Source organism: Saccopteryx bilineata, chromosome 8 (genome assembly GCF_036850765.1).
Source record: "Saccopteryx bilineata isolate mSacBil1 chromosome 8, mSacBil1_pri_phased_curated, whole genome shotgun sequence".
Lineage (NCBI taxonomy): Eukaryota > Metazoa > Chordata > Mammalia > Chiroptera > Emballonuridae > Saccopteryx > Saccopteryx bilineata.
In genome coordinates, this window is record NC_089497.1 from 59386661 (window position 1) to 59458025 (window position 71365).

General features: G+C 46.2%; 1 protein-coding gene and 1 long non-coding RNA gene across 3 annotated transcripts; one reads left to right on the forward strand and one right to left on the reverse strand.

Moving 5' to 3' along the window:
* Positions 1–32195: 32195 nt before the first annotated feature.
* On the reverse strand, positions 32196–34687 carry HES1 (hes family bHLH transcription factor 1). Its single transcript, XM_066241416.1, has 4 exons — positions 34333–34687; positions 34099–34194; positions 33763–33850; positions 32196–33111 (listed from the first exon to the last, which is right to left on the reverse strand). Exons 1-4 carry the CDS (start codon positions 34438–34440, stop codon positions 32561–32563), a joined length of 843 nt encoding a protein of 280 aa, XP_066097513.1. The 5' UTR covers positions 34441–34687; the 3' UTR covers positions 32196–32560.
* A 1103-nt stretch (positions 34688–35790) lies between these two features.
* Positions 35791–50671, forward strand: LOC136312024 (uncharacterized). Of its 2 annotated transcripts, XR_010726874.1 has the most exons (5): positions 35791–35865; positions 39363–39460; positions 42364–42424; positions 43554–43720; positions 49847–50671. It is a non-coding gene; the product is annotated as an uncharacterized lncRNA (long non-coding RNA). The 2 variants fall into 2 exon arrangements; XR_010726873.1 differs by lacking the exon at positions 42364–42424.
* The last annotated feature ends 20694 nt before the right edge of the window (positions 50672–71365 follow it).

The following is a 71365-nucleotide window of genomic DNA, read 5'->3' on the forward strand; positions in this document are numbered from 1 at the left end:
AGGACTACCTCGTGCAAACCAGAAAGAAGCTCTGCTGTGCTCAGTAGAATAGTGATACACTACCTGGGCTTTGACAGCAGATCTGGGGTTAGCCTGAGCGTGTCCACTTCCTAACCCAATGACGTTTATGGAGCTACGTGATCTCTCTGAACCTCAGTGTCCTCGTCTGTAAAATAAGGACAAGAATAACATCCATCTCACAACATGGTTGGGGCTGGTCTATAGCAAGTCCTCGATTAAAGGGAGCTGTTACTATTAGTATCTGTGATGAATGAAAAACGAGAAATTAAATTCTTATTTAATAAAAGTGGCACATTAGTAGGCAAAAAACTTTTCAGAACTTGTAGCCTGGAGGGGCTCTAGCAGATAAAAGGTTGAGACCCTTTATACCAGGCAACTGTAAGGTTTTTTATTTTCATTCAGGCAGTGGAGTGGACACGTGCATAATTAAAATTTAATTGAAAGACTTTAATTTCTTTCCCTTGGGCTGACTATGCATGTCTTCTGGTGTCATAAAACAAGCCGAGGACCATAATGCAGGCCACATGCCCCGTGGTGACCTCTTTCTAAGCCACCTCTGTGTCCTTGAGATGGAAAACTGTTGATTGAAAAGGACAGAACAATACCCTCTGTCATGACGGCCACAGATCACATTCAATCAGGACAGCATTCTATTGATTCAAAAGACACACACACTCACACACTCACACACACACACTTCCCAGATGGTGACATCAGTGACCTGGGTTGAATGGGGGCTATTTGAGGGCAGTTTACCTGGGAATGAAGGTTTCAATCATACTACCACCCAGTGGTGGGTGGAAGTAACTTGGATAAACAATCCCTGTTCTAGAATTTTGATTAATTCTCAATGATCTTACGGTTACTCTTTGTTCTTGGAAGTCATTCTTGGCAATATGTTGAGACTCATGGTTTTCTTCTTTAAAAAAAATACTGTGAACCTAAAACTGTTCTAAAAAACAAAGACCATGTTTTAAGAAAGCATGTGTGTGTTGTGCTGAAAACAGCCATGAAACATAAAATCTGGGTCCCAACTTTTCTTCACGTAAATGTGTTACAAGATTTGAAGACTAGAGCTTTATATCTAATATTATGATTTCCCTATTTATTGAGCCACTGTGGAAATCTGCTAAATGCCAATTTTCTTCGCCTCCCTCCCAACACACAGCCCTCCAACCCACTCACTTTGTAGTAGATGCTCTTTAGAAGGTCTTTTTAAGCTCTTTTTCACCACACATGGAGGTTGTCATGAATAAAAAATTCTTTCTACTACTGAAGACTTTAGCTTATGACAAATGGGATAACTTCATGTTCTTCTCTATAAGACACTTGAAATGAAATAGTTCATTGAAAGGGTAGGGGGAAACTCATGTTTGAAATCCATCTAGTTCTAATCTTGACTAAAATGAAAGGAATGGAGATTAACAATTCAAAAATGGAGCTTGTTAATCAAAATGAACTACAATTATACAACTTGTCAGGCAGCTCACTGGGAATTATTTCTCTCCCACTTGATTATGTGATGAAAATTTACCTTTTACTAGGATAAAATGAAGTCATCCTTATCAGAGAGAAAAACTGTTTAATACTGGTTGCAGAAGTGTTTGCTTTATTAGATTTTTTAATGCCCCTAAAGTGATATGTTAAATGAAGTTGTTCCCCTGACCTCACTGTGTATTAGTGTATTTTGAATATGGGGGAGCGCATTTCTCACATAATGAACCCAAACTTAATAAACCAAACATATTAACATATTTAGATTTCTGCAGGTGGGGAGTTTCAAAATTGTAAGTACCTCAACAGGTACACCATTTCAAACTAATTCGGAGATTACTGAAGGCATACTTAAAATGCTCTGTGCCTATATCACATGCTGTATTAGATATAAATGACCATATTCTAGAATTCCCTTCTCTCTAAAGAAGATTAATGTATCTCTACGTGGTTACTGCTATGCATCATGTAAATATGATATGTTACCAAGCATGACATCATCCTTTAAGAAGACTTCCCCCACACCTGCCCCAAAAATAAAGTGATTCTATAGGAAGCAGAGGAGTGAAGGGAAATAGAACTCCAGGCTTTAATCCCTGCAATAATTTCAACTCTGTAACAAGAGAAACAAGATGATCCTAAGCAGCAAACTCCACTGGCTCATGTGATTATGAGGGACCCTCTCCAGCAGGAAAGCCATTCAACCCTTGCAAACCATTTTGCCTACCACTGGCCTTTGGACAGCCTGTTCGTAAGAGAAAGAAAGGTCTCCTTATATTTAAATCTCACTGCCTCTGAAACTGCCTTTCAGAAACCCTATCATTCCCCTTCTCTCTTTTCTTGGCAACACTCAAAGTCCTTTGTAAACATCCTCCCGGAAAAGTCTCTGAAGATCTGTCTGATAAACTTTGAACAGGGGAGTTTAAACTCCTGTCTGAGAGCAGATTGGATGGCGAGCTCAAAAGCTTATTCCCTTCAGAGAAGTAGCTGAAGTCACCAAGCTTGAAAAGGTGTCAGAGAGAAATGGAAATGACATAGTACTGGTCTTTCTGTACAGAGCCTTTTCTTTCCTCAGAACAAGCTCTTAGGAGCCTCGTTGCTGATCAGAAGGAAGGGAGGCCCATGCTCTCTGTTCTAAATGCACAAAGTAAGGGCCCTATCCAGTTGGCTCAGTGATAGAGTGTTGGCCGGATATGTGGAAGTCCCAGATTCAATTCCTGGTCAGGACACACAGGAGAAGCAACCATCTGCTTCTCTACCTCTCCCCCTTCTCACTTCTCTCTCTTTCTCTCCCACAGCCATGGCTCAAAAGGTTCAAGCAAGTTAGCCTCAGGTGCTGAAGAAGGCTCCATGGCCTTGCCTCATGCTAAAAATAGCTCGGTTACCGAGCAAGGGAGCAGTGGCCCAGATGGACAGAGCATCACCTTATAGGGATTTGCTGGGTGTATCCTGGTCAGGGTGCATGCAGGAGTCTGTCTGTCTGCCTCCCTGTCTCTCACTTAATTTAAATAAATAAATGCACAAAGTTGGGGAAGTCAGTGAGTGTTAAGAGATGTGCTCAAAGTCACCAGAGCTAACTAGAGTAGAAGCCATTCAAGAATGACCACTGGATCAGAAATGCAATTTAAAGAAAAAGAATTTATTGACAACTTAAGTCTCATTTTCCACATCCATCCATTTCTTCTTCCCCTACCTCCTCCATTGAAAAACAATTGATTTCCTCCTAAACTTAAGATTCCCAAGGAGCCACACTGAAAGAAAGGTTAGAGATTCTGATGGGTTTTAGGGACAGCTCTCTCATTTCCCCTTGCCTTCGTCTGACTTATTCCCATTGGGATGTAGCTAGTTGCTTTATATTCCATGAACAGTGGGCGTTTCCATCCCAAACACATGGCAGAGAGTAGATGATGCTTACTCCGAAGTAGAGGGGATTTTTGTATTGGATGGAGGTGGGAACTGAAGATCCCAAGTTCTTCAATCCTACCTCAGAGGGCCATTTGTGGTTCAAAAGCAGTTGGTGCAAATCTCAAGAATTCAGACTTAGATATCTGCCCCTCCTCCTACCAGATGCTCTAACAGCAGGTGTGGACGCTTACGGGGACAGCAGTACATTGTAAGTTTATTAGGCCAGGTGTTGAGTGATTGAGGAGAATGCTGGACTAGATGATGTTAAAACAAAACAGACAAACAAACAAAAACCCTTCCCTCCTTTGAATGGTGTCTCTTCCATGAGACCATGATTCTGAGCTCCTAGATGACAGACTATGTCTATTTTTTAAAATTAAGCTTTATTGAGATATACTTGACGTAAAATAAACTACAAATAGTAAAAGTGAACAATTTGATAAGTTTTGACATATATGTGCACCCGTGAAACCAACACAACAATCAAGATAGTGAATATATTCATCACTCTTAATAGTTATTTCATCTCTCTTTGTGACCCTTCTCAGCCCTTGCCAGCACCCTGTCTGCTGCCTTCCTCCAGTCCTAAGGCAACTGGTTTGTTTGCCTTTTGTCATTATAGATTAGTTTTCATTTTGTAGGATTTTATATAAATAAAATGTAGAGGATATATGCTTTTTTTTTCTGGCTTCTTTCACTCAACATAATTATTTTGAGATTCATCCATATTGTTGTATATATTAATAATTTATTCTATTTTATTGTTAAGTAATAACTTATTGTATAGATATGCTACAAGTTGTTTATTATGTGTTTCCCTTATTGATAAATATTTGTGTTGTTTCCAGTTTTTGGCTGTTACAAATAAAGCTGCCTTGAAAATTCATGTATAAATTTTTGTATGAATATTTGCTTTTATCCCTTGGGTACCAAGAAGTGTTATCGCTGGAACATATGTTAGGCATATGGTTAGCTTCTTAAGAAATTGTTTTCCAAACTGACTAGACTATTTTATATTCCCAACAGTAGGGTATGAGAGCTCTAGTTACTCCACATCTTTCCCAACACTTGATACAGTCAGTCTCTTTAGTCTCAGACTAGTTCTAGTGGGTGTTTTACGGGTGCTATCTCATTATGATTTTAAAAAATATTTTGTTTTTATTGATTGGTTTTAGAAAAAGGAAAGAGAGAAAAAGGATGGGAGGGAGGCCCTGGCCGGTTGGCTCAGCGGTAGAGCGTCGGCCTAGCGTGCGGAGGACCCGGGTTCGATTCCCGGCCAGGGCACACAGGAGAAGCGTCCATTTGCTTCTCCACCCCTCCGCAGCGCCTTCCGCTCTGTCTCTCTCTTCCCCTCCCGCAGCCAAGGCTCCATTGGAGCAAAGATGGCCCGGGCGCTGGGGATGGCTCCTTGGCCTCTGCCCCAGGCGCTAGAGTGGCCCTGGTTGCAACATGGTGACGCCCAGGATGGGCAGAGCATCGCCCCCTGGTGGGCAGAGCGTCACCCCTGGTGGGCGTGCAGGGTGGATCCCGGTCGGGCGCATGCGGGAGTCTGTCTCTCCTTGTTTCCAGCTTCAGAAAAATGCAAAAAAAGAATAATAATAATAAATTTTAAAAAATAAAATAAAATGTTAAAAAAAAGAAAGAAAGAAAGAAAAAGGATGGGAGGGAGTGGCAAGCATCAACTCATAGTAGTTGCTTCTCTTATGAGCTTTGACCTGGCAAGCCTAGGGTTTCAAACTGGTGACTTCAGCATTCCATGTCAACGCTTTATCCACTACACCACCACAGGTCAGGCTCATTGTGACTTTTAATTTGCATTTTTGTAATGCTAATAACATATATCTTTTCATGTGCTTGTTTGCCATACATATTCTTCTTGGGTGAAATATTTGTTTAACTACTTTGCCCATTTTGTAACTGGTTTGTATTCTTATTATTGTGTTTTGAAATTTCTTTATCTAACCTGGATACAGTTCTCTTATCAGACCTGTGATTTGCAAATATTTTATCTAAATTCTTTTTTTAATTTTTTAAAAGTTCTTAATTTTGGTAAAATCTAATTTATTAATTTTTTATAATAGACTATATTTTGGTGCTGTATCTAAGAAATCTTTGCCTAACCCTAGGTCACAGGGATTTTCTCCCATATTTCTTGTAGAAGTTTATTAGTTTAAGGTTTTATATTTAGGTCTAAGACTTATTTTGGATTATTTTTTAAATATGATATAAGGTATAGATCTTTCTTATTTTTATTTTTTATTTTTTGCAATGTTTACCTAATTGTTCCAGTACAATTTGTTGAATAGATCATCCTTTTTCTGAAAACACTGAAAATTATAATACTTTGTATCTTTGTCAAAAATGAACTGAGTAAATATTAGGTCTATTTCTGAACTCTCTATACTATTCCATTAATCTGTTTGCCCATTGTTACACCGATATCTTACTATCTTGATTACCGTTGAATAAATCTTGGAATCAGATAGTATATGTCCTCTAATTTTGCTCTTTTTCAAAAGTATTTTGGCTCTTCTAGTTCATTAGAATTTCCAAATGGATAGAACTAGGCTAGTGTGGCACATACAGAAGAGAATATAAACGTCTTTAAACCATACTGGTTACCAATTCCTTGAGAAAGAGAATTCAGAGGTAGATTCCAACACTCATTGATTATGTACAGCATACACATATCTTTAAAGATAAGTGTTTTAGTAACTAGAAAGCAAAGAAGGAAGAGAAAAGACAAGCTTCATGAAAGATGAAATGCATTGGTAGGATTCTGATAAGTAAGGGGAATATAAAACATAAGTTTGCACCTAGAGAGGATGGTACAAAGTATGTTCAGCAAAAATTCTAATTAAATTGTAAGAAAGGGTGCATGAACAAAGTAGGCTGTCATCATATTGTAGAGGGTTTTGAAACGGAGTTGAAGCATTTGTCCTTAATTCTCTAAGTAATGAGTAGCACTTAATTTTTTTTTTTTTGAAAGTGGTTTTTGTTTTTTTGAGGAGGGGGTGTTAAGAAGGAGAGGATTGTTATAGTAGTTGAATCAACAACTCTAACTTAACCTCTTCCTGCTCATGTCCTCTTACAGACCCAATCACCCCTCGCTTGTGCTGCTGGAGTCAAGAGGAGGAGGAAGGGGGGAGGGCTGGGTCTTGTGGGAGAGGTGGGTTGGCACAAGGCTTTAATTTCAATGGAATGTTTTCATGGGCATCGCTTTTCTCTTCTTGGATGGGTGGATGAGTGGAGTTTCCTTGGGAGTGTTTTTCTTGGGCACTTTTATTGGGTTTCAACTGAAAACACAGGATATTGGTATGGATCTTCAAGGTTTAGGTTGAATTGCAGTCCACCCCCGAAACTTCCTTGAGGTATATTTTATCTAAGCTTTCAAATACCTACTGAACATAGATTTATAGAATGCCCAAGCTGGAAAGGGCCTCCATCCTCATCCTCTTATTCCTTCTGTTTTGTGAAGAAATGAGGGAGAGAGAAAGAGAGTAACTCAATTTCACTAACATGAATTGAATCACACTGGTTGCCTCTATAAAACCCTCCACTGACAGATCTTTAGCTAGAGTGACCATACATCTTGGTTAGCCCAAAATGTTGCTAGTTCTTACTTGTTTTCCTGGTGCAGTTACTCATAATGACCCCTTTAGTGCTTCAAGTGAACCAGTTTGGGTGATAGATCACTGTATTTGACCTCCTTAAATAATGCTTTCCAACATATGGAATCCTGTATGGAAACAGACATGAGGGTGGGGGAGAGTCTCAGAGTTACTGTGGGAAGTTTGTAAGCCCATATCCTTTATAGTTTCCAAATTAGCATAGAGAAAGTAAAACCACTACACTGTAAGGGTCTGATAAGGGTGTTGAAGTTAAGTATAGGAACAACTTGAAAATACTGGGACAAGACCCAGCCTTCCTTATCCACTCTCCCTCCTCCCTCCTCATCCTAATGCTTGGCTTCCTTGCTGCTGTCCAGCCTTGAGGGAGGGACAATTTGTGCTGCCCTGGATTCTGCCATGTTGTTTTAAGGCGTAGTGCTTTCTTTGTGTGACAGAGACAGAGAGAGAGACAGATAGAGGGACAGATAGTGACAGATAGACAAGAAAGGAGAGAGATGAGAAGCATCAAGTCTTCATTGCATCACCTTAGTTTTTTATTGATTGTGTTCTTATATGTGCCTTGACCAGGGGGCTACAGCAGAGTGAGTGACCCCTTGCTCAAGCCAGCGACCTTGGGCTCAAGCCAGCAACCATGGGGTCATGTCTTTGTTCCCACGCTCAAGCCGGCAACCTTGGGGTTTTGAACCTGGGTCCTCTGCATCCCAGTCCGATGCTCTATCCACTGTGCCACTGCCTGTTCAGCAAGGCTCAATGCTTTTGAAAATTTTTTTTCTTTGCTGGAAGATACCTGCCCTCCCCTCACCACCACCTCCCCTCTTATCCAACTGATGAACTCCCACCTTTTCCTCAATGCTCAGAGCTGCCACTGCCCTTCTGTCCTGCCACCCCCCACAGAGCAGAGCTGAATTCCCCTCTTCTCAGCCTCCCTGTCTGTACCCTGTTTTCTCTTCTGTCCCCACTATCACCCTGTATGGCCAGTAGCCACGGCCACCATCAACAGCCGCTTGGCCCGTGCAGGTTCGCATTTGATTCGGACAGACGGTAATGAAACAACGGAGCCAAAAACTGGTGGGCCATTAGCTTTAATCCTACTTTGCACCTGGCGGGCAAGAAATACACACAGTGGGAAAACACTTCCCTTTCGTAAAGCTGGTAGCCGCGGCCACCATCACAGCCACCTGGCCCATGCAGGCTCGCATTTGATTCAGACAGATGGTCAAGAAACAATGGAGCCAAGAACTGGTGGGCCATCTTTAATCCTAGCTTGTACCCAGCGGGCAAGTAAAAACACACACTGGGCTCCAAAACCCACTCATTCAGCACTCACAAAACTACTGACTTATCCGAGTTTCTTAGAATCAAAGGTTCCTAGCTCACCAGATTTTTTCACCTCTGTTCCCTATCTCCTTCTCTCTGCACAAACTGGTTTCTCCTTCAGCACTCTGCCATCTTGGCTGCTTCTTCTCTCCTCACGTGGCCTTAATCTGGTCTCTCCTCTAATGCTAATCTCAGGAACCGAGAGAGAGCAAGCTCCTGGTCTGCCCCATTTTATAGTGTAGAAATCAAAACCTTTAATCCAATATACAAACAAGGAAGTCTCTGATATAAAGTCACTTATCTGAGGCATAATAGGATTCCTCATGAGAGTGCACCACCCCCTATCATGCAACGGTCAAGGGTGTAGAAAAAAGTCTAGTCCTAAAACTAAGCCTTAGGCTAGAAGGACCCTGCCTGCTTATAGCCTGTCCCCCACACCCAATGCAAACTATAAGCGAGCAAACATATATATCATATTTGCAAACTTATTTGACACACACACCTTATGTCAGCTGTATTGTTTTTTATGTGTCTGTCTTGTCTCCCTCTTGGATTGTGAGCAACCTGAGGGTCAGGGCTGACCTTCAGCTCTGAGCACAATGGCTGGCACAAGAAAGGGACACAGGAAATACTTGTTAAGTGTATTCATTCAATAAATATTCATTGAGCATTAACCTTATTCCAAGCACTACACTGCAGGAGACCCAGCAGAGCACAAGATAATATACCTGTCCCCAGGTGTTGCAGCCCAGTGTGAGTAGATGCGGCGTGAGCTTGCGGGTGCATCTGTGCGTGCATCACGCATGCGTGGACACCTGTGCTGTGCCGGCTCAAGGAGGCTTCAGGAACCTTGGGTTCCTCTCAGGAAGCCAAAACACTTCAGAACAAATCAGTCATTTTCCAGGCAGCTTTTTTGTGAATTGAGCAGCATAAATTTCTGATCTATTTAAAAACAGGGGAAGGGAAGTCTGCAGAGGCTAAAATAAGTTTCTCAAGGTCGCTGAATTGTGTGCTTGGTCCCCTGGGAGAGAAGTTTGTGCCTGGGACCCAGCTTAGCCCAGGGTGAGGGGTGGCTGTGGGCAGTACAGCCTGGCCTTGCCAGTTCCCCCGGAGCCTGTTAGGTCAGCTGGGAGGTAGGGCCCTGTGCTGAGTGCTTGTGAGAGGCAGGGCCCCTTTCCAGGAGCTGGTCCAAGGCCACAGGGGCTGAGCAGAAGCCCACATGCTGTTTGTGGTGAGGAGAGCTCTGTTCTCAGTGATTTATTTGTGAAATTCCTGGAGTGGGGAGGAAGACTCACAGCTGAGGCTGAAGTAGACACAGGTCCTGAGGGTCATGGAGCTTGGCAGTGATAACGGAAAGCCCTGAATCAAAAGGAAAGGGAGGGGCCTGGGAGGAGGGGTGGGGTGGGGTGGTGGAGGGATAGAAGAAAGATTGAAACACTGAGATGCTCGTGCTGAGCTCTGAGATCCTGCTGTGGAGAGGAAGGATTCCAACTTTTTGCTCTCAGAATACTGTAAATCAGCCTCGTTCTCTCTCTCCACACATACCCACCTTCCCACTCTCTCACCTCAATTCATTCCTGTCTTTAAACAACCCTCCCCACTCCAATTCAGGCATTTTTTTTTCTTATTTTACTTAAAGGTTGCAACTACGTTGGGCTGCTCTGTGTCCCCAGTTCAACATTCCTTTTTCCTGCCTTCACCACTTCCTTAATTACACCTATGTAGAGCCAGGAGCCACAGCCAGCATCAGAGCAGCCCGGCCCATGCAGGTTCGCATTGGATTCGGACAGTCGGCAAAGAAACAGCGGAGCCAAAAACTGGTGGGCCATAGCCTTTAATTCTAGCTTTGCACCTGGCGGGCAAGTAAAAATACACACTGGGCTCCAAAACCCAGTCACATTCAGTGCTCACAAAGCTACTGACTTATCCGAGTTTCCTAGAATCAAAGGTGTCTAGCTCACCAGACTTATTCACCTCTGTTCCCCATCTCCTTTCCTTATCCCAGATACAAACTCTACACAAACTGGCATCTCACTCAGCACTCCGCCATCTTGGCTGCTTCTCCTGGCCTCCTCCACGTGGCCTTTCTCTGCTCTCCTCTGCTCTCTCTTCTAATCTCAGGAACCAAGAGCAAGTTCCCATTCTACCCCCATTTTATAGTGTAGAAATCCAAGCCCTTAATCCAATATACATACTAGGGAAGTCTCTTAATACAAAGTCTCTTCTCTGAGGCATGATAGGATTGTACCACCTCACACCAAAAAGGGTGGGACAGGCTTAATCCCAAAACCAAGCCTCAGGCTACAACAATTCTCAACTCACATTAATATCACCTGGGCAATAGCCTCTTTAACAAAGTGAGCATAATACATTTTATCTGCCCAACAACCTACGAACGCTCTTTAAACAAAGAAGGTTAGGGGTAAGATGTGGCCTCCCAAAGGACAGAAGGAAAGGCTATGGCTCCTGCTCTCTCAGGGAGGCATTGATAGCCAGGTCAGGCTGGGGGGTGGGGGGGACTCAACCCCAGCAGAAGCCCAGGCCTGCCGCTCCGTCTATGGCTGGGGGATCTTGCCCCGTCTCCTTTGAGGTAGGTAACCTCAAGTTCTGAGCATCAGTTAGAAGCCTCAGAGAGAGGAAAAAAGGTGACTTGGAGGTAGGGATAAATGCCAGCTGTTATTGGGTACCTTGAATCTTGAAACCCAGATTACTCAGCTACTGGCCGGCTTCGCCAGGGGCCCTGTAAAGCTAGTAGCCATGGCCACCATCATTGCCGCCTGGCCTGTGCAGGTTCACATTTGATTTGGACAGACGGTAATGAAACAGCGGAGCCAAGAACTGGTGGGCCATTACCTTTAATCCTAGTTCGCACCTGGCAGGCGAGAAATAGACACAGTGGGAAAACATTTCAATTTCTATTCAGGGCTCCCAAAGCCACGGACTTATCCAAGTTTCCTAGAATCAAAGGTTTGTACCTCACCAGCCTTATTCACCTCTGTTCCCCAACTCCTTCTCTCTGCACCAGCTCTGCACAAACTGGCTTCTCCTTCAGCACTCCACCATCTTGGCTGCTTCTCCTCTCCTCCACGTGGCTTTTCTCTACTCTCCTCTAGCGTGGGCTCCTCTGCCCCATTTTATAATGTAGAAATCAAAACCTTTAATCCAATATACAAATAAGGAAGTCTCTGATACAAAGTCACTTATCTGGGGCATGATGGGATTCCTCATGAGAGTGTACCACCCCCTATCATGCAACAGTCAAGGGTGTGGGGAAAAACTTAGTCTTAAAACTAAGCCTTAGGCTATAAGGACCCTGCCTGCTTACAGCCTGTCCCCGACACCCAATGCAAACTATAAGCGAGCAAACATATATAACATATTTACAAACTCATTTGACCAACAGGCCTTTCTCCAACAGGCCAGGGCCTAATCCCTGTTCTAGCACAACTTTCTTCTGTTGCTTCAGTCCTCTGCTGGTGGGCCAGTACCCTTTCCTCGCTTGCTTGTCAGGACCACACTCGCCCTAAGGAATATAAGAAGGCCAAAGGTACTAAAATGACTTGAACTGGAGGGGAAAGAAAGAGTACTCCTACTAACTAAGCAGAGAGGAGTAATGTGAGGAGGAGGGAATCTCCAGCTTCATTTCGAAGTGCTGAGTCTCAAGTGTGGTAGGACATCATGCACCGTAACTCCCTCGCCCTCCATTCCAGGAAATCTGCTGAAAATCCAAAAATTGAACAAGATCTTCCCTAGAGCTGAGAACAGATCCCTGGGACCAGCCTTCAAGCACTTTGCACTTAGAGGGTTCCTCCCAGAGTGGGGTTGCGATAGCTAGTGGTGCCTCATCTAGTGCCCGGTACTCAGCAGGTGTTAAACGTTTTTGTTGAATGAATGAATGAATGAATGAGCAAAACCTAAACCAAATAGAGAAGAGGAGAGGAAGACAAAGGAAGTAGAAATCAGGAGTGGGCAGAGATTGGGGAAAAGGGTGGATAAATGAGAGATTTCTGTGTCCTTGGGCAAATAATGTGTACTTACAACTCATGAATCATAACCATCAGCTTCTAAATGCAACATTGGGCATACACAGTTTCATAGTTCACATTGTCTGCACACATTGAACCCCATTCCGGGGACAGGTCTATTGGGAAGGCAATTCAGGGGCTTGTGTCTCAAGCTGGAGGATCTCTGGGACCAAATGACCCAATGCTTCCATTTAATAGTAAAGAAACTAGAGTTAAATGAGAGCAAGTGACATCGCCAAGGTCTTGGTGCATTGGGGCAGGGCCTGTCTCCAGGTCAGATTCTTCTGGCTTTACCTGGCCCCCTCAAGGGGATTTAAAGAGGCAGCTTTTCCTGGACAACATTGATTGATGACTCATTAGCACAGAAAAAACCAGTCAAACTTGACCTTTCTCTGCCCTCCCTCTTTAAGTCACACCCATCCCTGAAGCGTATTCTAACCTTTTCTCCATCTGCTTCTCCAACCTTCTCACCTACCAAGCTGCCTAGAGTACAGCCTCAAAAGAAGCACTCATTTTTTTTTTAATCACCTTAAGGGACCTCTTTTTAAAATTCTTCATTTACACCTAAATTCCCCAGAGATTGAAAGGCAGGTGTCTCATTCATCCATCTCTCCACAGGACAGTACACAGTAGATGTTCAGTAAGAGTTTAGTGTTAGGAAGAGGTTGAAAAAGACAGATGACCAAAACTCAAAGCAGCCTGAAGAGCCATGAGTAGTAAGTGCTTTATGAACTCTGAAAAGGAATTTATCTGTCAAAACTCCTTATGGTTAAATGGACCTAAAATTTAAATCTCACAAATCTTGCACCCCAGGAAAAATTACAAACTGAACTTCTAACCTCCTGCACCGTCCTGCCTGTTTACGCTGCTGTCTGAGTCCATCACTGTAGGGAAGTTCCTTCTTCCGTCACCATGCTACCATCGAGCCAGTAGACTATGACCTACCCTAGCCAATCAGAGCTACAAAATTTGGAAGCTTCATTTGCATGAAATGAGCCAAAATGAGAAGTATGAGAGGGAAGTTTCTCTATAAAAGGCGGCTTCTCCTTTGTCTTGGGGCATCATTTATGTTGCTACCTGAGTCTGTGTCTCTCAGGCGGCAGCTTTTTTTGCTCAGATAGATGCTTTGATTCTTTATCACAGTCTAAACTTAACTTTGGTTGGCAGCTTTGTTTGTAAGTTTTCTCAGGAGAGCCCTGGACACCTGGTCTGACAAGGAGAAGGGCCTTTATGTGCCTGTTAGACAAACAGAAAGCGTTTGCTATTAGACTTTCATTTATACTGAAATATATGCAAAGGACTGAAGTAGACTCCCAAACCAAATTAAAATCAAGCCAAATCAAGTTGGAAGACAAGATCTAGGGAATGGGGCCTCCCGCTGGAATAAACTCGTGAGCCCCTTGCCTTTCAATATTAATTTTCAGAGATGCAAGCACAAGCTTCCTTCAATAACAAGTTATGACTCGATTGACTTCCAGTCTAACTCTGGAGTTAATATCTCACATCCATAAATAGTCAAGAGCAGCTGTGTGACATGTACCGGCATGTGGCCATCATGTGAATTTTGTTTTGATGGCTCTTTTGGAATGGGGTCTGCAAAAATTACATATTCAGTTACTTAAATGTTTCAACCAAGGGGAAAAAGAAAAACATGAGGAATGGCCTTCAACCACACTTCAAAGAGGGTGGTTAAGATGCCCTTACAAGGTCATAACCAAAGTCAAGGAGGATTTTAGAGATTTCCAGCCTGGACTTGTTATATCCCATAGTGTTTCTTATAATTTCAAGTGATGTCATAGGGGTTTTTTTTATTTTTTATTTTTTTGTTTTTTTTTTACAGAGACAGAGAGAGTCAGAGAGAAGGACAGACAGGGACAGACAGACAGGAATGGAGAGATGAGAAGCATCAATCATTAGGTTTTCGTTGCGCATTGCTACACCTTAGATGTTCATTGATTGCTTTCTCACACATGCCTTGACCGCGGGCCTCCAGCGGACGGAATAACCCCTTGCTGGAGCCAGCGACCTTGGATCCAAGCTGGTGAGCTTTTGCTCAAACCAGATGAGCCTGCGCTCAAGCTGGCGACCTCGGGGTCTCGAACCTGGGTCCTTCCACATCCCAGTCCGACGCTCCATCCACTGCGCCACCACCTCGTCAGGCATGATGTCATAGGGTTTTAAAATAGTTAAGTATACTTTAACTTAAAATCTGACATACACATATGCAACAGGTATGATGTCTGATTATTTATAGCTGCCATGCATCACTTTTGCTAAGAGTTGGTGATGGAACAAAACAAATCAAACAACAAGCAGGCAACACATATCCAAACATTGCAGGTCACTGGAATGGCAGTTAAAAGAAAAAAAGTACTTTATAAAATAAAAACTATCAAATAATATATAAGAAACACTTTTATACAGAGAGGAAAATTACTATTGAAGAAAAATGATAAACAGAAACAAATCCTGACAGCTTCCAATGTCTGACTATAATTAATCCACAGTGTTTAAGGATATTTTGGGAAATAAAATAAGTCACTGGAGCAAGTGTGATGAAGTGGACCATGCTGGGACCTGGGTTTTAACTGTGTTGTATAAAGAGAGCCATGGGAAAGAAGGCTAAAGGAAGAGGTGAGGTATTTTAGGAGGGATCTTATAGGCCTTCCAAAGGAGTTAGAACTTCAGGGGTCAGGGGAGCTAAGGAAGATTTTGCAGGGGAGAGGGGTGAAGATAGAAGCTATGCTTTAGCAGGACACATCAGTAGCCTGATAGAGAGAGAGATTGGTGGAGTTAGAGCAAAGGCAGAAAGTCCAATTCAGAGAATGAAGCAATAACTGATGTGCAAAGTATTGAAGACACTTGAGCTGGAGTAGAGATGATGGGATACACATGGTGGTTTTTAGATGGAATTGTGGAAGTTCGTGGTGGATAATGATAATAGATGAGTGTGAAAGGAAGAGAGAAACGAAAGCTCTAAAGATGATTATTAGACCTTCCAGTGTTGCTCTGGCCAATATGGTAGCACTTGTGGCTAGTCTGAATTAAAGTGTGCTGTAAATATAATAGATATTTTAAAGACTGAACACTATGCTTGCTTTGGCAGCATATATACTGAAGACTTAGCACTGAAAAAAGAATGTAAATTATCCCGTAACTAATTTTACATATGGATTACGTGTTGAAATAATATTTTGGGATATATTGGGTTAAATAAAATATCAAAATTAATTCTGGTTAATACCTCTTTCAATTTACTTTTTAAAAATGTGACTACTGCAAAATTAAAAGTTGCTTATGTTGCTTGCATTTGATTTCTAGTGGGCAGTGCTGATAAGGTGGCTTCCTGTTGCCCTGAGATTGAGATCTAAGTTCCTCACCATGGCCATCAAAACCCTATGTGATCTGACCTCAGCTAGCCTTCCTGGCCTCATTGTGGGCCATACCCCATTTGGTCAGCATGTTTCAGGCACGCTGGCTTTTCTGCCCCCCCCCCCCAGCATGCCAATGCACTTCCTGCCTCGTGGACTTTGCCCAGGCTGTGCCCCTGCCTATAATGTTCTCTACTGAGAGCTTAACTTGTCAGATGCTTCCACCATTCACAGGTCATCTGGTTGCAGATGTCATCTTCTCAAAAAGACTCCTATTGCCTGGTATTATTTTCCTCAGAACACTCCATTAGTGTAGAATTACTTTAATTTTTTGTTTAATGTTTTATTGTCTATCTCTCCCTGACTACAGTTTAAGCTCTGATAAATCAGGGGCCTGTCTTATTCTCTGTATCTCCAGTGCTTAGCCTTGTGCTCGGCACATATGGGTGTATAATATTTGATGAATGAATGAAATACAGAAACACCGAGAAGTGGAAGTTTTGGGGAGTGTCTCAGTTGTTAACTGCTGCATAACAAACCGTCACCAAACTTAGTGGCTTGAGAACCAAAGTCAACCAGCCCACACTCTGCCTGGACAGGAGAACATAAACCACATCTTATTGTTTATATTAACATGACTTTGTGCTATTTCTTTCTCTTTATTAGCAGAACTTTAATATTCCCCTGTCTTCACTGGTATGACTTTAATTCTTCAGGAGTATCCTGCCCAGGGAAATGGTTTAATTGTTCATTATAGGAACTTCTGTCAACTCTTCAATGAGACACATCAACAGTGTACGCTCTATGATATTTTTTACTTCTTCGGCTAGAAATCCCTAGTCTTGCTATTTCCACCAATCTTGGATTGCTATATGGTGATTCTCGCCCAATTCTAATCACATCTCTCTAATGAAACACTGCCTTAAACCAAGCTTCTAGTCATCAGTAAAATCTGACTGTATCTTCCCCTCTTGGAGACACTGACAAAGCTTTGTCACGCGGCGTTCTCCCTTACAGCAGTAAGCAATAAACTCAGCTTTGTTTTATCAACAGGTTGCATTGGTTATATTTGGGAGCCAGCTTGATACACCTAAAAGAATAACCATTCTATTATCTCTCATCCTTCTGCAGGTTGACTGGGCTCAGCTGGGCAATCTTCTGCTCCCTATGCCACCGTCTGCCGTGCAGTCATCTTGGGACTCTACCAGCTTCAACCCCAAGGTGCTCCCCTCATGGCTGGTGCTTTGGCAGTGATGGCAGGAGGGCTGGGCTCGTCTGGGATGCTGTGATGGCAGGAGGGCTGGGCTCGTCTGGGATGCTGTGATGGCAGGAGGGCTGGGCTCGGCTGGGATGCTGGGATGGCAGGAAGGCTGGGCTCGGCTGGGATGCTGTGATGGCAGGAGAACTGGGCTTGGCTGGGATGCTGTGATGGCAGGAGGGCTGGGCTTGGCTGGGATGCTGTGATGGCAGGAGGGCTGGGCTCGGCTGGGATGCTGTGATGGCAGGAGGGCTGGGCTTGGCTGGGATGCTGTGATGGCAGGAGGGCTGGGCTCGGCTGGGATGCTGTGATGGCAGGAGGGCTGGGCTTGGCTGGGATGCTGGGATGGCAGGAGCGCTGGGCTCGGCTGGGATGCTGTGATGGCAGGAGGGCTGGGCTCGGCTGGGATGCTGTGATGGCAGGAGGGCTGGGCTTGGCTGGGATGCTGGGATGGCAGGAGCGCTGGGCTCGGCTGGGATGCTGGGATGGCAGGGCCTCTCTCTCCATGTGGTCTTGAGGCCTCTCCCTCTTGATGTGGCTGCTCCCCGTCACCACCACCGCTCCCCCTTCATCAGTGCAGCTGACTTCTTACCTGGCAGTTCAGGGCTTCTTGATGTGCAAAAGCAGAGGCTAAGCTAGGAACTGGCACAGGGAAAATTCTGCTGCTCTCAATTCATTAAAACGTAGCCACCGGGCCATACCAGAATCAAAGAGGGGGGGGATCTCTACTTCCTCACTGGGGAAATGACAACACATTTGCCTCTACTTTAATCCACCAGAGAACTGAATTCAGAGACTTAGACATTCATTAACCATCCCGATTGGGGAAGAGAGTTGTGAGGCAGGGCCAAGAAGGAGGGGTGCCTTGTCTTCAGTCTGAGGCTAAAAAGCCCTGGTACTGAGCTCAATCCTGCTACATGAGCAAGGGAGCCCAGCAATGCTTTCTGAGCAGCCACACAACATGCCAGGCGGGCCCTGGGCTGGTCTTAGTGGAGAAAAGCAGCAGACTGTCCCTGTGTGCCAGTCCAGCTGTGAGACTCGACAGAGACACTCAGGAACATAATCATTAAATACTGAGCCAAACTGTACTGAGCATTGGCATAACTGGCACACAGAAAAGAGAAATAGTTTCTCTAAGCTGTTGTCAAAGACTCACTTTTTAAAAATATAAACATTTAGGCTAGACAAGTAGCATGACTACTCACAGAGTAGTTTGAAATGTTCTCCTTCAGCACAGCCACCCTGACAGTTCTGGGTGTTTCCTCCCAGTCTCGTTCTGGGAGTGGGTGCTGTGGGGTCTTTGGGAAACTGTGAGGGAATTCATGGCTTTGTGGGGCCGATCTGTGCTTATTCACATCACAGAGCTACAGAGAGGACTTCCTAGCCTTTTGCAAAGGGCTGCAGTTGGGAGAAACAGGCTCAGTGGGGCTTTTCCTGTCTTCTGACTGCCAGAATGCCCAGACGGGGTAAGTGCGGCAGGAGCAGTCTCCAGGCCTGTTATCGAAGGCAAGCCTCAGAGACGCCCTGGTGGGACGAGCAGGCACGCTGGGGTCTGGGACGCTGCTTAGAGGTGGGAAAGGGAGGAAAGCGGGGAGGTGAGGAAGAAAGGAGAACAAGCAAAGACAAAGGTTGCCTCGGGTTCAGGGTGAGGGCAACATGCTCAATAGCTTTGTCTACTTGTATACTTAGTCAACAGAACTTTATTGAGCCCCTACTGTGTGCTGGGCATTGTAAAGACCCGAGGATGCAGTCTACCCGGAAGGACAGCTCAGGATGTGATGAGCAAATTGATGAGGGAAATACCAATGGCAGCGCAGCACACAGTGAGAACGGGACAAAAAAAAATTAAGAGGGCCTGACCAGGTGGTGGCGCAGTGGATAGAGCATCGGACTGGGATGCAGAGGACCCAGGTTAGAGACCCAGAGGTCGCCAGCTTGAGTGCGGGCTCATCTGGTTTGAGCAAAAGCTCACCAACTTGAACCCAAGGTTGCTGGCTCCAGCAGGGGGTTACTCGGTCTGCCAAAGGCCCGCTGTCAAGGCACATATGAGAAAGCAATCAATGAACAACTAAGGTGTTGCAACGCGCAATGAAAAACTAATGATTGATGCTTCTCATCTCTCTCCATTCCTGTCTGTCTGTCCCTGTCTATCCTTCTCTCTGAAAAAAAAAATTAAGAGGAAAGAAACTGGGGAAGGCTTCTGAGGATGTAGAGCTGAGGTAGAGTCTGAGGTGACAGCTGACGGCTGTTAACCAAACAGACTGGTGAAGCTACTGGGGACAGGGAAGTTTTTCCAGGTGGAAGAAACAGGAAATACAAAGCTGAGAGATTTCGGCGGGTGAAGGGTGGAGAGAACAAGAACTGAAGCAGAAAAGCTCTAAACTGGACACCCGAAGCCCAGGGTTCTAGTCCTGGCCCCGGCCCTGCAGGCGTCAGGTGGGGTGGTGAGATGAGATGACCACTTTTAGCACCTTTCCTCCTCTGTGGTCTTCCCACTTGACTGTGAGCCCCAGAAAGCCTTTCACATCTTGCTGAGCAAATGGCCACAAAGCAAACCAGTGCCCCGGAAACAAAGAGGCTGATTTAGCCATCTCTGAATGAGCATCTACCTCAACTTTTTCAAGTGCTTTGCGAACTGTAGAGAAGTGTTTAGTAATTCTGTTTATCACAAAAACATCAGCAGATGACACTAACCTTATTTATTGTCATGGCACCATGGTCAGCCATTTATAAACCTGGCCTAGGCTGGCCAGAGGTCACAGTGACTGGGCCTATAAACTCAGGTGGGTGTTTTTATCTGTTTCCTAGTCTTTCTGGCTTCAGGAGCCTCCTCCTTAGTGAGGCTTTCTCTGACCAGCCATTGTAAATTAGACCCAGCCCCACTTCGGTCCCGTTCTATCACAGCGCCCTTTCCTCCTCTGTGGAGTTCACATTCTTTATCGTGTTTACTGTAGGTTGACATTCTGTTCTTTATTTATTTTCTTTTCTATCGTCTTCTCCATGGTGGAACATGTACTCCCTGAGAGCTGTGGTCTGGTCTGTTTTGTTCGGTACCTGGAACAGTGTCTGGCACAGAGTAGGTGCTACCTAAACCCCTGACAAGCGACTGACTAGCCAGCCTGTCCTGGCAGGTGTCTGTGGGCCAGTGACCCACACAGGTACAGAATGTCGCTTACTTCTGGCACTGCATCCTAAGGGCAGGTAACCTGAACAAACTGTGGTATTTTTTTTCTAAAGATACCCCTCAGGTTATAAATGCTCAATTTGATTTATCACAAAACTGGAATGCAAAACACCAGCAGTCATAGACAGGAAAGAAAAGCCCAAACAAATTATATCTGGAAATCCATAACTGCTTTGTGGCTAGGGGACATTTTGCTTACAGAGACCATATTGATTTAATTGCAAATCGCCACGCTGTATTGGTGGCTTTCCTGGTGTGGCCTTTCCCATAACTGGCACTTTGGAACCCCTGGTCACACCCTCCTGTGCTTCTCCTCACGTTTCTCTGGGTCATGGTGCGACTCACTCACCTATGAAAGGATCACTCTTTTTCGAATCAGCCACATAAATATGATCTTCAAAATCAAATACTTTTCTTACTTTTAAGATTTATTTTCCTATTTTCATTACACATTTGTGTTTCTGAAAACTTCTTGTGCTAATTCATTTGTGCTGAGCATCATTAATTTTTATGCTTTTTTTTTAAAGCCTGCCTTCAACTGCATTAATTCTTATGCCACTGGGAAACAGGAGAAAGGAAAGTCCCTGAAGTTCTCACGTCCTGGAAAATTTTATTTATGTGTGTTAAGGCCCCAAAGCAGGAGTGAGGAGAACAGATTTCAGCTGCTCCCAATTGGTTCTGGTTCTGTACGTAGCAAAAGCGCAAGGACCATGGAGACTGAACGTAGGTTTATTTGCCTTAGGCATTTGGCGGGGAAGGAGTTGTCATGCAACCACGGAGACAGACTTTAGAGAGCTGGGCTCACGGCTGTCCAGTTCTATAGAGAATGAGGGAAGCATGGCACGAGAGCCAGAGGATGCCAGTTGCAGTGAAGCCTCTGTTGCCTTCTACTGTCACCTGGGTCAAACCCCCTACATACTCTCTATGAATCTATTTTTTTTTTAGATTTTTTAATTTATTCATTATAGAGAGGGGAGAGAGAGAGATAGAGAAGGGGGGAGGAGCAGGAAGCATCAACTCCCATATGTGCCTTGACCAGGCAAGCCCAGGGTTTTGAACCGGCAACCTCAGCGTTTCCAGGTTGACGCTTTATCCACTGCGCCACCACAGGTCAGGCCACTATGAATCTAATTATCTGTGTTTGCTACGAGGATAACAGTTATTTTGGCAATCAAATGAAATGGTGTTTATGAAAGCATTTTGTGAACCTTAAAGTATTATTCAAATGTAAGTTGCTATTTTTGTTAATATCCTCCTTCTTACTATCCTAGTACTATATAGCTTCCTGAATGACTTCTGTATAGCAGGCACTGTGCCATGTGCTGGGAGAACAGAAAAAACACATCATTTTTGTTGCCCAAACTCGCACAGTCTGGGTTGGGGAGACAGATTAACAGTCACTATACCCCAGATCACCCATGCTGTGTTAGATGCCTCAGGAGGGGCCCAGAGTAGTGAAGAGAGCTCAGAGCAGGGAACTGAAGCCATCAGGATGGGCTTCTGGAAGCAGGTGAACTGATCAGCATCTTGGAGGACACACAATGTAGGAGGTCTCTGGACAAAGTGGAGGAGGGGCTCTTCCGGCACAAGGATGGGAGTGCAAGAAGGGATAAAAGCCAGGTAGAGCACGCGGGCCTCTGGCACTGGAGCGGTTGTACATGTGGATGGGTCACGGACGGGATTGGTTTCCTTATAGGGAATAAGGCGGGAGAGTAGGCCGGAAGCACACCGCACAGGTTTCTCCAGTCTCGGAGGTAATAGGAAGCCTTTGGAAGTTTTCTCACAGAGACATGATTGTTTAAATACATGACTGGAGTACAGCTGATGCATTGGAGAAAGGCAAGATTGAAGGTGAGGAGATCTGAATGTCTGGAGAGGGGAAAGCAAAAAATTGAAACTCCTGCACAGAGGCAATGACAATGGGGGTTAAGACGCAGAAGACAGGGCAGCCTGATGGTTCCTGGTGACCTGTGAGATGCATGGACGAGCTAGGTGGTGGGGTTCAAAAAGATACATTGAAGCCTGGGAAACAGGGGTGTGGTACCTTGTAAAGATGGGTACCAGGGTCATGAGTTGAGTTTGAAACATATTGATTTGCATGCAGAAATGTCCTGTGGGAAGCTGGGTCCATGGTTTGGAGCTCAGAAAAAAATTCTGGATTAACCCTTTGAGTAGCACAAATGTTCATGTACATCCTCGTGCCTCCTGACCATCCAGAGTACGATTGTACATGTACGTCTTTAAACTCTGAGCTGGAGAATATAAAAAAGGGTAGATGCATCTCAAGACATACTACAATCATGTTAGCTCAAAGATGGCGTGACAAAAGAGAGGTCAACATGCTAACTACAATTCATGAGAACTTGATGATTGAAACTGGCAAAAGTGATTACACTACTGGGCAAAGCATTACCAAGCCACTGAGTGTGGTTAGGTACAATGAGAATATGGGTTTGATTGACAAGGCTGATATGCAAATAAGTTTCATAGGAAATGTAAGAAAAACCATGAAAGGGTATATAAAACTATTTTTTCATGAAATTGACATTGCTGTTTTGAACTCATACAATTTGTATCAGATAAAGACTGGAGGAAGACCACGGTTATATGACTTCAGACTGAAGTTCATTGATCAGCTTTTGGAGGAGTTTGTGAAAGAGAGGAAATCACCCAGAGGAGGCCGACCGTCATCAGTAGGAGACAGCCTTCGTCTTTCAGGGCGTCACTTCCCAAAGCCAGTCCCTGAAACAGCCTCAAAGGATAAGCCACAACATAAATGCTTTGTCATATGTCAGCACACTACAAGAAGGGCCATAAACGGGGGGACACAAGAGTGATGTGCACAGAACGTAACAAACCACTTTGCCTGCATCTGGTTTTGAGGAATATCACAGTTTGAAAAAATTTTAAATGTAAGCAATAAATAAAAATACCTATAAATTGTCCTAAGAATATAATCATATGCAAGTACCTATTTGAGACACTACTAATAACAATACTTCTTTATTTACAGATGGGAGGTACACAAGAATTGCATGAGATAACAAAAATTTTTATTTTAAAAATGTGCAAGGCAACATTAAAAAAAGGTAAATGTACGTTCTTCTTGTTTCCATAAATTGGTTATCAAAGAAACATGATTTTAAGTTAATAAAACTGTAACTGGAACTGATTTCATTTTTTGAAAAATAAAAACACTCTCGGGGGGTCAGTGAGCATGAAAAAAACTCACTACTCAAAGGGTTAAAAATACCAGATTTGCTGGTCTTCTTCATGAATGCCAATCACTGCCATGGGCGGCTAAGTGACAAGAGAAAAAGGACATGAATAGGACCTCAGGGATGGAGACCTTGGTGAAGTGGGTAGAGGAAAAGAATCCATGATGGAAACTGAAGAGTTGTCAGAGAGGCTAGAAGAAGTCAGAAGGAGATGCCAGAGGAGCTAAGGAAGGAAGGAATCTTAAGGATGGAGTTTGCACATGGTCAAAACCTTGCAATGTTGACAGAGGAAAGGACAGGAAAATAATCGACTGGTTTGTTCACTGAGTTGCCATGGGCAGAGCGTGTCAGTCAAGAGGGGCTGCAGAGGCCTGGCCACAAGGGTGGCATGAGAGAGCGGTGAGGGAGGCTGGCTCTGAGCAAGATTTCAGGAGGCTTTGATGAGAAGAGGGCAGAGAAGTTGCAGGTGTAGAGAGAGGTACAGGGTTGGAGAAGTTGTCTCTTAAAGATTGTAGAGAAATAAATGTGTTTGTATGCTGGAAAGACAAGTTAAAAAAAAAAAAGAAAAAAAAAGTAAGTTAGGTTGAAAATCCAGGAATAAAAGCAGATATGTTGTGGGCCACCTCCCTGACAAAGGGGAAAGGGGTGGGATCCAGAGCACAGTTCCTGAGAAAGGAGGGAAGGGAGCCAGGTGAAGGTAGTAAGCTGAGGCGGAGACCTGAGGAGATGACAAGGACCAGAAGGCTAAGGAGTGGGAGGAGCTGGATAACACAGGAGACTTTTACTCGAGGAAGGAGGAGCCCTTCCAGCAAGGGTATGGAGGCAGAGATGTGTCCTCACTCTCCGGCCCAGTGCCACACTCCCTGGTCCATGGTACCCATGCTCCTGGGTCCAGGTACAAACAAACGCCAGCTCATAGTATCCCACTAACCAGCCCAGGCACCCCGACCCTCCCATCTCACTATAACTGCTCCCTACTTTACTCACACCTGGAGTGGGAAAAATGAACAGCCAGCCATCCAGCAAGTTTATAAAAAGGCAGACCAGCCTGACCAGGTGGTGGCGCAGTGGATAGAGCGTCAGACTGGGATGCGGAAGGACCCAGGTTCGAGACCCCGAGGTCGCCAGCTTGAGCGCGGGCTCATCTGGCTTGAACAAAGAGCTCACCAGCTTGGACCCAAGGTCGCTGGCTCCAGCAGGGGGTTACTCGGTCTGCTGAAGGCCCACGGTCAAGGCGCATGTGAGAAAGCAATCAATGAACAACTAAGAAGTCGCAACGCGCAACGAGAAACTGATGATTGATGCTTCTCATCTCTCTCCGTTCCTGTCTGTCTGTCCCTGTCTATCTCTGCCTCTGTTAAAAAAAAAAAAAAAAAAAAAAAGGCAGACCAGGAAATGAGGGGATTCTTACCGAGGTTGCAGGTAGAGGGACATTTATTTAAAACAGAACAAGTTATGAGAGAATCCAGTGCAAAGTCTGAGAAGGGACCCACCAGATTAGGGGAAGCACGGGGTGAGATCTGGACCTGTGGCTGGAGGTTGTATGTTAAACAGGAAAACTTGGCTTCTAAAAAATTAAGTTGAATTTAGGCCTAATATCAATTTAGCAACTGATTGCTATATCTCAACACAATCAATGACTGTTTGAAATTGAACTCCTATTTTTAAGCCAGTGTATATGTGTAAATATGATGCTAGCCTTAGGTCTTTGATATAGTTGTGCAAATATTTGAGGCAAGAACAACATTTTAAGTTACTCTTTTTGAACTGCTCCCAGCATTAAACTGTTTCAAACGGTCTCTTCTTTGGATGGATACTCTCTATTTTGAACTTGAAATCTCAGAGAACACACTTAAAGTAGTTTCAGAATTCTCTACATGATTATTATGTTCCCCCTGCAACCAGGGCTTCTCCATCTTGCCTCTCTCCCCAACTCCAAAACAAGAAGACAAAAAATAACACAGGTGAGTCTTTGGTCTCAGGGTTCCTTAGAGACTTGTTCTCCCCCGCCAGGCATTAATGGCCAACTCCGCAATTACTTTGTTTTGAAAGTTTTAAGGGAAGTATCTATGGATCCCATAAGATTCTATACTGCTCACAAAAATTAGGGGATATTTCATGGCTTCATATTCATTTTGAAATATCCCCTAATTTTTGTGAGCAGTATATTTGTTTGAAAATGATCATACAGGTCCTAATTATAGAACAGAAGACAGGAAAGAGTAACTTTGTGTGCAAAGAGTATTTGTTCTTTTTATAAATCTGGGCTGTGAGAAGCCTTCCCTATCCCTGACCCTAGATATCTACTGGGTATTCACTAAAATGAGGAAATGCCTTAAGCACTTTTACACGTACTTTTATTCCAAAATGTCACATATGGTAGTTGCTTCCGAAACTGATTTGACATGGCATTTGCCCTTTCCTGGCCCTGTTAAGGAATAATATTCCTGTTTTACATTTTGATGCCTTAGGGACAAATTTTATGGCTCAGGGAAAAAGCTGATAGAGGGGAACTATATAGCTGAAAACATGAAGTTATGGGGGGTGGTGTTTGTCAACATGGTAGTTTCTTTTCTCTAGCTGGAGTTTCTTATAGACTGTATTTCAGATCTCACATTGATGACTAAACCAGTAAAGTCAATCTGACACAAAAATGGATCACATTTGTGATTAACAAAATAGTAAGTTACAAATAGTGCTCTTTGACATTGCTATCATTAAGTGATCTTGCAATTCTAAGGGAAAAAGAAATATGTTTTGATCCTTGCTTGACTAAAGACAAATTACAACTGAAAATATATCTGGACATTAAAAGAATAGTGACAGTAAAGCCTTATTATTAATTTAGACTCAAGTTATTTTCTTGGATTGTAACCATGGCTCCTCTTATTCTTACTATAAAGATTTAGCCTGATCAGGCAATGGTACAATGGATAGAGTGTCAGCTTGGGATGCTGAGGGCCCAGGTTCAAAACCCTGAGGTCACCGTCTTTAACACAGGGTCTCCTGCTTGAGCACGGGATCATAGACATGACCCCATGGTTACTGGCTTAAGCCCAAAGGTCGCTAGCAAAGGGTCACTTACTTGGCTGGAGCCCCCAGGTCAAGGCACATGTGAGAAAGCAATCAATCAACAACTAAGGTGCCGCAACTATGAGTTGATGCTTCTCATCTCTCTCTCTCTTCCTGTCTGCCTGTACCCCCCCTCTCTGTCTCTCTCTCTCTCTCTCAAAAAAAGTAAAATAATATTGCAAGAGCCATATTTAACCTGCTTAAGAGAATACATTCTTAGTATTTAGAGACTTTAACACACTAGTTTTATGAGAGCAAGTGCTTTTGTAAGCTGTACATTCAGACCCACTACAAGTATTTGCAAAGTACACTGCTTTTCCTGTTGGATATTTAAAATACAGGAGTTTTCACTAATTCAGATTGGCATTCTTGTTTAACCAGACTAATTCAGCAAGTGTACCAGTGAAAAAACTCTAGCCATTTGGGGAAATAAGTTTCCTCGATGGAAAGAGTCCTGATCACCTACAGATCACATTCTCCTCAGAAAAGAGGTCAAGTGGACAAGGTGGCAAGGCATTTTTCAGGATGAAGAGGGAGAGTAGAGGTATTTTTAAACTCTTGTTATTGTTTTCCAAGTCAGATAACAAGATATTACAGCAAAGGAGAGGGTCTTAGTAGCTGATTTGTGAGCAAACCCTGTCCAACACAGCCTTCCTTGGTTGGATGTGCCACACAGTGGGCACAATTCTCACTAACATGGCAGGTTTCCAGGAATCTAACATGTGACCTCTTTTCTTAAAACAGTGGAACTACAATGCACATCCTTCAGGTTTGTTTTCATATCTTTAATTGCAAATGAGAATACTTGGTTGTAAAATCATCCCAGGATTTGGTTGCAAGTTTTGAAATATGCCCAATATGGGCTCTTATAGCCACAGAGCACATGTTAAACTGTAAGCGGCACCCAGCAGTATGCTGAGCAAAGCAGATCACTGACTGTGGAGTTGAAAGGACTTCCGCTTTAACCTTCTCACCATGTCAGCAAGGAAACTGAAGCCCAGAGACTTATGAGGACTTGCTCAGCATCTCACAGGTAGTAGCCAATTTGGAACCAGGGCTTCATGATCCTGGTCAAATTCCTTGACCACATTAAGATGACCATGTTGATTCAGAAAATATTAGCATTGTAAAATGATTAATCTTGAAATTAACCATTCGACAATAACTTCTATTAGGTAAAATTTGACTAGTTATTTGCTGTCCCAGAAATTTCTATGGTCACAAAAAATTCACAAAGATTCATCATTATTTGGAGGATGAAAAAGTTACCTGTAATGACATGTGACCTTTCTTTTGTATCACCATGCATACTACTCTTTTATGGCACTTAATATAGAATAATTTTTTTTTTTTTTTTTTTTTTTACTGGTCTGTCTTGCCTCCCAGAATGTGAACTTTACAGCTACAGAGATCCTGCCTTTTTTCTCTCTTATCTCCATAGTGTCCGATTCAATAATTGTTGAATGAATACATGAAATTCAGAAACGAAGGAAGAAGCAGTGATCCTTTCCCATGAAGTCTGGTGCAACTACAAGCAGATTCTGAAACCACTGGGCAAAGGCCAGGGCTCGCTTCTTGTTTGGTGAACAAACCTCATCGTAGTTGTTTAGAAATCTTAATAGTGGATGCGTATTGAGGGCTTATGGGCCAAGCACCATTCTTAATGCTTTATGAGTATTTTTACCCTTTTCATCCTCACAGCCTTATGTAATACCACCTGAAGAGCTGTAAGTTCCAAATGTGGCACAGAGTTACAAAACTAAGGTACAGAAAAGTGAAGTCATTTGCCTTGGTTTTACAACCTAAGAAACTGAAGCCAGATCATGTGCTTTTAACCCCGGGGCCTTGGCTGCACTAAACCAAGCACTTGCGCAGACAGCTTAACTTTCTCTTTTTTACCTTAAAACCAATTTATGTATTTGAAAACTGAAATATAACAACCGCCTAGCGAATTTCCTGAACTCTCCCCAATCTGGACCTATCTACAGTTTCCTTTACCTTCCTATTGCTATCTCTTCCTGTTGAACTCACCTTTTACCTCTCCACTTCAAGTGCCAACTCTCTGAAAAACTTACCTGGTTTCCTCTCAAATCAGAATTACTCTCAGTTCCGAGGTGCCCTTGGTTTAAACTTCATTTTTGGCACTTACCACATCATGCCTGTGATGAGTCACTTGCCCATCTCCCTAGACTGAGAGCTCTGTGAGGGCAGGGGCTGTGTGGGAATCACTGGTGTCTGCCTCTTCAGCGCTTACAGTGGGCTTGCTGGGCACTTAGTAGGTGCTCAGGTTTGGGGAAATGCGACTCATTTTTTAAGAACCCAGAGTTGCTGTCTGGTGACTCTGTCTTTTCCGGGACGACTGTGTGGGCTGAGATGCCCTTGTCCTGTCCCTCGCCCTCCCTGCCTACTCCTGCCCTGACTTGGCCTGACGTTGGCAGTGCTCTGGAGGCCGCGAGGGCCTCTGGTGCCCTGACACTGGCCTCAGCCCAGTTTCCCGGCTTCTAAATGCGGCTGGGAGCTACCGGGAGAACTGGAAAAACACTGGCAGGCGGCCCCACCCCCAGGCCCTGGCGGGGCCGGGCGGCCGCATTTCTGCGGCTAGGGCCTGCTGCTTGGGAGGCGCTGGGGCCCGGGGCGGGGGAAGCGGGGGCGGCGGCCGGGCGCGGGCGGCTGCCTGCCTGTCAGCGGGAGCGGGCGCGGGCTCGTGTGTCAGCGGCTCCCTCCTCCCCCCCCCCCCCTGCCGCCGCCCGCCCGCCCGCCGGGCCTCCCGGCCTCCCGCCGCCGCCGCCGCCCGCTCCCCCCGCGGCCTGGCAGGCTGCCGGCTGCACAGGCGGGGGTTCGCGCCGTTCTCACGACCTCTCAGGTTGCCTGAGCTCATCTGGGAGCTATTCATTTCCTGCCAGAAAGCAGCCGGGCCTGCTAAGCAAACCACCTTGGCCGCAGGGCCGCCGGGGCTGGCCCGGCGTGGCCGCCCTGGCCTGCTCCCGCCTGGGCCGCGGGGCCCCGCGGCCTCCCTGGAACCCCCGGGCCGCCCCGGCGGGCGCGCGGCGGGGGCAGCTCGGCCTCCCATCTGGTTGCACTTAGGAGCCAGGGAGGAAGCTAGCAGCGAGTCGTTACCGGCCAAGGGGTGTGGGAAAAGTTAATTGACTTTAATGACAGGTTTCCCGGGACGGTGGTGACGCTGAGGGGGTCCATTTTAACCCTTGGGTCCCCATTCCAGAAACACATGGGTAGAATGGGGAGCGCCGAGGGGGCGCACCGCCGAGTCACGCGCTTATTCACCATTTAGGGAAGGCTCCCTTCTTTAGGGAGGAGAGCCCCCCTTTTAGTTCAGCGTCTTTCCCGCTCCGGATCCCTGGGACAGAGAAGCCGGGGCCCTCGAGGGTCTTCATTGAGAGGCTAATGTGCGAAGGACCGAGGCCCGCGGCCCGCTTCCGGGCGTAGAGCTTGGAGTTGCGCCTTATCTCCTGGAGCCATCAGCTCTGCCCCCGGGCGAGGGAGAGGGGCTGCTGGGTGTGCCCTGAGGCCGTATAATTAGGCTGGGTCCCAGGGGTACGGGTGAGGGTGGGGCAAGATTGAATTCGTCTTTGAAACTTGCCTCTTCCCCAACTAAATTACTCCAGAAATAGCCTAGGTGCAAGAGGGCACGAAGTCTTAGAAATAAACCCACTCATTTTACGGATGTAGAATTGTCCCAGAGAAGGGAAATGACTCATTCAAAGTGACACTGAGTTTAGTGACATAGCTGGCACAAGAGCCTGAAAAATCCCCATTGGGGCTTAGGGTCTCCTCTTTTCCCCACATTGTACAGCAACAAATGCCTCATCTAGTCATCTAAACCCATATTTCAGGAAAAAAGACCACTTTAAACTACCAATTATTTTCAGATGAACACATGTTAACTGACTGATTTTCCTTAAATTTATTACTACTCCCCCCAAGATTTCTTAAGTACTGTTGATATTAATAAAAATTCACGTTTTTTTTCATTTGTTCCCCTTCAGCACAAGAAAAAACAAAGAGACTTAGTTTTAAGTTGGTGTAGAAATTGCACTGGAGTGCGTGAATTTTTAAGAACCTAAGTATACTTTTATAAAAATGAGACCTGATGTCCCCATTATTGCTGTCAGGACAGTTAAGGACTTCGAATGGGGCCAGAGGACAGGTTTACCAAATGAAATTGGGTTGGGTGTCTTAATAGAACAATTGTCACTATGTTTGTGTTTAAACAAGAAGGAAAGCATGGAAAAATATGATAAAGAAGGGTGTGTGTGTGTGTGTGTGTATTTCTTCGGGAGGAGGATATGTTGGACCCCTTTCACATACTCAAAATAAGGCATATAGGAGCCAAATTTTAAAGAGTATCTTTTAAACCTCTCTCTCTGCATGTAAAGCTGTGTGGAAGGTATATGAGTAAAAAACTGCTGTCTGCTAGATCATTCTTGTGATAGAGCTGCTCTCCACTGGCCTGTGGGAAAGGCCAGAGCAGGCAGGGGCGAGGTAAAGCTTTTGAAACAAGACAGAAAATCGTTGGCTTTATCTTTGTTAGGAAGGCTTCAAAGATTGATCTCTCCCGCCTCATCCTTCTCCCAGAAGCCGTTCTAAAGGAAGGAGGGTGAGAGGAGGCTGGCGGGAGGGGCTGGCAGGGAGGAGGACTGGCCGGCGTGCAGGAGGAGGGCGCGCCCGCCAGACCCACAGCGCGGCTGATGTGTCTGGTCTCGTAGGGCTCGTGGTTTTCATTTCCCCAACACCTGGATGCAGTCAAACACCTGGCCAAATCTGACAAAATCTGACAAGCCTTTGTGATGGGATTTGGAAGAAATTCCCTGCAGATCCTGGCACAGTTTAAAGCTGTCCGCTTTGAGTTAGGACTTGTTAAGGAGGGTTATGTGAGCTGAAACCCGAGACAAGCCTTTTGCTCCTATCTGGAGCCCACATCTTGCCTGGAAATGGGGCATGACCAAGCGAAGGGGTCGCTTGCTGTTTGTATTAAAAGGGGGAAGATGGCCTATGTGCCTGCCAGCTCGGCCCCACATGCTTTCTCTATTAAGAGCCAAGCACAGAAACTTATCAAAAACATATGTCTGGTGTTAATCATCTGGACTCCGGCTCCACATGGGAGTCTAACTAGCTGTCCCTTGGCAGAAGGAATCTGTTGACCTTCTCAGCTTGCCTGAAGAGGGTGTAGAGAGGCATTTCAAACTTTTGGATGATGGTACGAACATCTAGCTGAACCTAAGGACTGACTAATTAAAGGAAGACTCCAACACTTGAAGGTTGGAGGCTGCAGCCCTTAACTGTTTTTACTTTGGATGTTGGTGAGCTATATATACCCCAGGGGAGTAATGCTGCAGGATCCCCCCTTAACGTGACCTGGGCAATGCTACTACATCCATTAACTTCAAGAATTCAGCCCCATCAACCCTCTTCATGCATTAGTACACTGAATGACCTACCCAACTGAAAATGTTTGAAATCCTTTAAGAGATTTACCACAAATTGATCAGAGAAGCCACATCAGGTGTGTTTTTGCAAATTAAATGGAATGTAGTTTATGGTGAAAGGTTTGATAGGTTTTTTAAAATGTTCTTTGAATAACAAAAGAGCCAATTCCTGAATTCTCAGATTTCATGTAATTCAAATTATGCCAAAAGCCTTACTTTTACATATTTTGAAATAATCAGTTCTAAGACCTAAAAGCCTTCACTTTTTCTTTTATTATATTTTCTCAAATAAACTTCCCAAAAGGAAGATATTTTAAGAGCATTTTCAAACATCTTTGGCATCACATAAAAAAGAAATCTCGTGTAAAAAACGAAATGTCATCTGAACTTTTATAATACAAAGGCGCAATCCAATATGAACATATAAAATATATACAAATATAGTGCATGATCAGTCACTTAATACAACTCTCTACAAAAAAGTAACTTTTTAGAAATAAAAAAGAAGTAACCACTTAATCACAAAAATCCTCTTCTCTCCCAGCATCCAAGTTTCTGTTCAGTGTCCCGAGGGAAGAGATATGTTGGAGAGTTTAGGGGGAGGGTTGGCCTGAGCCCCTCAGTTCCGCCAGGGCCTCCACATGGAGTCTGCGGTGAGCGAGGGGCCGCTGGAAGGAGACACTGCATTGGGCCCCACGGTGGTCCCGCTGTTGCTGGTGTAGACTGGAATGACCGGGCCACTGTGAGCGAAGGCTCCGTTGGGGATGAGGAAGGCAAACTGGCCATCAGGAGCCGGCACCACCTGGAAGCCACCGAACACCTTAGCCGCCTCTCCAGCTGGGCTGCCCAGCTTGCAGGGCGCGCCGCCGGGAGGGGGCGCCGCGCCCCCGGGGATGGGCACGAGCGGCGGCGGCGGCGCGAACGGCGCGTGCTGCGGGCCGCCAGGTCCTGGCGGGGGCGGGGGCGGCGCCTGCAAGACTGGGTGCGGCTGCCCCGGGTAGGTCATGGCGTTGATCTGGGTCATGCAGTTGGCCAGGTGGCCGAGCAGCCGGGTGCGCACCTCGGTGTTAACGCCCTCGCACGTGGACAGGAAGCGGGTCACCTCGTTCATGCACTCGCTGAAACCCGCGCGGTACTTCCCCAACACGCTCGGGTCTGTGCTTAGCGCGGCTGCAGGCCAGAAGGAGACAGATGGGTCACTGAAAGGCCCTGGCCCCGAGGCCACCGCCTCCGCCCTGAGAAGTCCCCGCGGCGGGCCTCCCTAACCACTGGGCCCGCGGAACTGCCTCTGGCTAGGTGGGGTGGGTTTAGTAAAACCATCCACTTCCCCACACTAGCTCGGCGACTTAAGCCAAGACGCAGCAGCCTCTCTCCATTTCCAGTTGCTCGATTTAAACCCCTCTCAGCCTTATATCTACCCTACCCCCATCAGCGCGTGAGATGTGACCTTGGGTAATGCCCTTCCCCGTCATCCGAACCTCCTTTACCTTTCTGTAACCAGGGAGGAGGGAGTGCTAAACCAGAAGACCCCCACGCTCTACGCTCAAAACCGCAACAGTTCTAAATCCCTTCGCCCCCACCCGCTTTTCCCACTGCCAAGCCGCCCGCCGCCCTAGCCGCTGCAACCACCCTCCCCTTTCCGGAACAGCAACAACTTGGAGTTGTGGCTATAAATAAGCCCCAGACCGTGGGAACATAAGAGTCAGCCAAGGCAGTAAAATGTAGCTGAATGCCTCTCACAACCACGGACGGAAGTCTGGAAGAAATCACCGCCGGGCGAGAGGGACGCCCGCAGTGGGGGACGCGGCAAGCCGCCCTTACCGGTCATCTGTGCCCGCTGCAGATTCCGGAGGTGCTTCACTGTCATTTCCAGAATGTCTGCTTTCTCTAGTTTGGAATGCCGCGAGCTCTGCACAGAAGAGGAGGCAAGGAAGACTAGTGAGACCCCGCCAGCGGTCTCGGAGTGCTGGGGGTCCTTCCCACGGCACCGACCTCCCCAGACCCCGACTAAGGGAGGACCGGCCCTCCCACCTCAGAGAACACAGTTGCTGGCGGGGAAGATCCGCCGACCGGGGGATTTCATTCTTAGTACGTGAGATAATGTTTCATTTTTTGAATTAAAAAAAAATATATATATATATAGCATTATCCACTTACATCTTTCTTAAGAGCATCCAAAATCAGTGTTTTCAGCTGGCTCAGACTTTCATTTATTCTTGCTCTTCGTCTTTTCTCCATGATAGGTTTTGATGACTGTAAGGAGGAAAAAAAAAAGAGCTCTGAGTTCCCATGGGATCTGCCATTTCACCCGGGGTTTTACGCGATAAAAGACCCTCCAACCCCGGCTTAATTTCTTGGGGCTGCAGAGATGCAGGTACTTACTACCCTTACCTTTCTGTGCTCAGATGCTGTCTTTGGTTTATCCGGTGTCGTGTTGACACTGGCTGGTGTAGCAGCCACCGGGGACGAGGAATTTTTCTCCATTATATCAGCTGGCATTTTCTTTCTTTTTTTTTTTTTTTTTTAAGTCCCTAGAGAATTTATTTTTGGAGTCCTGCACACAAGAAAATGTTTATGTCCCTTTTACTCGAGACTTTCACAAAACTACTAAGCAAGTGCTGAGGGTTTATTACAATAGCTGGTGGCTACTTAGTGATCGGTAGCACTATTCCAGGACCAAGGAGAGAGGTAGATAGGGGATTCCGCTGTTATCAGCACAAGCTCCGGATCCTGTGTGATCCCCGGGCCCTGGCGGCCTCTATATATATCTGGGACTGCACGCGAACGGCTCGTGTGAAACTTCCCAAACTTTCTTTCCCACAGTAACTTTCAGCCAATGGGAGGAGGAGACACGCGGCACCGCTCGTGGACCGCGCCCCCCCATTGGCCGCCAGGCACAAGGCCTGGCGGCCAATGGCGCGCGCCTGAGCCCGGGGCACCGGAGGCTACAACGTCAATCAAAAGGATTTTAACCCTTTGGTACTATCTCTGCTGGGTTTTGCTTTAGGCAGGATTTATTCCGCATTGGTATTACTCAAGCCTAGTTTATTTCTTTGGAGGCTAGGGTCTTTGCTCTTTATTTCCTTTCAGATGTGTAGTAGAGCTGCTTTGACGCTAAGAAGTTCATTTGAAAAAATATCTTTAAAGGTTTAGAAAGACGGGTAAAAGATTATACCTATAGTGGTTAAAGAAAAGGGGGAACGTGTGCAAGGGTGTGAGTTACCGAAACATCTAAATGAATTCCTGTCAGACTATACATGGAGGGGGTGGGGTGAAAGTCAGTCATACAAAGGACAAAAAATTCTTTTTACACGCAAAAATGGGGGGGGAATGCCTTCCGCTTTACATTTGCAGGTAGTTCAGAGCAAAGTGTTTTTTTTTCTACCCCTGTACCTCATTTCTCTTCAGGAAATGGGGTTTGGACCCCGCGCTTCTCTAAGAAACCATCAGAATAATTTCCAGCGGGGCAGAAAGGAAATAAATTTTCAAATGAAAGATGTACAAGGGGGACTCTGATGGCAATGCCTCAGGGACGCGAGCGCGCCCTCGCCACCCCTTCCCTTTCCACCCGCAGGCTTTCGGTTCTGCGGCACACTGATGTGGCGGGCCGCGAGGCAGCCTCTCCCCAACTTTTCGTCCCTCAGGCAGCCGGCGCAGCCTCAGCACCCTGCGCGCACGGGCCCTTTAAGAGCTACACCAGCCGAGCTGCAGTTTGACATCAGCCGGCCGGCGAGGGCGCGCCTGGAGCCGGAGCACGTGCCAGGATGTTTTATTGCCGCCGCGGCTGCGGCCGGGCCGAGAGGATGTGTGTGTGCGTGCGTGTGTGAGTGTGTGTGCGCGCGCCCCGGGGGCAGGGAGGCGGGGGGCGGCGGCGGGCGGCGGAGCGCGGGGGCTGGTTCCTGGTCCCCGGGAGAAGCCAAGAAGGTAAATAGCAGCTGCTGTGCTCAAGCCTGGGAAAACCCCGCCCCCTGCGCCTGGCCGGGGCTCATTGGCGCGCGCTGCGTGTGGGGTGTGTGTGTGTCCGGGGCCCCCTCCTCCGGCCCCCGCCGGGCCAGGAATCCGAGGGGGCGGCGAGCTGGGAGCGGAGCCCCGGCGCTTACCTCCCCCTCCCACACCTCCCCCCGGCCAAGGTCAGCCCTTCCGGGCGGGGAGCGCACGCCCCAGGGTGGAGAGTGGAGAATAATTCCAACCCCCACTCCACCCCTGTTTTCAGGCTTGGAGTTTTAACTCGGCCGAAAGCTTCATCAGCAACAGCGCGGGGGAGGGGGAGGGCCCTTCTAGTTTGCTCTTTGCCCGGGCCAGCCCGCCTTCCCTACCCCCGCGGGGCCCCCGGCGCCCGCTGCGGTCACGAGATGCCTGACCGCACTTAGGAAGCGGCCGGGTCAGCCTCCTGCCTCCGCTCGGCGACTGCGGTTAAAGCGGCTTCGCGCCACCCGCCTCTTCCCGGGGTCCAGGGCAGCCGAGCTGCTCCCCCTTACTGCGTCCGGGAGGCCGCCGGCGGGCGGCCGGGAGGAGGCGGGCGGCGCGGGCGGCTGCGTGCTGCCGGCTGGCCGGGCCGCGCGCCGGGAGGATCCGCCGCCGCCGCCGCCGGGTGCCACGTGGCGGGCGCCAGGCCGAGAGCGCCAGGGCTCTGGCGGCGGCCTCCCTGGGGGATTTGCAGTGCAGGGCGGGCGACGCGCACTGCCCCGGCCGGCCAGCCGCCACTGCCGTCGCTCGCCCTCCCTGCGGCCCGCCTGCCGAGGTCGTCCGCCCCTGCGCCCCCACCCCCTCCATCCTTCCCGCCGCCCCGGAGCTCGGCGCGCTGCTCCGGCGGCTCAGGGCAGCCCAGGCGTCTTGTTTGATGTCGTCCCCCCGCCCTTCCCCAGCCTAGGCGGCGGCTGAAGGCCTGGCACACATTTCTCAGACACTTCATTCCTTCCTTCCTCCCAGTTCCCCACTGAGATAATGTTGTAAATGATTTCACCAGATCTCATCCCGGATGAGATTCAGCGGTTCCTGATTCTGGGTGACCTTGTGCAAGCCCCTCTTTTTCTTTCATATGGAACACGGCTCTATGCCAGACACTGTATTAAACCCTGGATTACCACGATGAGAGATACAGTGGCAGCCTACAAGGAGTTTCCAGTCAACTCGAGGCAGACAGACCCCGATTTTCTGATTGATGACCAGGCATTCCTGTTAGGGCTTAGATGATGGCGGAAAAGATGAAGAGAACATAAAAAGCACACCTGTATGGGCAACAGTATTGATCTACTTGGGGAAAACAGGGATGAGTAAAATAGTTACTGCCCTCAGGAAGCCCACAGACTATAGAGATACTAGTTAAGGGCAGCTAACCTCTCTTTCCCAGTATATTCCTCTATTATGTCCTAGGTTCACTAGAGACAGTTGTGTGTCTAGATAGAAGTACAATGCGGGGGCTTGACCCATAGAGGCAAAGTGGATAAAGAAAGCATCAACCTGGAATGCAGAAGTTGCCAGTTTGAAATTCTTGCGGGGTCAAGGCACATACAGGAAACAACTAAATTAATGCTTCCCACTTCTCCCCCCACTTTCTCTCTCCCACTCCCCCCCCCAAAAAAACCCTCAATAAATAAAATCTAAGAAAAAAAAGAAGTAAAATGATAGAGAGGTTTAAGATGATTAAATTACTCATAAATTGGGGTATCCCAGAAAACAACCTGGAGGAAGTAGCCTGTATATTGTTCCTTAAAAAAAGTAGGATTTGAGGCATTGGAAATGTGGTGAGCCACGGGGTTGGAGAGAATGGAATTACCTATGGCATTAAAGGTGTGTCGATTGTGAGATTTGAGGTCCTCATTCAGGGAACATGATTTGGAGCCCTGGGTGTGTGACTGGCTAGAGTATAAGAAGGGGCTGGGAAGGAGGCTTGAAGCCATGTCACAAGACTCCGAGATATTTTGCTAATGGACTTTGGACTTATCTTTAGACAATGGAGAGAAGGGACATTAGGATTCTATAAAAAGGTGGATCTGGCAAAAGTGTGGAGAGTGGGTTGCAGGGTTTGGAGGTACAAAGCCCAATTAGAAGGATCTAGCCAGTAAAGGCTGTTCCTAAGTGACAGGTGTAGGCTGATACCCAGAAGCACCTGCCCAGAACTAGCTCACCTGGGCATTCACTGCACACTACCTGATGATCCAAGTTAAGCAGAAATCTACCTACCCTTTAATGGTGTGTCCCTGAGACCTGAAGTCTAACTAAGGAGTCATTGTAACTTTTACCATATTTACCTTCCAAGCTTCATTTCCACCTTCCAGGACAGCCCTCAAGTCTACAGCCAAATCTTAGCTCATTGCAGGCTTGATTTACTCACTCTTGCCCTTCGGGCTACTCTCTGGGATTTTGTGTGTGTGTGTGTGTGTTTTCTTAACATACTGCAGAGTGGGCTGTGCCCTATCATGTTCTGAAGAAATGATGAACAATGCCTCCTTTGTTGACCTGCAACCTGGGCCAATGGGGTAGGACTTTTCTTTCTTATTTTAAACAGATGGAAAAGTGGTGATGACAGAAAATTGTCTGTTACTTTTGAAAGTTGTGGAGTTTTCCTGTGTGTTTGAAATCCTCTTGGTGAAAGGTGATGAGCCTATGAAGTTACCCTCCTTTCTGCCATGCAGGCTGCAAGCTTCTTAAAATGCTTCTGCTCAGCATCTGACTTTTTACAAAGCTGCCTACATACTCTGACCCAGATTCTTCCAAGGAAATAACCTCTTCCCAGGGAAGCATATTAACCCTTTCCAGATTCTCCCAAATCTATGAGAGCCAGTGACTTCCTCCAGTAAGCTTTGTTATGACATTGACCGCTATCTGTTCTTGGGCCCTAACTAACTAGCTGCTTTTATGCCACCACCATCCCCCATCTCTTTTAGCCTAACAGCTCCCCCCTTTTTGGGTCTGACTTAGTCATTCGGCACCCCGAAGGAGCATGGAGAATGTTGAATATAGTCAAGTTGGGGTCTTACTGCGGTGCCTACAGCAGTCTTCTCAGCCAGATAGTTAACCAGCAACCCATTTATGGCCACTTTAGAAGTGCTTAGGCTGGTAGAATGAGCAACTAAGTCTTACACACACACATACACGCACACATTTTTAGACAGGGGGCTCAGTCAAAATTTGCCATGAGTTTGTGTCTGGGCCAAACAAAGAAAGAAACCAACCCAGGAAGCTACTGGCCCTCCACCCTAACCATTTAAGAAGAAAGCTTCTTTGCAAATGTGCTCACAGACTATTTTTCAGTACCCTTATCCTGGGCAGTGAAAATAGCACCAAATTGACACTCTCTCCACCCCTTCTCAAATGGAGAACTAAGCTCCTAAACTTAAGAAAAGACTTTTGGATTTTGAAGGCTCCTTTTAGATCAAAACAGCCTTTATTTTTCAGTCATCCTCCTTTTTCTCCCATAGTAAAGAGAAAACGGAATCCTGTTCATCCGCAGCCACTTCTTTGATCCCACTGTGAGACCAGCGACACACAAGGCATCTTCGCCACTGGATCGTGCCCAGTCAGTACACCCGGGGCTGCTGTGTTTTCCCCTTCCCTCTTTCTGCCCCCAGGAAGGCCTTACTGCTTCACCTGTTTGCTTTAAACCATAAAACAAATAATGCATTTGTAGTGAGACTCCCCTTTGTCCTGAGGTATCCGAACGGTTTGTGGGTTTGGTTTAAAGCTATAGAAAGGAGAGCAAGAGAAGAAGAAAAAAGGTATTTTGCCTGAGGACTCGAAGCTTTTTTTTTCCCCCTTTTCCTCCGCTTGACTGACTTTCTCACACTCAGATTCCCTGCAGCCTGCCAGAGACACGGTGGCGGCCCTGCCAAGAGCCATCCTGGGAGAGCTATTGAAAGAGCCTTGAGTAAGCACACACTGGGCGGACCTTCTCCTCCCCTTAGTACCTGCTCTGCACCTGTACCGGGAGCAGTCCCACACATATCACCTGATCACAGGCCTTTCAGGGACCGTGAGAAAAATAAAGTCCAGGACAGAAGAGATGTTTGTCGTCTCCCCAGGGTTGCAGCCGCTCCCTGCAGTCACAGTGCCCCAAAGCAGCACATTCCAGGCCGTTATGCATGCTTGTTTACCTGGGCGCGTGTCGTGTGGGGGCACCAGGAAGGGGCGGGAAGCCCGGGATCACCTTCGTAATGACTGCCTTGCTGCCTTTGTTTTCTGGCACCTGCCTGGTTGGTAGTTTTATGATCCTTTACTAGATCATTATTATGGTTCTTCTCCATAAGAGTCCATATATCCTCTTCACAGCAGAATTTATAACCAGGACTTCTTACCTTAAGGTTCATGGATGAACTCCCAGAGAGCCTATAAAACCCATAAAAGGGAATTCAGAATTGTCTCGCTGTGAATACTTTTTGAAAGAATGAACAGATGTGTTATTTTTTTTCTGAGGGTCCATAGCTTTCAGCAGAATTTCAAAGCATTTTTTGTTACCTCCCCTCAAAAGATTGAGGGAACTGAGCCAGAAAGTCTCCACTTACAAGTGGGCACTCAGCTTCAGAGAGGTCAAGGGACTGGCTCAAGGGTCCACAGCCTCATATGCCAAGTGGAGGCCAGAAGACAGCTGAGAGCTCTTTCCATCACACCCACAGTACTGTGGTCCTGGGTGAATTTAGGGTGGGGTTAATGGAGCTATGATCACCACCAAAGCCTGGATTGAATATAGACACGTGAATAAAGACAATGAATTTCCCAAACATTTTTTCTCTACTAATCTTAATTCTGAGACACTGGAGCTGTTCTGCATCTAATTTCTAGATGGCAAAAGAGATAGGCAAGAAAGCCAAGTGTCTAGAGATAGAAGAGGATTCCCTAGTGCGTAGAGTGAGAGTCCTGGTTGCCATGCAGAGACATTTACAAACAACCGCATCTCTGCATTCTGCCTTTGATAAAAATTGCTACTTCTGAACAAAACTGCCTAGCTGGTTCCAGGCCAAGCTGGGACCTCAGACTGCAAACTGGGGGTGGAGGCGGAAGACAGAAGCTCTCAGCGTTGGCTAACAGCAGCCTGTAGTGCTTTCCACAACCCCCACCTCCTCTTGGAAAACTTGACTAGAGCCAGGGAGACCACGGGAATGTGCACTTTCTAATGGGCTCTGAAAGAGAATGGTTGCCAAAAAAGCCTTTCCCAATGGGGTGGGGGCAGGGCACCCTCACCTCCCACATTTGGCCTGACCACAGCAGCGTGGTGGGAAGGAGGCTCTAAATGTGCTCTTGGCTAACCTTTTACCCTCTGAGCAGCCCTCCAGTGAGCCAAGCCTGCCAGCCTGGGAGGCAGGGGCTCCTTCCCGAGGGATCTGACTTGTACCCTGTGTGTAAGAGGCTCAGAACTTTACCCAGGCTGTGCCCATGGTGGCCTCTGAAAAACTCGGGAAGGAGAGCCAAAGCCTAGCTCCTTTCAACCCAGAACATGCATTTTTCGGCTTACTGAGAGTTACTCAAGTAGTGTTATCAGATCAAATTTCTCAGAAAAATCAAAAACAAAACTCAGCTAGCTAGGAAAACTATTTAGGTAAAACTTAGGGCCTAAAAGTAATATAGGATGAATATATACAACATGTTTTAATTAAAATCACCATCATTCTTATCGTGGTATTCTCTCTCAGCTTCGAGGAAAGGGGAGAGAGGAGGCAGGGGAGGGGACCTAAAAGGTGGCTGAAGGGACCCATTCATTGAATACCCTGAAAAATTGAGCCCATGAAGAAGTGACTTACCCAAGGTTGTCAAACAGCCTCCCCAGAGAGGGTATAGCAATGCCAGAATAAGCTCAGGTTTTCTGCCCACCAGTCCAGAAACTCGTCCCACTATATATGAGGACATTTTGAAATATTATCTATAGCAAGTGATTGACCCTACCAACACAGATGGATTTTCCAGTTGGGCTATGTGCTAGTGAGTGATTTTGGTAGTATGACAGAGTATGTCCAGCACAGAAGAACATGGTTAAATTTGAGGCTTGCTGCGTTGTGATTCTTGGGTTTTCTTATCACCCTATAACAACTGGAAAAGAAGGATCTTGATTTCTGAGTTCCAGATGATTGGAAGCCGCTTGCAGGGTCCACAGAGGAGAATCAGACCGCCTCTCAGTTAACCTAACCAAGCTAAGCTGCATGTCATCCCTTTTTCCTTATAATTGCCAACCTGTTTCCCTTATTTGTGCTGTAAAAGGAAGACTGAGGGAGAGAATGTTTCCAGCCCCCGAGTCCGTTCCATCAACGCTAGGCTTTTGTTAGAACAAGAGAAGGTGTGATGCTAATAATATAGTGAAGACATTAGCGCTCTATCCCGTCGAGCTGCTGGTTGACTTCACGTGCAGCAGAGGGAAAGGTGAGAAACATAAGAGACTTTCCAAGTGGTTGGTAAATGGTATTTGCATGTGAATCATAATATATTTTCCTTTAGATATCAAGCTTAAGGGACGGGAGAAGATGTTCCAGGCAGCTGCCACAACTGCTTAAGACTGGTGGGTTCTAGCAGGGTTAAGACCTTCTGGTCTCTTCTGGAGTTGGAAGTGCCTGTTTCTCTGTTTTGTAGTACTTGACAGTTGACAAGGCACTTTTCAGTCTATTATGACATCTTGTCATTATGTATAGCCTGATGATCTAGAGCAGGGGTCTCAAACTCAACTCAGCATGTGGGCCGCGGAGCAAGATCACAGCCATTTGGCGGGCCGCACTAGGTCTACAAAAGGCAACTGTTACACAACACTTTTCAGTGTCACAAAACGACCAGAAACTGTAGTTCGCATCACAACTGCTGTTAACTAAGCTAATATCTAGCTAGGATGCTAGAGAAATGAAAAATACAAGTAGGCCCCTAGGCTTACTTAATTTTATCCAAAATATTTTGAACTTCGTGGATTAGTCTGCGGGCCGCACAAAATTGTTCGGCGGGCCGCGAGTTTGAGACCCCTGCTCTAGAGCGACATTGGTGGGAAGCCCAGGGATGGGGAGAGAGAATTCAAGTGGACAGTAAAGGAGACATTTGGCTGGGCCCTGGGCTACTAGAGGCACAGGGTGTATGAAAGATGAGCTTTCAGGAAAATAATACCTCTAAAGGGACAAGGCAGGGCACGGACCTTAGAGGCCAGGAGAGAGCCAACTTTTCTTTCTCAGCCACAGGCAACAATAAGATTTCCAGAAACTGGAACAGAGGGGCCAATTTGACATAGAATATTAGTAATCCAGAGGATGCTCTTTGGAGCAAAGAGGAAAGGTCCTTCCTCACAGTAAGAAGCTGGGGTGGGTGGGGGTGGGAAGAGGGGAGAAATAGGGGAAGGAGTCTCACTAAGTAAGAAGGTGATCGAGCAGGTTCTGGGGAAGACCTGGAAAAGGAATGACCGTGGTCCTTCCTGGCTGGGGCTAGAACTGCTTAGTTCAGTATCCAGTGCCTTCCTTCCTGAGAGGCTCCCTAGAAGGATCCCAGGAAGGGAGGCCAGGTCTGTGACTGAGAGCCACTTTTCATCATTACATTCGTTCTACGCTGTCTGTATCTCCGTAGGCGTAACATCAAATACCACAGACTGGGAAAGGTTGAGGGATTGCTTGGGGTGAGACATGTGAGGAAAAGAAAAGGGACCTCTCCTTTGGCAGGGTGGAGCCTCCAGAGCCAGCCTTGACCGAAGTCTGAGACGAGCAGGGGAGGGGGCTCCGTGGGACATACGGGCGTGCGGCAGGCTTGCCTGACCACGGAGGCTCCTGCAGAAGTCCCAGAGTGCTCCTGGCTTCCCGAGGAGATTGGCAAGCTGTGCATGTATCACGTGAGTATCCAGGGGTGGCCCTTATCTCACTGGGCTCCCACTGTCATGGAGGGCCCGCTAATCATGTTCAAGTCATTGAAATCCTTTCCTGGCTGGCTATTCAATGCTCTACACCCTCCTTGCCTGTCCTCAAAGTCTGGCACCTGCGGCAGGCCTACACTGGGTGTCTAGGTCATCTAGACAGAAGGGAGGAGTCTCAGCTTATTTCCTGTGTATCCAGTGAACCTGTGTTGATGGGAGTCAAACAACAGAGTCAGAGGTTGGTTGAAACCATTCAATTTCCAATGACCTGAATTTTATTTGAATTAATTTTCAAATATTTGGAGAATAAATGCATAAATGAGCTTTGACTTAAAGAGGTATATTTTATTGACAATTTAATAGAACCCTCAGAGGGTCGGCATGTTTTCCCAGGTTTTCTTCGGTTGCTGAATCAGAGAGATGGGTTAAGTGTGACCGCTCCTGGTGACTACCTGTAGGCAGCCAGCATACCCTTGCAGACAGCCCTTTTCTGTTGCAGTCAGGCGAATTTAGAGGAGTCTGTGGCTGTCCATGTTTTCCCAGGCCTATCTTTATTGATGGTTATTAAATACACACCACCGCATGGCAATATGAAAGTACAAAGCAATTCCCAGGGTAAGGTTCGTGGGAAGAAGTGAGATACTGAGCTCCCAAATAATTCTACTGTAATCGCAGTCTGCCATATCTGCGTATAGTTAATAAGTAAGATTTAAGCAGGCAGGTTCCACCACTGGGAAGCAGACAAAAAGGGGAAAAAGGCCAGTGGGAGATCCTGGAAAACTGGGAAAGAAACTAAACAGGAAGACACCTGGGAAGGGGAGTCCGGGAGTGGCCACTGCAGCAGGGCGGGTCTCTCGAGGAGGCCCACCGCTGGCCTCTTTTTCTGCCCACCGCTCATGGGAGATCCTGCATAACCAAGCAGTACACAGTACTCATGCCCAGACACACTGGGCTCAATGAGCGTAAATATACACAAAACCGCCTGTTTTCATGGAGCACCCCAACACACCTGTTGTTTTACGATGCTGAGTGATATTGATAAAGGGGGCTATAAAGTCAAGGTGAAATGGCCTCTTATACTTAAATAGCACCTTCCTCTGTGAACTTCAAGTGTTTTACAGCTGAGATTTGACTGACCTGGTGATATTTCTTACAGGAATGTTGAACACATATCTCTATATGGGTTCAGAATAAACTACAGCAGGTGGCTGAAAAGCAAAGACTCTAGAGCCAGACTTCCCTGGTTCGTGTTCCAGCTTATTCCCTTTCTAGCTATGTGACAGAACCACTCTGTACCTCAACTTATTTAACTATTAAATGGGGAAACAGTCACATTACTTACCACATAGGTTTATTATGGGAACAACTATTTATAATGTTGTTCATAACAATGCCTGACATATTGTAAATATAATACAGTGGTACCTTGAGATACGAATTTAATTCGTTCTGTAACCAAGCTCGTAAATCAGTCAACTCGCATATCAAACTGCCGATACTGGACCCGTGTGCCAATGCACCAACTAGCGGCAGCTTCCCGAATCACGACTCGTATCTCAGAATTTTGCTCGGATCTCGAACAAAAATACAGACCGAGTCGCAGCTCATATCTTAAAAAATTTGTGTGTTGGTCTGTTCTATCTCAAGGTACCACTGTATAAGTTTTCAGCTGCTTTTATCTTTGCTATATATGTATCTCTGACATGTGAGATAGATACCCTCATTCATCTAAAAAAAAGTCACAAGATGTTAATATCCTCAAAGAAATGATGGACAATGACTGGTAAATTGGTCCATGAATATTTGACAAAGCAGAAACTCCAGCCAGTCTTTTATGAATCTCAGGCTGTGGGAACAGGAAAAACTTATACATTGATCATGCTTCCTCTCCTTTTCCAGGGAATAGGGTCTTTACCATCCAAGCACTATAGTGGTAACTTTGTGTCAGATGTAGTGTATGGTTGCTGAATAAGAGGGATTATTGAAATGAGCCCCAGGCTCATGGAAAGGAGAGTTCTGGATGGAGGCAGGGGCATCAGCAAGATGTGTGGGTGACTCCTTCCCCCCCCCCCTCAGGAATGAATGGGACAGGCTGCAGACGGACACAATCCAAAGACATAAACATACTCATAATGGTGGCAGGCCTGCCCGGATCCCAATCACATTTGTATGAGATCAGATTGGTGGGGAAGATGAATGTCTGAGACTTTTCCTGCTCTAACAGGTTCTTGTAAGTGACCATATAATTTATGGTACAAACTGGGATGCTTTTGAGGGTGAACGGTGGTAGTTCTATTAATAATCATGTCAGGACAATTGGTATAAACTGGGACATTTGGGCATCTTACTTCTGTAGGCCTATGACAGCATGTGCTAGGTTGTTTGTCTGCCTGTTATCTGTTCATCAGAGATGCTTCCTAAGTCACTCGTGTTTTAGCACTTCTATATCTGTGGCAGGTGATGCCATTGGTCTACCTTTCATAGAAGGAGGAGCCCCATTTTTGAACCTAGAGGATATAGGAGTAAGCAGGGTCAGGGGAAGACCCATGATGGTTGGAGGGTTGTGCTCAAGGTATGTTTGACATGACTCCATAGAGCAGGTGTGCCCTGAGCTTCCTCCCTGCTGCTGTACACCCAGGTTGTGGCTACAGCTTAGCAATGCTACCAGAGACTCTTGCACATACCGACTGTGGCTGAGCATATCTCTTTTTCTCAGGTATGTTAGTGTGGAAAAAGCAAGTGCTAACATTTGAAATCCAGGCCATTGTTTAAGAGCTGAAAGAAGACCCCAAAGGAAGGAGAACTTTCCCACATGAAATATTTGCCCCTTTTGCCTTGAATTTGACTTTGTCTTTAACAAGAAAACAAATAAAAACCCAAAAAACAAAAAACCCAATCAAACAAAAAACACCTTTTTTTTCTGAATAGGTCAAAGTCAAGGTTTGCTCTTTGTTAATTCTCTTTTAAAAAAAAAAGTAAAAAAGACAAAAAGAAACAGAGCTCCCTTGCTTGAGTGTTCTTATATGTGCCTATTTAATGATTAATAATACCTTGTGGGCTGTTGTTTGATGTGGCCTCTGCTCGTTTGAACAGGAGAGTACTGATTCACTTGCAAGGTATTTATGAGTGACAAGACAATAAAGGAAAGGGGGGAGATTTAAAAACACCCAAATATGGAGATAACATGGGATCTCAGTCTTTGATACCCTGTGTGGAGCCCACTGCTTTCTCTCAGAGACGAGTGTGTGGAATGACCAAGACAGGCTTTTGAGTTTTGTAGATTTTTTTCCTTTCACTTGCTGATAGGTCTGAGGCAACTTTCCCACTCAGTTTCCGTATCACGTGCATTCATTTTTCTTCTCACCTGCCTGGTCACTCCATGTCAGTCGTTTGCAAGGGAGTCTCTTTATGGGCCGTTAGGGGCCTCTTTGCTTGAGTCTCCCTCTGCTGTTTCCCCCGAGTTGGGAAGGCTCTGCAGTAACCCCGAGGGGAAGACTGAGCACTGCCTTAGTTTTGGTGGGGCTGGTGGGACGAAGAGAGTAATTCAAGAGGTTACGAGACCTGCCAGGCCTCGACTGGACAACAATGGGGAAGGAAGAGTCAAAAGATGACAACTGGTTTGTTGTTTGGACAACTAACTGTGTGGGCCCTATTTTCACAGTTCCACTTTTAATAACTCCTAGACTTGTTTTTTCTTCTTTCTGACCCAAAGCCTAGGGTTCAGTGAAAAAGAAAAAAGACTGCCAAATTTGCTCTGATGACCCTTAATATTTTTTATTTTGAGATAACTTTAGACTTACAGAATAATTGCAAAAATAGTACATTAGCTCACTTCTTCCCTCTAACCAGCTTCCCCTGTGGTACCACCTTATACACTATGCAGTGATCATCAAAACTAACAGTCTTGCCACAGTGCTATCAACTACCAACTTAATTCAGATTTCACCATTTTTTCTATTAATGTATTATTTTTTCTTTCTGTTCCAGGATCCCATCCAGGATTCCACAGTGTATTTTGTGGTCTTGTCTCCTCAGTGTGACTCAATATGTGACAATTCCACTATCTTTCCTTGTCTTTCATGACACTTTTAGGAGTATTAGTTGTTTCACAGAATGTCCCCCACTGGGGTCTGTCTGATGTTGCCTCACGGTGATATCAAGGAACTGCATACTTGGGAAGAACACCCAGAGGCGGTGTGCCCTTCCAGGGGCTACATGAGGTTGTATTTCACTGCTGTTAACCATGATGGTGCCTCCAAGATTGTCTACTACAGAGTTACAACTTTTCTTTTTGTACTTCTGAAATGTTTTAGGGGCCTTATTTCAAAGCTATGCAAATACACCGTTTCTGCTTACACTTCGGCATACTAAATTCAGAATCTAACAAAAGACCTCACCTGTGGCAATGAATATGGTGGTAATCTAATAGCAGGGGTCCCCAAACTTTTTACACAGAGGGCCAGTTCACTGTCCCTCAGACCATTGGAGGGCCAGACTATAAAAAACTATGAACAAATCCCTATGCACACTGCACAGATCTTATTTTAAAGTAAAAAAAAACAAAACGGGAACAAATACAATATTTAAAATAAAGAACAAGTAAATTTAAATCAACAAACTGACCAGTATTTCAATGGGAACTATGCTCCTCTCACTGACCACCAATGAAAGACCACCAATGAAAGAGGGGGCGGATAAATGGCCTTAGGGGGCCGCATGTGGCCCGCAGGCCGTAGTTTGGGAACCCCTGCTAATAGTGATTTTTAAAAATTTCCCTCATTCTGTGTGCATTTATAAATTGCAGTTCTTCTTGAGGAGTTACATGATGTTACACTGTGATAAAACAAAAATAAAAATATCTATCTTCATGGAACCTAAATTTTAGGTGGAAAGAGATAGACAAGCAAAAGAAATAAGTGCATTAGATAGATAGTACATTAAATGGCGAAAACTACTGCAGAAAGCAATCAGGTAAGGGAGGAGAGATGGAAAGTGCAGGGAGAGGTAGGTTTACATTGCAGAGTTAGGAAAGGCCTTCTTAGAGAGAAGACTTGAAGCAGAGGAGGGAGCCAGCCTGTGATTATCTGGCAGGAAGCTTTCTCAAAGGAAGAAACAGTGCCCTGGCCAGGTGGCTCAATGCATAGTGTCTTCTTGCACACCGAGGTCATGGGTTTGATGCCCCGTCAGGGCACTTACGAGAAGCCATCAATGAGTGCACAACTAAATGAAACAACTAAGTAGAACAATAGATAGATGCTTCTCTCTTTTTTTCTCCTTTTCTCTCTCACTCTCAAATCAATGGAAAATTAAAAAAGAAGAAGAAGAAAGAATGACAGCAAGTACAAAGGCTCTGAGGCAGGACCATGTCTAACCTAAGTGCTCTAAGAAAGTCAGGAGGCCAAAGTGGTGCTAAGTGAGCGAAGTGGGAAGGAGAGTGAGTGAGTGCTGAAGCAAAAAGTGACAAGCCAGATGGTGAAGGCTTGGGGACATGCTACCGACCTGGCTATTGATCAGAGGAAGGAAGGAGCCATTGCAAGAGTTTGAGCTAAGGGATCACATAATGTGCTTCATATTATTAAAAGATCACTTTGACCTGACCAGGTGATGGCACAGTGGATAGAGCATTGGACTGGGATGGGGAGGATCCAGGTTCGAAACCCCAAGGTCACCAGCATGGGCTCATCTGGCTTGAGCACAGGCTCACTAGCTTGAGTACAGGGTCACTGTCTTGAGCCCAAAGGTCACTGGCTTGAAGCCCAAGGTCGCTGGCTTGAGCCCAAGTTCGTTGGTTTGAACAAGGGGTCACTTGCTCTAGTGTAGCCACCTAGTCAAGACACATATGAGAAAGCAGTCAGTGAACAACTGAAGTGTTGCAATGAAGAATTGATGCTTCTCATCTCTCTTTCTTCCTGTGTCTGTCCCTATCTGTCCCTCTCTCTGTCTCTGTGAAAAAAAATTGCTTTGGCTGCTCTGCAGTCAACAAGGACAGGTATGGTTTTCTCTGCTTAGGAAGGGAAGCCATACCATTCATCCAGGTTAGAAATGAAAGTGGCTTGGACCAGAGTGGTAGCAAAGAGGTGACTGGATTGGGGCTGTATTTTGCAGGTAGAACTGCCGCTGCTGTGGACACTGCTGTGGACGGTCTCCAGCAGCTCAGGCCACCTCCTGAGCGCCCGGGGCATGTCTCCTCCCTCTTCCCCCTGGAAGTGGGGCTTCAGGAACAAGATGAGGAGCACTGGCCACCTTGAGTCTAAGCTCTGCAGCCCCTCATTGGAACTTTCTGTTATCCGGGTCTTCCTTCCCTCCTGCTGCACCCACCACACACTTCTCTCTGCCCGGGGCAGCCTTCTGCTCAGGCCAGCCACGCTGCTCTGTGGTAGTCTCCCACCCTCCTCTGCCCAACGAGATCTTCCCCATCCCGTAGGCCTCAGCTTTGTCACACCCAGGGCCATTCTAGGAACACCTTTCCTCTTGTTTGGGGACACTAACTAGACTCGGCTTTACATATGCAGCCCCTAAAGACCAGACACATCCTCAAACACCCCTGCAGCTCTGGGACCCGGAAACACAGAAGCAGCACCGAGCGCTTCAGCGGCATGGTGGGCGGTTTGTTGGTACATGGCATACAGTTGAATGAAAATATTATAATTTCCTCTTAATCATCCGAGTACCTTTAGCATGACAATTCACATATATTCATATTTCTTACATATAAAAATGTTTTTGCCTCTCCCTCTGCCCAATCTTTAAAGTAAAATGACAAATTCATATTTCCTCTTGTTGGGCACTCTGTATCCCTGGAAGTCCTGTGTACCCCAGTTTGAGAAATCAGATGAGGGATACAGGGAGAAGCAGGCATCACTAGGTTTCATTTATTGCTAATGAATTTATGTCTCTTTACTGATTAATTTAACAAAATGCATATGGTTAAAAATTTTAAGACATCCAAAAGTAACCTTCCATCTGTCGCCCAATCCCCCAAGCCGTGTCCCAAAGGCAGTCACTCTTACCCATCCCTGATATACCCGTCCTGGAATGGCTAGTGAACACCGAATGGCTGGTAGTGGCCAGTAACAACTGCACATAAACTGCAGGCGCTGTGGACACCGGCCCCAGCTCCGCACTGCCCGGGGCTGACGCGGCTCCCACCGCGGGCGCTGTGGACACCGGCCCCAGCTCCGCACTGCCCGGGGCTGACGCGGCTCCCACTGTGGGCGCTGTGGACACCGGCCCCAGCTCCGCACTGCCCGGGGCTGACGCGGCTCCCACCGCGGGCGCTGTGGACACCGGCCCCAGCTCTGCACTGCCCGGGGCTGACGCGGCTCCCACTGCGGGCGCTGTGGACACCGGCCCCAGCTCCGCACTGCCCGGGGCTGACGCGGCTCCCACCGTGGGCGCTGTGGACACCGGCCCCAGCTCCGCACTGCCTGGGGCTGACGCGGCTCCCACCGCGGGCGCTGTGGACACCAGGCCCAGCTCCGCACTGCCCAGGGCTGACACAGCTCACCAGCCCCAGCTCTGCACTGCCCAGGGCTGACGCAGCTCCTACTGCGGGCGCTGTGGACACCGGCCCCATCTCTGCACTGCCCGGGGCTGAAGCAGCTCCCACCGCGGGCGCTGTGGACACCGGCCCAGCTCCGCACTGCCCGGGGCTGACGCAGCTCCCAGGCAGAAGGGCTGCCTATAGCCCATCCAGCCTGCCATTTTTATTATTGTCTTTGACTCAGACCACATAGGGCTGAGTTTGCAAAGACACCACACTTGGGGGGATTGGGCATTTGGTACCACCTTCTTTGGCTCCAGGTTTGTGTCCTCACAGGAAGATTCATTGTCATTGAGATTTCCCAGGTTGGCTGGTGTCTCTCCCTCAAAGTCAGCCAGCCAGAGGAGCACAGCCAAAAGCTACATCAGGAGGAGAGGTGGGTGGGAGAAGGAATGGAGGAAGCCAACCCATGAGCTGCAATGACAGCATCGCAGGGGATTACAGGGAGGTTTCAGGGGGAGCTGTGTCCCCGTGTCACACACTCCTGTGTTCACCTGAAGGGCTGCACTCTCTTCCACCTTTCCCGTGGGAATTCAGAGCAGCCAACAGAACCCCTGAACTCTGCTGGGCCACTGCCAGCAGCTTTCCAGCCTTTCCCCCTGCCGATCCCAGTGACATGTCATTTCTTATTGAGGCAAGATTAGAATTTTTTTTTTAAGTTTTCAAAAGTATGGTTCACATGATCTCTAGTACTTTTCCAACTGCCTGAAGACCACAGAGCTGCCAATTTCAATTTGCTTCAGCTTTTATCACTAGAAGAAGCTTAAAAGAAAAAAGAAAGGGGGAGAAAGGCTGGATGAAAATATTTCTCTGGGCCCTGGCAGTTAGTGTGAGGGTGGCAGGGGACACACACATCGCCCACTCTCTTTTGTGTAGCTGGTGTAATAGGAAAATGTCAGGAGATTGAAGTTGGGAGTGGCTAATAGACAACATACAACGTCCACTAAACTGAAGGGTTTTGATGCCATAGCCAGAAAGGGAGTGTGCAACATGGAGTCATTCGTGGTAGCCAGCAAACTGTTCACGAGAATGCTGGTTTCAATGTGCAAATTGGTAAAAATCAACTCAGAAAAGATGTCCTTCCTCTTAGTTCTGATTTTACTAATTCTTCTCTTTGGAAGCAAGATTTCCAATTCATTCATTCATTCATTCATTCATTCAACAAATATTGAGCACCTACAGAGTGCCTGACTTTACTAAAAATACAAGGTGAATAAGGCAAAGTCCAATTTTTTTTTTTTTTAAAAATTGAAGAGTGCCTATTTGCAGGGATCAGGGCTTTTCAGATGCCAGCTCAGCCCTCAACATGAGTGATGTGATGCAGAATTATAAAAACATGAGATCTGATCCCATTGTTTTGGCCTAAAATTGGAGGATGAGGTCTGAAGAAGTAAAGGACATGCTGAGGAAATAAATGTTTCCCACTCCATTGGATCTTAGAGTAGAAACATTTAAATATCACCAGCATTGAATTTCAGAGTCCTAACAGTCTGATCCCCACACCAGCCTGGGGAGTAAAGAAGGGAACATTCACCACAGTTCTGCATTGCACCTGCCTCATCGTCGGTGCTTGGTGAGTGTTGAATGAATGTTGGGTAAGCCTCCAATTTTCAGGGTGGGACCAGTTCAAGAGTAATCAAGAAATTGATCCTGAGTGACAGGGTAGTAAGTGGCAGAGTCTCGACTTGAATTTGGAGATCAAGCCCCATTGTTATTCCTAGTGGCACCATCTCTGGCGATTTCTCCAAACTACTGCCCTTCCTTTGACTGGCAGGAGAGTGACTGTGGAGTCAACATCCTCAAAAGTTGCAGCGAGTCTTTGGAGAGTGATTTCAGTGGACTACAACTGTGGACTGGACACTTCAGGAGGAGACCTGGCCTTCTTGGCAGGTTCTCCCAGTGTTGAGTTGGTTGAATTAAGAACCCTAAGGCACTGGGTATCTTTTGGGTATAAACATCTAAGACAGGGGTCCCCAAACTTTTTACACAGGGGGCCAGTTCACTGTCCCTCAGACCATTGGAGGGCCGGACTATAAAAAAAACTATGAACAAATCCCTATGCACACTGCACATATCTTATTTTAAAGTAAAAAAACAAAACGGGAACAAATACAATATTTAAAATAAAGAACAAGTAAATTTAAATCAACAAACTGACCAGTATTTCAATGGGGACTATACTCCTCTCACTGACCACCAATGAAAGAGGTGCCCCTTCCGGAAGTGCGGTGGGGGCCGGATAAATGGCCTCAGGGGGCTGCATGCAGCCCGCGGGCCATAGTTTGGGGACCCCTGATCTAAGATGTCCCAGATTGAGTTGAAAATACCTTTGTGGAAGGAAGTCTATGCATCTCTCAACTCATTCTGTTTCTGTCAAATATCTGGACAGTAAAAAAAATGGTTTTAAAACAAATGTGAAGAAATTACTCCCAATTTGTATCTCATGAACCTTGATTTTCCTCCTCCACAGAGGAACAGAATGGGGCAAGTCCCAGGGAGTTGCGAAGGCTTCATCAGGGTTGTAGAGGTAGGAAGCCTAATTATAGCTGTAGCATCCCTGTGCTAGAAGAGGACTAGAAAGTCATTGAGTCCCTTCCCCTGCCTCCAAGGAAACATGGTTAGAGTACATGCCCAGGGGCTGGTACTAGATATGTCCCTGCTAGCAGAGGCGAATTAAGGTCGATTGAGGCCCCAGGCGCAAAAGAAAATATTGGGCCCCTTAAAAAAAGAGAGAGGGAAAATAAAAATACATGTTAACCATATTTTTAAATAAATAAAAAATATTATGTACTGCCTGACCAGGCAGCGGCACAGTGGATAAAGCGTCGAACTGGGATGCAGAAGGACCGAGGTTCGAGACCCCGAGGTCACCAGCTTGAGCGTGGGCTCATCTGATTTGAGCAAAAGCCCACCAGCTTGGACCCAAGGTTGCTGGCTCGAGCATGGGGTTACTCGGTTTGCTGTAGCACCATGGTCAAGGCACATATGAGAAAGCAATCAGTGAACAACTAAGGTGTCGCAATGAAAAACTAATGACTGATGCTTCTCATCTTTCTTTCTTCCTGTCTGTCTGTCCCTATCTATCCCTCTCTCTGACTCTCTGTCTCTGTAAAAAAAAAAAAAAGTTATGTACTATTAATGTTAAAATCACACATATGAAACCAAACTTGGTATCATTAGAAAAAAGTGTAAAGTTGGGGTTTTGCAGGGCCCTTTAGAATTCGGGGGCCGAGGGCACGCACCTGGTGTGCCTGCTGCTAAATCCGCCTCTGGCTTGAGGAAATGCAGTGTGGGGACAAGGAGATCCTGCAGAAAAGGGGAGTCTAGGTGAAGTGGGAGCCCAGAGGATGGAAAGTGCATCTTCTTGTCCACTTTACCCTAAGAACAGGAAGTAGTGTGGAAAGCTCTGGACTGGGAGTCAGGGAAGGATGTGAGTTGCAGTCCTGCCTCTGCCGCAGACTCCCAGTAGATATCCTCGGATATGGCATTCATTGCCTCTCTGGGCCTTGGTTTCCCCATCAGTAGTCTAATGGTTTTCAACCAACGCCCCAGGAGGAGTTTTCTCCCCAGGGAGCTTGGGAAGGTCCTGGAGGCGGTGCCAGGAAGCAGGGGCACTTGCAAACCCCTCACCCTTCTACCAGAACCATTTGGCTTTTGCCTGTTCACACATTGCATGTCCTCATATAATTTTGTTTTTTTTAAAAAAGTTCCATTGGTTTATGTGTTTAAGTATGAAACCCACCAACTTAGATGCTCTCAAATATTCTCTCCAGCTCTAAAATCTTATGATTCTTCCTCGTGCCTTCCTGGCTTTTGGACTTTTTCTCCTCTAGTCTTCAGCACCTTGTGCTTTAATCCGGTGGTCCCCAACCCCCGGGCCGCGGACCGCTACCAGTCCGTGGGCCATTTGGTACCGGTCTGCAGAAAAAGAATAAATAACTTACATTATTTCCATTTTATTTATATTTAAGTCTGAACGATGTTTTATTTTTTTTAAATGACCAGATTCCCTCTGTTATATCCGTCTAAGACTCACTCTTGATGCTTGTCTTGGTCACATGATACATTTATTCGTCCCACCCTAAAGGCCGATCCGTGAAAATATTTTCTAACATTAAACCGGTCCATGGCCCCAAAAAGGTTGGGGACCACTGCTTTAATCATTTGAATGCTTGTTCATTTCTTTTCCTGAAGGCTCCTTGCAGCCCAGTCCCACAAATAATTATGAGTATGTGGGACTTCCAGCGACAGGCTCTGTGACCCTCAAACTGCTCGTATTGAAGTGGGGTGGGCTTGGGACAGTTCAACAAAGAATTACAAAACTACACAGTTATATTTTGAAAATTCTTCACCAATAACTAGGACCTTGTCTTATCTCTCTTAATTATGGCCAGTATATGAAGGACACTTAATAGATGCTTAGTAAATATTTGTTGAAATAATTGTTAAATAAATGGCACATTTCCATCTTTAGGGGGAATTGCAAATGTATATCGATAGCTAAGCATCTTCCCAGGACTGACTGGAGTTATGTGGACACTGGGCTCTGTGATTTCTTTTTATGAGCTGGGCTGGTTACAGCTTTGGGGAGTTGTTAGCTGTTACGGGTTGAATTGTGTCCCCTAAAAAGTATGGTGAAGTCCTAACCTCCTGTCTTTCATAATGTGGCCGGTATTTAGAAATACAGTGGTTGCAGGTGTAATAGGTTAAAAGAAGAGGTCATACTGGAGTAGGGTTGGTCTTTAATCCAATATGTCCTTAAAAAAAGAGAAGAGTCACAGAGAGAAAAGTAGACCATGTGACAGTGGAGGCAGAGATGTATCTACAAGGTAAGAAACACTAAGGAATACTGGCAAACACCAGCAGCTAGAAGCAGCAAAGAAGGAGTTTCCCCTGCAGGGGTCCCCAAACTTTTTACACAGAGGGCCAGTTCACTGTCCCTCAGACCGTTGGAGGGCCGCCACTTACAGTGCTCCTCTCACTGACCACCAATGAAAGAGGTGGCCCTTCTGGAAGTGCGGTGGGGGGCTGGATAAATGGCCTCAGGGGGCTGCATGCAGCCCAGGGGCTGTAGTTTGGGGACACCTGCACAGCATTCAGAGGGAGCATGACCCTGCTGACACCTTGATTTCAGGCTTCTGGACTCCAGAACTGTGAGACAGTACAGTTCTATTGTTGTGAGCCACCAGTTTGTGGTACAGGACTGTGTTATGGCAGCCCTAGGAAACTAATACAGTATATCATTCCCCTCCCCCCACCAATATACTGCTGGAAAGGAAAATCTATAATCTCTTTTTCCTTAACTTCCGTGAAATGTTCGCAGGAAAATATGTTTGGCTTGAACTTACTTTTTTGAAGCATCAATTACAGTCTGTCATCAAAACATTTCATTTATTAAAAGCTCTGAAACTTTTGGATGTCGGGTCATATGTGTGGCATGTATTGGATAATAAAATGAACAAATCAAAAAGCAAACAAACAGCCTATCCCCCAACAAAAGCTCCTTCCCTCATCTTTTTATAGCAAATTTGCTAAGAATTGGCTGCTTTGTTTGACCTGAGAGTTTGCGCGCTTGTTCAGTCTGGGTGTGAGCTTTGCTTTCTCCACTAGGAGCAGGGTATGATTATCTGAGTTAAATGCAGAATCATTATTCATCTCTCCTCAGAAATGATGCCACTTGCTTCTGATCATCTTTCCCACATTTTGTTTCATCGACATGTCCTCCTGGGGGCAGGATTACAGTTCTGGCTTCTCCTCCTGTGCCCTTGATCAAAGAAGCACAGCCACACCTCCTCCATCCCCAAGGAGATTCAGGAATTTTGTAGGACCCACCTCATTTCTGGTTACTGAATAACTAGGGGGCATCGAATGTCAAGGCGAAGAAAACAGAAGGGCCTACCCGTTGGACCCAGTGACCTCATAGCCCAAGCCGTTCTCATGGTGTCGGCTTGCACTGTCTGTCAGCGACTCTTTCATCACAGCCCACTTGTATCATACTGTCCTGAACACCTAACCTGATCATTGTCGCTGTGCTTACAACACGGGTGAATGGTGGCAGCTTAAAGTGTTGATTTAGCCTGGGACAGTCCTGTAGGAAGGGGAAGGGTCTTTTTATTTCCAGCCTTAAGAATGGAAGCTGTGGATGGGAAGGGAATGAGGAGCTTATTGTGTTTTGATTCAAAACTCACCATTAACTTCCCAACCTGGATTCTCAGCCCAAGACTTTTCTCCAGGGGTAGATGTGGAGAAAAGCAAACCATTATCTCCTTCTCCCTCAATTCTTCCCCACCTGGCTGACTAGGACTTTCCTTCAGGGAAGAGAAGGTTCTGGAGCCATTTCCCGGCATGGGCCCCACAGCAGCGACACCTCAGGATGACTTCAGTCCACAGGTTTCCCTCAATAAGGCCCAGCCAAACTGTAAGAAGGGACCCCATGGGGAGGAGCCCAACCACAGAAAAAAATCACCCAGAATCCAATCTTAGAGGAAGACGATATTCTTTGGGCTTTTGCAGATGACGGACGAGGCAGGCTTCCTTTTGGTTGTATGTGTGGAACTGCTTTTCACCACTGGTGCTGACTTCCCAGGCAGTGCCCCTGAGAGATTGCCTCAAAGACCCAGAGAACGAAAAATGGTCTTGAATAGCAAGTCACGGTTTCCTCAAGTTTGAGTTGGAAGAATTGGGAGGAAACCGAAAGGGTGGTAATTATTAAGGTGACCAATCATCCTCCTTTAGGGTGAACAGTCCTTCTTTTGTAAGTTTTGTCCTCCCTCCAAAAGTTTCCTCCTACATGTCCTCCTTTTTGATATTGGAAGACTGATCTGTAAATGTCTGTATTTGATTGGTGCAGAGTCGATCCATTGCATGTGATGTATTCATATTTGACATGATGATTAGTCAAGGATCAGTACAGTGCGATGAGACGTGATTATGAGATGCATGTGCTCCACACGGGAGACCTTTAGAGAGAATGCGATATACCGAGTGCACAAATGGCTTTGTGTACTTCTTTCTGAAACACAACATGGCACATATAACATTGTAGACTCACAATTAATTCTTTCTCAGTGAATATTCAATCATAGACAGGTAAGCACAATTCACGTTTTATTAATTCATTATCTATTTAATAATTTCCAAATACGTATAATTTTATTTACAAGTATTTTCCCAAAATTTGAGTTTTAAATTGGAAATCTAACCTCAAACCATATCTATTAATAACACATTTTGATTAAATAGTTGCATAAAATAGACGTTTTTTAATTAAAAAAATGATAAATACACCTGAATATCACTCTAAATTAGTGGTTTTGTTTGATATTTAGTTTTACTAAATAAGTACTTTTTTCTTACAATTATTAAAAATTAATAGGCATGTAAGCATAATTACAATATAAAATATTACAAATGTGTTTATTATGCATTTATTATATTATGGGATATTATTGTTGCAATGAATAAAATGGTTTTTTTATTTATGATATTGTTTTGTTCAATTTATTTTTGTCCTCCTTTTCATTGTAAAAATGTTGGTCACCTTATAATTATTCTGTGCAGATGTTAAATTCACTCACTCATTCATTTACTTATTTGCTCAGTGATTCACAGATACTTTCTGAATACCCACTGTGAGGTTGCCAAAGGAGGGACACACAACGCCTGATGAGTTTTATAGGAAATTTATTTATGCGTCTGCAAACAGATGAGCTGAGTCCAAAATGGCATCAGCAGTGAGAGGAAGAGAAGCCCTACCCCAGGCATGGCCAACGACCCGCGGGCCGGAACCAGCCAGCGTAATGAGTTTATGCGGCTCGCGATTAAATTTTTAATATCTCCACTACTTTAAAATCTCAGCTACTCAGAAGCGGAAGCGTCTTTGATTATTGGAAATTGGGATATTTAAGAAGATAGTGATACACGGAAAAGAATTCCGCGTGTGACTAATCTAGGGTTAACTTCCAATAATTGGTCGAATGGATTCGCGATACTTCTTTATTTTTTTAAAAAATTCCATTATAAAGATTTACAACTTTTGTACTCGTCTGTACTCGATATGAACTGTTTGATGTTTAGCGGTGATGTGAAACCCACATTCTTTTAGGCGGAGTTTGCCAGTGCGCACCCAAGATCAAACAATTCATTATTTTTGTGGTCAAATGTGCTGAATCAAGTGGCATTGTAGCATAGACAGTAGCTGCAGTTGATAACTGAAAACGTGTCCAGGCTGTTTGTAAAACAAAATAATTGTTTTATTTGCGATATAACCCCTTCAAGCTCATTCTATTAATTAAATATTGTTTCAATTGATTGCAATACAGTTTGGATATTTACATGGTATATAATTGTATTTTTATTAAATATATCTTTATTAAAATAATATTGTATATTAAAATTTTTTCACTCACATTTATTCATAAATTACATAATAAAATTTTTGTTTACTTAAACAAATCATTTTTGTATTTAGCATTTTTTAATTTTAATATTTTGTCCTGACAGTGAAAAAGTTTTCTTTCTAATTTGGCCCGGGGGCAAAAACTGTTGGCCACGCCTGCCCTAGCTTATATAGGATGGGGTTGGGAGTTATTTCCTGCCACAGGGCAAAAACTTCTGTTACCTGTGGTGGTTAAACAATGGGAGAGGGTGGTGATTAATGACTAAGTAACAGAATATTTAGATAAGTGATGGGGAGATGACTCATTGGCAGGACGTCCCAGGAAACAGGTATCAAAGCCAGAGGCCAGATTCCAATGCTGTAGAGGGTTTGCTTTCTTCTGGCCTTATCAGCCTTACATTCTAGGCTTTCTTTTCTATATTATGTTAGAAAAGGGGCGAAGGTCTCTTCTTTTATAGTTGCTTCCTGCTGAATATGGACATTGTTTTGAGTAAGGGAGAAAAATAGGATGGTGAACAAGTGATGGTGGGAATGGCTGGTACCTGGCATAGGTTTGTAGTATGATGATCTCACCAATGGTTTGGATAGTGAAGGCATGAATGTGGTCGTGAATGAAAGTGGAGAGAAGTCTAAAATATACAGGGTTCAGAGAGGAGAAGTAATGTTAGTAGTCATAGAATTTCTCTGCCCTAGATAGCATGAGGAGCTAGCAGTCGGATTCTGGGTGGTTTTTTCCTGCAGTTGGGTCCCTCCCCATAGGGTTCCCTCTTACAGTTTTGCTGGGCCTTGTTGCAGGAAACCCAGTAGCCAAGTGTAAAGCCAGTAGGCACGGCCACCATCACAGCCGCCTGGCCCATGCAGGTTCGCATTGGATTCGGACAGACGGTAATGAAACAACGGAGCCACGAACTGGTGGGTCATCATCTTTAATCCTAGCTTGCACCCAGCGGGCAAGTAAAAACACACGCTGGGCTCCAAAATCCACTCATTTAGTGCTCACAAAGCTACTGACTTATCCGAGTTTCCTAGAATCAAAGGTGTCTACCTCACCAGCCTCATTCTCCTTTGTTTTTCATCTCCTTCTCTCTACACAAACTCTGCACTAACTAGCTTCTCTTTCAGGATTCCACTATCTTTTTTTTTTTTTTTTTTGTATTTTTCTGAAGCTGGAAATGGGGAGGCAGTCAGACACTCCCGCATGCACCCGACCGGGATCCACTCGGCATGCCCACCAGGAGGCGATGCTCTGCCCATCTGGGGCATCGCTCTGTTGCAACCAAAGCCATTCTAGCATCTGAGGCAGAGGCCATGGAGCCATCCTCAGCGCCCGAGCCAACTTTGCTCCAATGGAGCCTTGGCTGCAGGAGGGGAAGAGAGAGACAGAGAGGAAGGGGGGGGGGTGGAGAAGCAGATGGGCACTTCTCCTGTGTGCCCTGGCCGGGAATCGAACCTGGGACTCCTGCACGCCAGGCCAATGCTCTACCACTGAACCAACCGGCCAGGGCCGCATTCCACCATCTTGACTGCTTCTCCTCTCCTCCATGTGGCCTTAATCTTCTCTCTCCTCTAATGCAAATCTCAGGAACCAAGAGAGCAAGCTCCCGGTCTGCCCCACTTTATAGTGTAGAAATCAAAACCTTTAATCCAATATACAAACAAGGAAGTCCCTGATACAAAGTCACTTATCTGAGGCATGATGGGATTCCTCATGAGAGTGCACCACCCCACATCATGCAATCAGTCAAGGGGTGTGGGGAAAAACTTAGTCTTAAAACTAAGCCTTAGGCTATAACCACTCTGCCTGCTTACAACCTATCTCCCACACCCATTACAAACTATAAGCGAGCAAACCTATATACCATATTTACAAACTTATTTGACCAACACCAAGGGAGGCCAGGTATTTGAGAAGGAGGTGAGTGTTAGATTGGGAGATTTATGCCATGCGGCTACATAGGAGGAGCTCATCTTTGTACTGGAAGACAGTGTAGCCTGGGAGGGAGAAGGAAGCTAGATCTTTGGTCAAGGGTTGGCCAAAGAGGTGGGAGCTGTCCCAGAATCCCTGGAGGAGGATAGTCCAGGGGAGTTGTTGGGAGTGATGGATGTCATGGTCCATCTAGGTAAAGGCAAAGAGTTCTTCTAAGTTGAGGTGTAACAGAATGGAAAAGAATGTATCTTTTGATTCTAAGACAGTAAGTCAGGGAGAATTAAGGAGGGGAGGGTGAAGGGGTTAGGGACAATGGGGTGGAGAGGAACTTGGCATTATTTATGAGGCAAAAGTCCTAGACGAACCTATAGGAACCACCTAGCTTTTTGACAGGTAAGATTGAAGCTTGTAAAGGATGGGCGGGAATGCCTGCCTAAAGGAATTTTGGAGATAAGGAGTTTAAGTCCTATTTGTCCTTGCCGTGGGGTAAGGTATTGTGCCCTGGCTGGGTAGTGAGATGAGTTTTTTAAGGAAATGAAACAGGGGAATGGTGGGAAGCTGTAACAGGTTGGGAGGTATCCTAGACTCAGGCATCTATGTCATCTAGCATTGGATCAGGGTTGAGAAGAGGGTGTTTAGGTCGGAAGAGGGAGTGTCAGACAGAAGCCCAATGAAGATAGTATCAGAAGAGGAAGAGGATAGGGAGGGGCTATAGAGGGTAATGGTGGTGTGGAATTCGGTGAGGATGTCTTATCTAATGATGGAAATGGGGCATCGAGGAAGAATAAGGAAGGAGTGGGTGAAGGGGTGACTTCCTAGATGACAGAAGAAAGGGGAGGGTGATGAGTGGGTTGGAGGGAAAACTGTCTACTCCAATAATCAAGATTGAGGAAGGAGACAGTGGACCCAAAAATCTGGGAAGTGGCTCCGGTATCTAATGGGAAAGAAATGTCCTGACTGGTGATCTATAGAGTTACCCAAGGCTCCACCATTTGGATGGTGGATGTGGAGGCCTGGGGCAAGGCCAGCTTCCTTCAGTATTCTTCCCCCAGGATGCCAAGAAGTGCTGCTGTGTCCAGGCCCGTGCTGGCGAGAGACCAGCCCTGGGAAGGGACGGCCCCTGGGCTTTGAGTGGCTCATGTGCAATGTGACTTCCAGTGGCCCACACAACCACAGAAAGGGCAGGGTCTGACTGGTGGTCTGGGATTAGGACAGGAGCCGCTCCAGTGAGCCTCCTGTCTACACTTAAAGAGGCCCTCAGGGAAGGCTGAAAAATCCCTGCTGGGGTCTTTTGGGGCCTTTGGGGCCTTTTATGGTTTTCTGGCCTGGGAGACCACCTCTGCGAACGTAAGGCCTGGGTTTGGGCTAGTCTGTTCCTTCTCCCGATTATTAAAGACTTTAAAAGGCCAGGCTTAGAATTCTCCTTCTAATGTCCCTTTTTAAAAAAAATTTATTTATTCATTTTAGAGAGGAGAGAGAGAGAGAGAGAGAGAGAGAGAGAGAGAGAGAGAAAGGGGGGAGGAGCAGGAAGCATCAACTCCCATATGTGCCTTGACCAGATAAGCCCAGGGTTTTGAACCGGTGACCTCAGTGTTCCAGGTCCACGCTTTATCCACTGCACCACCACAGGTCAGGCTAATGTCCCTTTTTACTAAGTATTTTCCAGCTTCTCTGTAATAAAAAGGCCAAAATTAGGTGAACTAAAATTTACCTAGCAATTAGTGTTTCAGTATGACATGTTATTTTTTTTTTATTTTTATTTTTTTTTTGTATTTTTCTGCAGCTAGAAACGGGGAGAGACAGTCAGACAGACTCCCGCATGCGCCTGACCGGGATCCACCCGGCACGCCCACCAGGGGCAATGCTCTGCCCACCAGGGGGCGATGCTCTGCCCCTCCGGGGCATCGCTCTGCCGCCTGGGGCAGAGGCCAAGGAGACATCCCCAGCGCCCGGGCCTTCTTTGCTCCAATGGAGCCTTGGCTGTGGAGGGGAAGAGAGAGACAGAGAGGAAGGAGGAGGGGGGTGGAGAAGCAAATGGGCGCCTCTCCCATGTGCCCTGGCCGGGAATCGAACCTGGGTCCCCCGCACGCCAGGCCGATGCTCTACTGCTGAGCCAACCGGCCAGGGCCTGACATGTTATTTCAAAATATCTAGATATTCAATAATTTTTTGTCAAAACTCAGTAATTTAGAAAGGAACAACAGCTATAAGTTAGAGATCTGCTCAGATAGCTAAGGGTATTCTCTTTCCTTTTAATAAGATTTACCTCGCATTTAAAAAAATGGCATAGATAAGATTTGGTGGGCTTTGAATTGTTTCTGAAGCCACACCTCTGACTTCTGAAAAAATTTTATTTGTAAAACAAGGGCAGTTATTTTTAATACCTCAAGGACTGGATTGCCACCCAAATGTTGGCAAAAAAACTGGCAAATTCATTCACCCATCTTGGGAATTTTTCCATCTGGGTGTATTTTTCTTTCAGGCTCTGTAACGATTACAGAGAGATCTACATCGCTTGGGGTCATCTCTGAGAGCCATGAAGGCTTGAGTACATGGAGCCTCCGTCCATTTTCCTGGGACTGGAAAGACAGGTCTAGCTGCAAGTTGTTCAGTTAGAATACAGCCTAATGGACTTTCTGGTGGAACCAACATCAAACCACTTTTAAAAAAAAAACAAAATTCAAGACACAAACTTTAAACAAGTGAATTCTGTACACTAAATTCTCCAGGAGGAGGAGGGACTCAGACACAAATCTTAGAATGTTATCTCATATCACGTCATGGCAAATGACCTTTACAAGGTCCAGATGACACAAAGCCCAAAGGTCAGGGGCCGAGGATTCCCAGGATGTATAGAACAGCAAAAAATTTCAGACAGACAGACAGATGAGAGCTCTCAAACTGAAATTAATTCCTCCTATTTCACAGACCTGAGTACAAATTTACAAACAAACAAGACAATTACAGTACAGAAACACGAGCATGACACATTAATAAAACCTTATTAAACCTAACAGCAGAGTTGCAATTTGGCCCCCAAAACAGGAGAGAATGAACACTGATGTGGATAATGCCCTTTGCCCCAACTACCTCTCAAAGGGGAGCGGAGGCCTAGCAGTGCGGGCCCGGGTATGGCGTGGGGAGGTCAAGGTAGAGGAGTGAGTGGGCATTTGGGAAGAGACAGGACCTGGGGGTGCACAAAGAAAAGGCGTATGGTCAGCAGGATCGAAAGACTGGTCACAGCTAAGGGAGGGGAGTTGGTGTTGGAGGAGTCGCCTTTCAAGTGGAGGAGAAGAATTTGGTGGGTAGAACACGATTGACAGAGAGACCAGAGAGAGAAAAAGGCCTGGTCATAGGAGGTTGGGCATGCCAAGGTTCGATGGGTCCTGTTGTCCAGAGGGAACGGATGGGTCCCTACCTTGAGAAGTCTGGTTGCAGTCAACCTTCCAGTGGCCTTTTTTGCCACATTTGTAATAGGGGCCTGGGAGAGGTCAGGGGTTAGGGCAGGCACTTGCCCAATGTCCCTTCTTGTTGCATTTAAAGCAGGGACCGGGGGCAGATTATTCCCCTCCCTCCTCTGGCCCTGAGTATTTCCATTGAAGCTTTGGATGGCTGTGGCTAACACTTGGTATTTAGTCTGATCTCTTTTCTCTTTTTGTATTTTGGCCTCTTTATCTCTGTTATTAAAGACTTTTGAGGCTATATTTAAGAGATCCTTTTGTGGGGTTTGAGGGCCTTCCTCTAATTTTTGTAGTTTTCATCTAATGTCTGGGGCTGATTGGGAAATAAAATGCATGTTTAAAAAGAGTTGTCTCAGCTTGACCTGTGGTGGCGCAGTGGATAAAGCGTCAACCTGGAATGCTGAGGTCCCCAGTTCAAAACTGGGCTTGCCTGGTCAAGGCACATGTGGGAGTTGATGCTTCCTGCTCCCTCTTTTCTCTCTCTCTCTCTCTCTAAAAATGAATAAATAAAATCTAAAATAACAATAATAATTTTCAAGAAATAAAAATAATTGTTTCTCAGTAGACATGGGGTCAAGGGCTATATATTTTGAAAGAGGCTCGTTAGGTAGGGAAGAAAGAGGGCAGGATTTTCATCAGATCTCTGGTTAATCTCTTTAAGTTTCTCATTGTTAACAGTCTTATGGGCAGTTTTCTTTAACCCTGCTAGTAAACAGGTGATCATATGGGCACAGTGGTGGTGCCCATGAAAGTCTATTTGATAGTCCCAGTGGGGGTCTTCTAGTGCAGTGGTCCCCAACCTTTTTCGGGCCACGGACTGGTTTTTGTTTGTTTGTTTGTTTGTTTTTCATTTTTCTGAAGCTGGAAACAGGGAGAGACAGTCAGACAGACTCCCGCATGCGCCCAACCGGGATCCACCCGGCACGCCCACCAGGGGCGACGCTCCGCCCACCAGGGGGCGATGCTCTGCCCATCCTGGGCGTCGCCATGTTGCGACCAGAGCCACTCTAGCGCCTGGGGCAGAGGCCACAGAGCCATCCCCAGCGCGCCCAGGGCCATCTTTGCTCCAATGGAGCCCTAGCTGCGGGAGGGGAAGAGAGAGATAGAGAGGGAAAGCGTGGCGGAGGGGTGGAGAAGCAAATGGGCGCTTCTCCTGTGTGCCCTGGCCGGAATCGAACCTGGGTCCTCCGCACGCTAGGCCGACGCTCTACTGCTGAGCCAACCGGCCAGGGCGGGCCACGGACTGGTTTAATGTCAGAAAATATTTTCTCGGACCGGCCTTTAGGGTGGGACGGATAAAGATATCACGTGACCGAGACAAGCGTCAAGAGTGAGTCTTAGGCCCTGGCCGGTTGGCTCAGTGGTAGAGCGTCCGCCGGCGTGCAGAAGTCCCGGGTTTGATTCCTGGCCAGGGCACAAAGGAGAAGCACCCATCTGCTTCTCCACCCCTCCCCCTCTCCTTCCTCTCTGTCTCTCTCTTCCCCTCCCACAGCCAAGGCTCCATTGGAGCAAAGATGGCCCGGGCGCGTTGGGGATGGCTCCTTGGCCTCTGCCCCAGGCACTAGAGTGGCTTTGGTCGCAACAGAGTGACGCCCCCTGGTGGGCAGAGTGTCGTCCCCTGGTGGGCGTGCCGGGTGGATCCCGGTCGGGTGCATGCGGGAGTCTGTCTGACTGTCTCTCCCTGTTTCCAGCTTCAGAAAAATGAAAAAAAAAAAAAAAAAAAAAAGAGTGAGTCTTAGACGGATGTAACAGAGGGAATCTGGTCATTTTTTAAAAATAAAACATCATTCAGACTTAAATATAAATAAAACGGAAATAATATAAGTTATTTATTCTTTCTCTGCGGACTGGTACCAAATGGCCAACAGATTGGTAGCGGTCCGCGGCCGGGGGTTGGGGACCATTGCTCTAGAGGAAGGGCTGCTGCCCCCACCGGCTGGTGATTGTCTTGTCTACGGAGGTCATCAGCGTGCGCCTGCGCTGCGATCCAGCCCCGCGCCTTTCTCTCCTGGGAGAGAGTGGAGCTTAATTTATATAGATATCATGCCAAGTAAAGTCACAGAATTGGGTTAGGTATTCAAATTCCTTTGTGTAAGTAGTGGGGTCGGATGAGAAGGACCCAAGGTGTTTTTCAATTTCAGAAAGCTCCGCCATTGAGAAGGGAGCGTAGATCCAACACCCTCTGCTCTGGCTACTTCTCGCAAGGGTGAGACTGGGCGGGGAGGGAGTCTGAAGTGGAAGCTGCCTGAGCGGTCCTAGAGCAGGTGTAGGGAGATGAAGGAACAGGGCTAGGGTTCGAGTCTGGTGGGGCTAGAGGTTGGGCTGGGGAGTCCTCACCTGGCGGTAGTGCACAGGGAGGAGGAGCATGATGGCCTGGAGAGTCCTCACCTGGCGGTAGTGAGGAGCGTGATGGCCTGGAGAGTCCTCACCTGGCGGTAGTGCACAGGGAGGAGGAGCGTGATGGCCTGGAGAGTCCTCACCTGGCGGTAGTGCAGAGGGAGGAGGAGCGTGATGGCCTGGAGAGTCCTCACCTGGCGGTAGTGCAGAGGGAGGAGGAGCGTGATGGCCTGGAGAGTCCTCACCTGGCGGTAGTGCAGAGGGAGGAGGAGCGTGATGGCCTGGAGAGTCCTCACCTGGCGGTAGTGCAGAGGGAGGAGGAGCGTGATGGCCTGCACGCAGGGTCAGAGTCGGATCCAGGGTCAGGGGGGAGGGGGAGGTTTGCAGTTTAGAGGGAAGGAAAAGAATTTGATAGGTGGAGCAGGACTGATGGAGAGAGGATTGGAAACGAAGTGTGAAGAAGGCCCAGACATAGACCGCTTTCCATTGCTGTGAAGGAAGTTGTCAAGATCTTGTAGGGTTTTGAAATTGAAAGTGCCATTCTCTGGCCATGGAGAGCCATTGTCTAGTTTATATTTAGGCCAGACAGTGTTGCAAAAGAAAATAAGGCATCTTGGCTTGATGTGTCCCTCAAGGCTGAGACGATTTAAGTTCCTGAGGAGACAGCCTAAGGGGGTGGATTTTGGAGGTGTGGAATATCTGTTGTTCGCAGAGTAGAGAGAGAGAAGGGCAATAAGGGTGAGTGACTGACTACGGCTCCTGAGAGTGACTTGCTGAGGACAAGAGTCCCCTAAGTTACCCTGAGAGAGTGAGGGCAGTCTCTTAGGTCAGGCATCCCTGAGTCTAAGGGGTCCCAGGCCAGGAGCCTGGGAAGCCTTCTGGCCTAGTGCTAGGGCTTTTGAGACAAGAGAGTGAAAGAGCAAATGGAAAGACCCGATGAGAGGGACCATAGGGTCACTCACCAAAATTGATGAACAGTGTGGACTGAGAAGTCAGCAATGGAGAGGAGAAATTCCTGGTGTCAGGCATCCCCTTGGCTGGCTCAGGAGGGTCACAGGGAAGAAGACAGTGCAGGTCGGTCCTGCGATCCTGAGCAGGATTCAGAGGTTAGCCCAGGTCAAGTTGCCACTGACTACTGCTTTCTGAGTTGCAAGCCCAAGATGATCGGGGACCGGAGCGCTGCTTCAATCAGCTCACGTGGGACTCTCCCAGATTTTAGGACCAAATGTTATGTTGCCAAAGAAGGGACACACAAGGTCTGATGAGTTTTATAAGAAACTTATTTATGCATCTGTGGACATACAGGCTGAGTCTAAAATGGCATCATCAGCAAGAGGAAGAGAAGCCCTAGACTTCATAGGACAGGGTTTGGTAGTATTTCCTGCTGTGGGGCGGACACTTCTGTTACCAGTGGCAATTAAACAATGGGGGGGGGTGTTAATGACTAAGTAACAGAATGTTCAGATAAGTGATGAGGTGACTCACTGGCAGGATGTCCAAGGAAACAAGTATCAAAGCCAGAAACCAGGTTCCAATGCTCTGAGGGGTTTGCTTTCTTCTGGCCTGACCAGCCTTACACCCACTAGAGGCCACGCACCGTGTGATGTGCTAGACAGAGGACTAGAGACAAGGTCACAGTTCAGTGAGACTAATGTGACTTGTGTCTAACTAGAGGTTTTGTCCAGGGGACTGAGAGAATCATGGGGAAGAAAAGAGCTCAACTAGTGGCTGGGAAAAACAGGAGGAGAGTTGTAGCAATTTTCGAAGCATAGGCCTTGGACCCTCAACATCAGAATTACCTAGAGAGAGGGGGCATTATTAAATTACCGACTTGCAGATTCCAGGCTCCTACCCCAAACTAACTGAGAGAGAGACAGTCTCTGGAATGGGTCCTGGGGGGTATGCATTGTTGATTCTTGGGTGCTGAGTTGGAGAATGTCCCATTTAGGATGCTTTCAGCTTCTGTATCACAAAGGATGTTTCTAGTGAGAGCTGCAGCCAGTGAGGGCAGGCGTGAGGAAGAAAAGTCCAGATCGTGATAAATCCATTCATAACTGAGACCTCTGCTGAGGTAGAGCTGAGCAATGAACAGCCTATGACATCTTTTTGCAAAATTCAAAGACAGAGCTCTATGTCCCCAAACTGATTTTGTCTCAAAACTTTAGGAAATCGCTTTTGTCACTGTCTCTCCTTGTCTTTTATAAGGAGATTGTTTGTATAAGGAGGTTTGAAGACATACTGTACAATTCCATTCTGAGGAGATTACTGGGGTGAATTGTTTATGTTGCCTGTTGCTCAGCCACCTGCTCTGGGGATTAACATTCTCCTTTGAGGCTCTGTTTGTGGAGGACCTGCTATGGTTCCTGCTTAAATCTCCAGGTGATCTTCAACTGGGGAGAGAAAGCTCCGCCCCCATTTCCAATAGTTCTTAGTTCTTAATAAAAAACCAAGAGAAAGGACAGTGATGGGGCAGGCTGCACAGCAATACCCTCATAATGCTGTTTTATTCAGGGAGTAATCACAGCTGGATGAAATCAAAGCTGAAAATTGAGGTTCCCTTGCCATCCATTGAGTCCTTTCCATGACATTGTGTGTGTTGCTGGGGTTTTGAGTAAATAAGACAGACATTGCCCCTGTCCTCGTGGCTTCATGACGCCTCAGGGAAGAGAAACCTGTTGTGATGGGTTGTGATAGTGTGGTGAGTTGTGCTATTTCTCCCGTGGTTCCTCCATGCCCTCAGAGCCCGCGCCTGGTCCAGGGCTGACGGCTGCTCCGTACTCGAGATGTCCTGATCTGCATTCGTTCTTTCCTTCATTTGCAAACATTTGCTAAACCCCATATTACAAGCTATGTTGCATGAATTATGTTCCAGACTCAGTGGTGGGATTCAGCTGGTTCGCACCAGCTCAGCAGAACTGATACCTGATTTTTTTAAAATTTTTTTATTTATAATAATTTTATTTTTTTAATGGGGTGACATCAATAAATCAGGATACATATATTCAAAGGTAACAAGTCCAGGTTATCTTGTCATTCAATTATGTTGCATACCCACCACCCAAAGTCAGATTGTCCTCTGTCACCTTCTATCTTGTTTTCTTTGTGCCCCTCCCCATCCCCTTTCCCTCTCCCATTCCCCCCTCCCCCCCGTAACCACCACACTCTTATCAATGTCTCTTAGTTTCACTATTATGTCCCACCTACATATGGAATAATACAGTTCCTGGTTTTTTCTGATTTACTTATTTGGCTTCGTATCATGTTATCAAGATCCCACCATTTTGCTGTAAATGATCCGATGTCATCATTTCGTATGGCTGAGTAGTATTCCATAGTGTATATGTGCCACATCTTCTTTATCCAGTCATCTATTGATGGGATTTTTGGTTGTTTCCATGTCCTGGCCACTGTGAACAATGCTGCAATAAACATGGGGCTGTATGTGTCTTTACGTGATACCTAATTTTTTGTTGAGTTCGGCAAACTGGTTGCTAAAATGGCACTTGTAATCAGGGTTCTCTTTAAGGTGGGCTCTTGGGCAGCCATCCAGTGTGGAAATCACAAATTTACATTTTTTTTAACGTTTATCTGCTCAACAGCATATTCTAAGCGCCCACAGTAATGTTCATTCTGTCCATAGGTGAAAAGAATTTGACGGAATTATGCTTGTAATAATTTTTTTCATAGACCTCACACCTTTACTAAAATACTACATTTTCATTCCCTTGCATTTGTTACTTCAGTAAACAAATATATAACATAAAGAGAAAAAGTGCCAAACAACCAAAAGGTGACAAGCTGTTATATCTTAAATAACAGTTTTGTTTTTTGTCAGGTATTATTTAATATTTTTTTCATTAATATTTTAAAACTCTTTCTTATGACATAATCTAATGTTTTGTACCTCTTTTATTATTCTTATTTAAGTATTAAATGCATGAAATAATAAACTACCTTT

Bases quoted from the DNA above. Each gene is read 5' to 3' on its own strand.
- HES1 (XM_066241416.1), bottom strand. From the start codon at position 34,440: ATGCCAGCTGATATAATGGAGAAAAATTCCTCGTCCCCGGTGGCTGCT. The intron at 33,851-34,098 runs GTAAGTGGATAA...TCTTCTGTGCAG, and splicing joins TGGATGCTCTTAAGAAAGAT to AGCTCGCGGCATTCCAAACT. The intron at 33,112-33,762 runs GTAAGGGCGGCT...TCTGGCCTGCAG, and splicing joins GCAGCGGGCACAGATGACCG to CCGCGCTAAGCACAGACCCG.